The 72,089-nt window shown below is 30.4% G+C and overlaps 1 protein-coding gene across 1 annotated transcript; it reads left to right on the top strand.

Moving 5' to 3' along the window:
• The first annotated feature begins 14,445 nt into the window (after positions 1–14,445).
• LOC111633266 (homeobox protein Hox-D11-like) lies at positions 14,446–40,290 on the top strand. Its single transcript, XM_023377804.1, has 3 exons — positions 14,446–15,666; positions 26,272–26,546; positions 38,756–40,290. The coding sequence occupies exons 1-3, from the start codon at positions 15,240–15,242 to the stop codon at positions 39,314–39,316; spliced, it is 1,263 nt and encodes a 420-aa protein (XP_023233572.1). The 5' UTR covers positions 14,446–15,239; the 3' UTR covers positions 39,317–40,290.
• Positions 40,291–72,089: the final 31,799 nt, after the last annotated feature.

Raw genomic sequence — 72,089 nt, 5'->3', positions numbered from 1 at the left:
AAGTGTCGCTACGTTACTATTTTTACTTCCCTGAAGGTATAGCGTGATAAGAGCTTATTAATTGGACAGAAGCATAGACTACAGATATTTTTTTATTTTTTTATTTTCTGGCACCCGTAAATCCCTCATGACACACCACCCTGCGGCACCTTGGACATACAAATCTTCACTTGACGCTTATAAAACTGCTCGTAATTCATTTTAATCGACTGATTTTAAAGATACGTAACAAGTCGACCAGAAACTTGCTACTTAACCAAGGTTGCTATTAGGGCCTACAACCTTACATGATGCTAAATAAACTGATCACGGATTCACTAGTAGCACTCTATGAGTAGTGGTAAACATACGGCGTTTAAAAACATTAATCAAGCTGATAATATGTCCTATCGATCTTTACGATCTACTAGTAGATAAATATTTGAATTAATACTTTCTGAATTTTAAAATGTGTGAAATTATTTTTATTTTATTTTTTTTTAAATTCTAATTTTTTGATATTCGTGTAAATGAACTTTACTTTATCAATACAGCTATTCAGTTAAAAAAACAAGTTTTATAAATGATTTCTGTATGATAAAACCATAAAATTACATATTAATACAAGAGACAAATCGATCCCTTACAGGTAGGATATTAAGGAAATATAAATATGAGTCAACTCGATCGATCTCGAAAAGGAAATACCTCATATAAGATCACTAAAGCCTCTCAAGCAATTACAGATAAGCACGACGGCTATTTATTGAATGTTGAATATTATTGTTTACTTAGGAAGATAGGAATAAAAAGAAGGGGGAAAAAATCTCTTAATTTGATCTTTAAATTTTTCTAATTTAAAATGACTAAAAATAAATCTTTTTTTGAACTTTTTTAATACAAAATAAGGCATTAAAATGTATATGTGTTTTTTGTTTTACCGGAAGGCATCTTACTTTGTGTTAGCCTACAGGCTGTAGAGTGATGTGGTTGTTACAAACACCATCTGGTGTTGCAGTCTTAACTTCTGAACGATCGATCTTTCAGTTGATGGCCAAATAACGCCTTCTCATTAACTCGAATTGCGGTAATGAAGTATGAGAAGCCACCAGGGTATAGGATCAAAGTAACTGAATAAAAAGCTGGTACTTCTGTTGAAGATTTCTCAACAAACCACTTGCTACTTCCATCAATTAATTGCATTGCTCCTTGGCAATAATCCTAAATATGAACGATGAGTTAAAAATAAAACCTCTGATTTGACCATTACTCGAAGAGTGTTTTTCTTTTTCTTCTTTTTTTTTGAAGATGAGTACGATGAAAATAGAATTAACCTTCTCTTATATTAAGACTTGCCTATCTTGTGGGATCATTTTTAAATTTTCATATCATCCAATGAAATAAGATAAAAAATGGAATGCATTATCTTTAAAAAATTATTGAATATTTTTTATAACTTGAACAAAAATTTTTTAAAAATTTAATTCTTGTTCTATTATGTTATGTTTAAGATTTTATATTTATAGAAGTATATTAAAATAATTAATATTTTAAAAACTATTTTAAATCGAAGTAAACTAATTTTTTTATATATTAATATTTATATTAACACTAAATAGTTATCTGATATATAGATTTTTTTCTTAGAATCATCTAATAGTCTATATCCATTCTAGTAGAAACATTTTTCTAGTATGGTAACGCCAAATGCTTTTATCCGAAGAATTCTTCCACCTTAATAATACTAAATACTTATAATATAAGCCTATAAAAATTAGCCTACTAACATATGCTAGTAGACTAATTTTTCTAGAATACTAAATATTTTTATTCTACAGCTAATTATCCTCCATTATTTTTCTGTTATAATGATGGCACTTATATTCTAATAGGCATTTTTCTAGTCCTATTACTCTTATTTTATCACAATTAAATTCTTAAATATAATAGTGCTAAGTTCAACAATATCAACACTTCCTAATACGAGAAATCCAAGTACTTTATCATATAGACATTTTTTAATATGTAACACTACGTACTTAATATCGTTAATTCTTTATTAAATTAGTCAAAAACAACAATTTACAAATAGCCAGCCGGAATATAATATGTAAAATTAAATTAGAAAAAATTGAATTTTTGATATNTCGCTATTTTCTTAAACATTATTAGCAATTAAAATTTAGATTTTCGTATCAAAATATGTAAAAACCATTAAAGAATATATATAAAAAAGTATGTATTAGAGTTCTCATGACTATCAACAATTTAGATGATTCTTCTGTTAATCACGTCTCTTTAAATTCGAAGCAAAATATCACACGTTAGCTATTCCAGAATGTCATTCCACTCCATTTAAATCCGGCCGTTTTCTCATAATCATAATCAACAACAAAACCAAAGAAAAATTTACATAATAATAATAATAGAAAAAAAGGAGCAGACAAAGAAAATCTGCAACAATACAGCAGTAAATCCTAAAAAGAAGAAGTGTAAAATTACTGAGTATTCCCAGTCAATTAACACGAATATCGTTTTTCTTCAGTTACGCAGGAATTGCCTGATAATCCAGGCGCACTTAATGCACACATCAACGACCGACTATACCATTAGTGACCTATGCAGCGGCTTCGAACCGGAGGATATTTAATCCGAGGCAACACATTCAATGGTTGCTATGATGCAGCAACGAGATCGGCCATTAGTGGGCAAAAGCTGAAATACACCATCTGGACCGCTGCAACGGTTAATAGGTCAGACGATGTGTTTTAATGGCAATCTCCTTTGTGGATCCCCCAAACTGGGGTGGGCGTAAGGTGTATCCCTCCCTCTCTAGTTCATATATCAGCTCTGTGCTTGACTGAGAAGGGTTAGTTTGTTTATATACCGGGGGGATGTAGAAGAAGTGGTTAGGCAGATGGTTGATTCTTCACCGACAGTAAACAAAGTTATTAGACTGTGCAGATAATTGGAATAGGGTATTTTACGTTCACAACTTTAAAAATCTATTTCTTTTTCTTTTTTTTCTTATTTTACTAATTATTTTTGCAAACAAACAACTTATTAATGTGTATTAATAAAGTGTGTTTCCTAATCTTTAACAGCTGTTGGCAGATAATTTTTAATGTAATTTCTATAATCTAAGATGACAGATGAGGTTTAAAGAAATGAAATTTTTAAAATGTAATATAAATATAACAATTTTTATTGTTTAAAATATCACGTTTCCTCTTTAAAAAGTTATTTTATTTTTTTTAATTAATTTTTAAGTACAAGTTATCGCTCTCTATTCATATGCGTTAACTTATTTAGGCTACTTAAAACTGGTTTTCTGATTTTAATTAAAATTTGAATTTATTAGCAATAATGGGGATACATTAAACAGATTATTAGAACTCGAAAGATGAGTTTAGTCCTAGAATCAATTAGTAAATTTTTTTTTGGTATAGCAACTTAACAGTTTTTTTAATAGATGATTGCGTTTTAAAATCATCAATTAACCTTAATTTCGATTATAAAAATTATTAAATAACCTACATAATATTTAAATTCAACAGAAACATCACTGTAGGTAGTAGTAAATTCTTTAAGTAACTTAATATCTAATTTAAAATCTGAAAAAGTAATGACTCATCAGAAAAAAAAATATAATTAAAAAATTATTAATTTATTTAAAATTTTAAAATTTACTCTATTTATTTTTTTTATAAAAAGAAGAAGAAGAAGAAGAAGAAGAAGAAGAAGAAGAAGAAGGAGACGATTTTCATAAATACTCAACTAAATATGGCTGACAAACGATGACGTAAACATCGTAGTTTAAAAAGACCGACGATTCCCAAGAACGAGTACAGGCTATTAGGTGGCCATTAAAATTCGTCTTCTCATCCGGTTGGAGCGAAATCGTTAGCAAAAAATAAAAAAATAAAAAAAAAGAGACAGGAGAGTAAAACTCGACAGCACAGTCTAGGGTCAGAGAAATAATCGCTAGCAATAAAGACGCGCCGTTAGCACGTTTTCCTTAATGCAATACGCTTCTTTCATGGTGATCAAAGCTATAATCCCGGGTGGGGAAATGAACGAGAAAGTATTTTTTTTTTTTCCTATTCTTTATATCCCTGGAACAGTTGCGGCTCTCCTATTTACATAGTCGTAAGCACTTGAAAACCACTTAGGTTAAACGGAACCTATTGGTGGACCGTCTTTACTTCTTTTCTCTTATATAAGATGGGGAGAGAGACTATGAATTAAGACTACAGCTGTTAAGGTGTGGGAATATGTAACGGAGTCGTAAACCTAGTAACCGATATTCTTCGACGTTTACAGTTCTGTGGATAAGATCTGTATCCATACTTGAGCACGCAATAGACCAAGATAAGTGTCGAGAGATCCATGAAATTTATAACACTTTTGAAATTATTTTTTACTTTTAGCGTATTTAAGCGAGTAAAGATTACAGCTTTAAAATATATTTTTTTTAAATGGTAATATTTAATTTTTCATATTTTAATTGGTTAAATAAAGTCAATGATATAAAAAAATTTTGTTATAATTCAGTTTCGTTTAATATAATTAAATTTTTAATAATTTATCATTTATTATTAGTTTTTTAAATAGAATTTTCTAATAAAAATGTAATTTAGAATAAATCTCGTTGATTTATTACTTTTTTCATATCTTACAATGAGAATTTCAACAAAATCTTAATGTATTCGAGTTCAATTTTAACCATTCTGATAACATTCTTCGGGAAGAAGTTAGACATTCAATATTATGCCTATAGGCCAATGCCTACCATAAATTTTGAGTGGATAAAATACATGAAGGAGAGCTACAGATATCGTGTTTCTTAGAAGCGTAGACCAGATTGTGAGTCAATGATTTTTTCTCTGTTTCTCCTCATATTTCAGTAGTTGCTTGTCATCCAAACAGGAATGACTGCTTATCATAGAAAGTAGGCCTTCAATGTTGATATTATGTAGGACCACTGCGTGTTTTATCACTTATAAAATCTCTGTAATGAAAATGTGTAGGCGCAAAATGATACACACTAGCTAATAATATTTATAGCTTGTTTAAATGATTTATTTACAAACTATTACTGGCTTCCATATCTTAAAATATTCGTGGCCTTTTTTTTTGTATAGTTTTCATTATGCAACGCTTTAAAATTCAATGATGTGTAAAACTAATAAAATTCTATGCCTACACATTCTCAAAAAGCATCTGATATAAAAAATTCTGTTATTCGTAAATTAGACTACTTAAATAATTAAATAAGGCGGAGAAATAGTAAGCCGTAAAGCAAAAATTTGAGATTTTAAAAAAATATTTTTTAAAATTACATTTATTAAACAGGTTATTTATTAATAAAGTAAATATTTTGTTTGTTCTAAATTAAATTGTTCAGTTAGAGTAACCATATTAACGAGGTAAAGTATTTTGTTCTATTTATTAGTAATGAAGCTGCTAATGATGAGAGTTAAAAGTTCGTATCTTACACAAAATTACGTTTTTAATGATTTAACCATAAATTTCTGTATTGTTTAGCCTAGATATAACGATAAACAGGTTAATATTTTTTAAAAAAGCCCATTGAATACCCAGGATTACAGTAGGCCTAATAGATTCATTACAACAGCCTATATCTCAACGTATATCTTTGTAGAAGTATTACAATTATAATTATAGGATATATGCGGTTATAATTATAGTCCTAAATTTTATTGAGATCAAAAGTCAAGGATATAAAAATATTAACAACTATGCTTACAAATTTTAACATCTCACTGTAAAGATAACTTCAAGCTAAAATATAGATTTTGCACACACATTGGACTTATTACTTTCTTGTAACCTGTTATATAACCTTTATTTATTTATCTAAAGGCATTCATTATAGCGACTAGAACATGTAAGGTGCATTTTAAAGCAACAATATTTTTGTCAAGTAGATAGGACAGCGGCCTCTGTGTACATATATATATATATAGACATGACGACAGCTGGAGAAGTGTGACATTTCAAAGGACACAGCTACATTGACAGTATAGCTAAAGAACGTGGTCGGTAACTACTTTACCACATTCTGGATTCCTTCACGCATTAAAGCAGTTAAGTGTCACGTCTCTTCCGCACACTTTTCAATTAAGGCATTTAGAATTTCCAACCCATTTATACGAAAACAAAATAGATGATATTAAAAAAAATGCCTATGGGCTATTTAGTTCGACATAGTTCAACCACGTGAGACGTATGTAAAGTGATTTAGCACGCTACAAAGAACAATTTAATGGGCCTATGCTAAAGGCTCGATGGAGTTAGTGGGCACGCAGAAAGTAGAATCTGTAGGAAACGTGTCTATTTTAATGGCAAAATCGTGTTCGCTACAACATTTTATTACCTTAAAACACAAACTTCTTTGTTTGAAATTTAGTATAATTAACACCTTGCTGACTAACATACACAATAAGTCTTTTATTGTTTAAATTTAAGTATAATTGATTCTATTGCTAAGAATATTCACATAAAAAATTACATAGTCCCTACTCGTTAAACTTTATTTTGGATGATAAGGATATATCTCTATTCTAGAATATTAGAGGTGTTTTTTTGATCATTGTCCCAATTGATATTATAACTACAGGAAAATTGAAAATTAAAAAACCCCTAGTAATTTTACATACTAAATATGATGTTACTAAAATAATAAATCATCTCATCGAACAGAATCTTTTTTTTTTAAATCTAGAAGAGAACGTAAAAGTGATTATATTGGCGAGATTAGTTTATTTTGAGATACTTAAGGTTTATGAGACTTAAAAGAGTTCTTATCCTTTAAAATGTAAGATTATTTAAACCCCTTTTTAGTGAAAATATCAGAAATATAGAAAGACATATTTGAAATTGAAAACGGAATTATTTTTTTATTTTAAGAAAAGGGTAAACCGCTCGTGGCTTTCTTATCCTATTCGAGATGGTTCGCTTAATTCTTGTAGGGACGGTCTTTTTTATGAGGTTGCCATTAAATGACAAATCCTGCTGCGTGAGCTATAAACATTTGGCTGCTGCGTTAATAAAGAACCTATGCAGCTATCTCTTTGGTAGTAGACATCAAAAGCAGTTAAAAGTGTAAGCTGAAGATACGAAAACGTATCCTACCCGCCGTGATATGTAACTGCTGAAAAGCTAAGAGAAAAACGATCTTTAGACCATCCACACAGGTAGAAAATTAAAGCGTTAATTTAATCACCGTTTCTTGACACTTCCAACAGCAATTTCCATAACAGCTCAGCACTAATTAATGAAAGATGAAAAATATTTCGCTCTCGTTTTATGATCTCCCGTAGAAGATCTTAACGCTTTTCGATGCGGTTTCTCATAAATCCGACACTAAGTGAAGCGTAGGTTAAGAAGTTAAGATAAAAAATTGTCGGACTGAATTTCTCGTTAGCTACTTCGCAACTATTTATTGGCTTGTTGTGAATCTCAAACTGAATCTACTGACAGATATACGATTACCATTTTCTTTTCTTTTTCTCTCTATCTTAACGTTATAGAAAAATTTATTTTACAACATTTGGACAATACTAAAGTTATTAATCTAATAATATAAAAAAATTCTATAAATATCTTTTTAAAATTACAACTTTCGATTATTATTATAAGCTTTATTTATTTAAGTTTGTGCCACATTCCGCACCCACGTTTCAGATTAGATAGTAATAAAAGGCACAGCTCCAGGGTACTACTGGTGACAACCCTCTTCCGAAACTCGGATGGAACACTCTACCACACTCTTTCCTGCTACTTTTAACAATAGAGACTTCAAAGTCTTCATTCCTTTCTTAATCTGAACTGCACACATCTTCAACGCTGAAGATAGCGTGGTATTGAAATGGCTTTTTACCTCTTTGCATACAATCGTCCTTTGCAAAAGCAAGAGGGAAAAGAGTTATATATTTTCAACTTTAATATAAAAGATGAAGCTCAATAATGATGCGTGTTATTCATTGATGATAGATAATACTTACCAAATCACTTTTATGATCAAGATTATCGTAGTTAGAATAATAATTTGCCACCTTTCATTGTCTACTCCTCAGATTACAGAACCGCTTTACTTCTTCAAAATGCATAAATTTGATTGATTCCTTTAAGCATTGCAATGTATCAAAAATCCATTCTTTCTTAAATCTAACATATATTTTGCACCTAATCATTTCTTTAAGTAAACAATGTTAAAATATAAAATTTATGCATCGAACAATCGTTCAAGTATTGATAGAATACAAGAACGTGATTTACAAATAGAAAATTATTACTTTAAAATTTAATTTATCATAATAAGAGAATATAATGAAAATTATGTTAAATTTGTAATTTTAAAATTACTTTACGTTTAATAAATTTAATTTTTAAATTATGATCTTAATTAAAAATCTTGTATGTAAACTTTGATAGAAATATTTTAAGCAGTTAAATCTACTTACAAGAATATTCAAGTTATTTTAATTATTTTCAAATCTATTATTATTCATAATAATAGTCTATTTAAATTACTTCATTAATTTATTTTTAAAAGATCTTCTTTATATACTTAACTTTGGATTAAAAGTTTACTTTTTATCGTATTATTGAGATAAAGCAGGTATAATTTCAAGTCTTTGAAGTCAATAAAAATAAGTTTCGATCTTAAAATAAAACAAATTTCACGTTTATATTATAATTATTATCATATTTTAAATCGAATTCTTCTAAAAATATAAATAAGTAGGCAGTGCTTGAAGTATAATAAGATGAAAAAGAAAACTAAAAATCTCATCGAATCAATGAAAAATAAGTGATTGACGCCAATTAATTTAAGCATTTCTTTCTCATAAATTGTAATTTCACACCGAAACTACAGCTACAACATAGTTAACTAGATACGTGCAGAAAAATTAACAGCCTGTTTAATACTATCATCACGACTATCAAACTATGCGTATGTGTGAAGTACAGGAAAAAAGAAAAAAATGGCTAGAGACAGAGACAAAAAAAAGAAGGAAAAAAAAACCTATCTGCACTCCTAAGTAGCATCAATCATCGACATTGGTAAGGATATGACGGGTAACTTCGGAGTAATGAATTTTTATTTTGGCACCAGACTATCAGTTTATGGGTAGATCGACAGATTTTTAACTCATATCAATCTTGGCGAAATTGAAAATCTCAAATCGGTTGGAGATATAAAAGAATTGTTTAAGAAAACAAACGAGTTTGTTCTTTTTTTTTCTTCCCTCTTTCACCATCCCCATTTATCGTCTCTTAATAGTTTAAAGAGATACAAGTGCTAAATGAGGGGAAGAATGCAAATTTATATACATATATATCTTTTTATCAACTATAAACTGGATCGGACATTAATTTTACTCCATTCCTCTTTACGAAGAAAAAATAAAATTGCCGACAAACTGGTTGAAATTTATTGATAAATACTTACAAAAATTCACGAGTTTAAAAATTGTTATTTAATATATGTCAGATAATTGTAGTTTAATATTTTTTTTCTTTTCAAAAAAGTTTATAATTGTCGCTGACTGAAGCATTATCAATGATAATTAATAGAATAATTAACATTAAAATCGAGATCTAGGCACTGTTAAAAATATAATTTAACTGTATAAAATTTTCAAAAAGTATATAATATACATTAGAATTATTGAAAAATGAAAACATTCATCTAAAAAATCATACAAGAAAATATAAAATCTAGACGAGAGAAAAAATTTTTTATTTATAAAAATATAATTTCAACACATAAGTTTATTCCTTGAGGGTGATTTGTTCTTCCTTTTGATCATCAAGCTGTAGATTGATACCATTTGAGTTTAATATCTCTAATGATATATTTCGTCTTCGTTATCTAGAATCCAACATCCCTTTAGGATGCTCTCTATTCATTATAAACCTATCTCGTGCCAAATAGCATATCAATAGCCTTGATGTGGGTCAAGAATTAGCACATACTCACTTATCTGATGGGTTCTGTTACATGTAAAATAAAGTTAGATGAGATTTCTTATAAAACTATATAATTTTTTCTCTTTCTTACAATTAATTAAGTAGATTTCGAGAAAAATCAAAACGAAAATAAGCACGTAAACCAATTGCTCTATTTTTTTTAACTTTTGAGACGATCTAAAAAAATGATTTTTTAAAAAAGTTTTTTATATAAAAACTTTAAAAGATTCGTGATATTTTTAAATAAAAATTCCTTATGAAATTTCTTTCTTTTATTATTATAATCAATTGAGAATCATTTTTTATATCTGCTTTCAATATCTTTAGGTTATATTCAACTTAAATCACTTTATTTTTAATTCAAATCGTTTAATAATATATATAAAATAATTTTTATTTGGTAGTAAACAATGTTATCATTATAATATGTATTTATCAATCTAATAAACATTGATGAAAAGCTTCATAATTAGAATTTCTTGCTTACTTTTTGCATAATTTATTTTTTCTTATTAAACGAGTTTAATAAAAAAATTTTAATATTTGAATAATTANCATAAATAAATTAGATAAATATGATTTTATAAAATTTAAAACATTTTATAATTTATAAATTATAGGGTTTATTAAGATAAACTCTGAATTGAGCTATCAGTTACCCAACAGATTTTTGTTCCCAGGATCAAATAACATAGCCTGAAAATTTTCCTCATTACATCTAACAGATGAGCGACCGGAAATATTTCCAAAAATAAAAAAATAAAATAAAAAAATACTCGTTACTGCAATAATACTCATTACTTTCGCTTTTGGCTTTGTTAAATTTCTCACAAGAAGACCTACAGCTAAGCTAACGCATTGGTAATCATCGTTTGTTAGGAGCACATTCCTTGACGTAGTTACGTCAATCTTCCTGCAAGACTTTCCATCAAAAATTATATACGCTACTGACAATTTTGGCAAGGTAAATGCTGACAATTGTCAATTAAAGAAAGTGATTGAATACATGCCACAAAGAACTATCTTTGGGTTAAATTAGTTTTGGTGGAAAAAAATAAATAAAAAAAAAGAAGAAGAACATTGAAGAGATGCAGACGACCTGACTTGAAAATATAGTTGTAAACAGCCATTGGTAGATCTTATCAATGATTTATTTATCATGGCAAACTCTAAGGAGAAAAATTAAATAAATTTTTGTACTTTTTGATTTTTAATTTAAGGACCTGACTTGAAAATATAGTTGTAAACAGCCATTGGTAGATCTTATCAATGATTTATTTATCATGGCAAACTCTAAGGAAAAAAATTAAATAAATTTTTGTACAGTATATAGTATATTTTCATAAAGCAATATTCAACTTGTGTGGGTCCACCTTGCCGCATTTCCGATGAATTTGCGCATGTTGGATAACCAGTGGCGGACTGGACAGGGTGTCAGCTTGCCCGATGGCAAGTGTTCCCCCTTAAACAATATACAAGATGTTAAAAATGTTAATGACTTTTTATTATCTTAAAAATATAATAACAAAAAAACAAGGCATTAAAGCATATAATAATAATAATAATAATAATAATAATAATAAAACGACAAATTGTTTTAATTTAAATTCATTTATTAAAAGAAAAACAAATGAACAATCGGATTTAGAGACAATGGACCAAAAATTCATCTTGGTATAATGGAAAACTCCAAGTAGCCTACATATTTTATGTTTGCTAAGATTACAATACTCAGATACTATAGAAAAGCACAATTTCATTGATCAGGTAGACAAGAATTGATGTTTTCCAATAGAAAATAGTCGTTGGCTTTCGCCTGCACGAGAAGATAATTCAAGATATTCAAAGATAATTGTAATATAAAGGCAAAGATGACTAATGTTTAAAGAATAATTTTTAAAANAAAAAAAAAAATGTTCTGAAAACAGATTTTATTGATAAAAAGTAAATTGTATTATTTTAATTTTTTTTCTTATTAAAATATTATTTTAATCGTTTATAAATAAATAAAAAAATCCTAAAATTAAATAAACTTTCGTATAATCTATTTATTAAAAATTCAAAAACAATATTGACAAATTAAAAGAGGAAGAGCTTTTGTTCACTTTCACATTTTATCATTATAATTAATATTAAGCAGATAATCAGCTTTTGTTCCTTTATTTTCTAATAAACAACAGCTTAAACAATCGCCACTAAACGAAAAAAATAAATAAATAAATTTATTAAGAATTTAAAACTTGAAAAATATTTTAGATTTGATAAATTTCTTTACTTTAAATTAATAATAATAATAAAAAAAATCACAATACTGAAAACATAAGTTTGAAGAATGTTTGGAATATTAAAGAATTAATTTTTCCTTTCAAGTTAAATGACTTTTAAATATAAATTTAAATAGAAAATGCCTAAAATTGGCAATACCCAATGAAAGATTACAACTTAAAATAACCAATTCTGGTTAAAAATGTAGGCCTTAGACAGACCTAGACAAAATATAGTGCAAGAGATCTGGCTTTGCTCCAAACAGATAAGGACAAGTAAAGTTTGTAAAGATTTTAAAATTCTTAAAATAAAGGTTTAATAGAAATAAAATAGCCTGAAAATTGCCTATTTTGAATGTCTAAACTGAGGGAGTTTTTTTTGTTATTGTATTTTTCCGAAAACGGAATAGAATGACTCTTTATTATGAAAAGTCTCGATGGATTATTGTGCATTTTTTAGATACACATCTTCATTAAGCTTAATTGATGCATAAGTTATATTCATTGTAAGCTTTAATGAAATGCGTGCAAAAAGTTGATTAGCGTTAATGAAGTTTCTGTGACACGTCAATGAGCCTTCTTTTTTTTAATGGGGTACACACGGTCGTGTTCCCCTCTCGAATATCAGAACATTGATGGATCAGAACAAATTAAAAAAGAATACAGTCTATTATAAAGAAGACAAATAAAAATTGTTAATATTATAAAAACAACCCTTTACAGGTAAAAAAAAATAAATAAATAAAAATGTAGTAAGTCCGTAAATCGAACAAAACTACTTCTTCTTTTTGTTTTTTAAGTTAATCGTTATTAAAAATTAATTTAAAAATTAAACGAGAGCTTTAAAATTTTCTCAATATTAGCTTTGATGTAGCAGCTGCATGCAACAATACTCCACTTCCTGTAGCTCTGTGGGGGCGTCGAAGAGACCTGGAAACCCTGGCACTGGGGACCACAGCCAATTAGTGTCTGCATCTAGTGAAGCAAGAGCAATAGTGTCGCACCACTTGTGACAATGTGACGTAGAAACGTATGGTCATTACTAGATCTGTTCTATAGTCGTCGACCTACACTTTCCTGTCACGTGACTGGTTGTCCAGACTTTCGCTAATTATTATGTTCTCGGACCACACTCGGATACTACGTTCTCAGAGAGAAGTTAATGGTCATTTTAGTTAACAGATTTCTGATTTTCGTAATTATCAAAACAGTTTCGAATTAATTCGATAAATAATTAATGAAAAATTAATATTAAAAATTAAATTAAATTTTAAAAAAATCATTAAAATCATTTAAATAACAGATATGGAAAATATTTGATAATTTAAATTTTATAGAGATATTTAAAATTTTAAAATTTTATAGAGCTTAATTAAAATATTTTAAATATTCCATAATTGCAATTAAAATATTCAAGATTTATATATTAATAGAAAAAATTATAAAAAATAATTTAATACAGATTTACGAAACGATAAATTAAAAACATTTTCTTTACGCTTCTGATTCATACGAGGATAGAAAATTTTCTCATACACCCTTTAAAATGATGGAAATTTATATCCCAACAATTTTCCAACTTAATCAAAACGATATGCCATATTAGAACAATTATGCAAATCATAGCTTAGATAATTATTAAAATATTTTAACTTTGATAAATATTAAGTAGATAAGACGAAAGTAAAATTTATTAAGCGAATGGAAGTTAAATGGAAAGCGAGTGAAATTCAGACAAACAACTGCACTCTGCCATCTGTCCAGTGCAACATCACTTCTCAACCAACACGGCAGCCAGTATTGACACCGAGAATTTCGCAGAAAGAGACACAAGCGGTCGATCAAGTCCAGTCCGATGGCTAATGTCCACTCCAGACGGGGCTTTACTTTTTCCTTGAATCGTCGCGATCGGTAAGAGAAGCGAGAGATTCAGGTTGTCACGCCGTTTCATCGATCGTAGAGAAGAGGACCGAAATCTTTTAAGTGCGCCTGTTTATGGCTAGAAAATTGACTTAGAAGCCGTTGGACAGCTGGTCGAATTGCAACTAAATGGACGACTGAAGCAGCAGGATATTTCGAGTCGACTTAATATAGCAGGTGTCGACCAGACTGCAGGGTCAGTTATTTTCTATTGTCGAAAAAGATATCGTTTCGTGTGCCGGACGAAGAAAGGAAAATTTATACCGTATGCCAGTAAAAACGGGTCGAAAGAACAAGCTATTTATTTTCAACTTTACAGCTTTGGCTAGTATCGGTATCGCATCAGCGGTTGAAGTTTTTCGTGTTAGAGGAATGTTTCCAATTTGAGAATTGAAGTGGCGTGTTTAGTGGTATACGTTTCTAAATTAATCTAGTTCGCGTCAAAGTTTTTTTTTTAAAAAAGTTGTTATGGGGAGTGTGTATGTGTGTATGTGTGTTTGTATCGATCCTGGCAATTACCGTGAACGATCCGTAGAGTGATATAGTAGTTAATTCGAGCGCAAATATCGAAAACGTTTCGACTTCCTCGTCTATATTCCCGGTAAGCGATCTCGGCTCCGGACTGTACAATTAACCGGTCACGATTCACCTATGTGACGACTTAATTGCCAACCGCACCGACCCTTCTGCAACGAGCATGCGCCGTAGACGACAGTCGGCAAAGCGCTGCGACCTCCGTCCAGATCGACAGTAGAAGGTTTGGCTATCGCCACAAGCACGGGTGTACTGTCGACTACGAGAGGATTTCTTGTGGGCCACGCTTAAACGTCACTCGGTCACGTATGTAATCGACTGACGCGTACAAGTCCTCCGATGTAATATTTATATAGCAGGAGATTCGTGCGATCGAAACTCCTGTGCCATCAAGTGATTCGGAATTAATTGTAGTGCATTTAAATTAAGACATTACGTGCAAGCAACGCTCAGTCCTTCTATCGATCGCCGTGAGAGAACGACGACGGTTCGCTCAGCCGCCGACCAACTCAGTAGAGGATCGGACAGAGCGCCGTTGAGATGTCTGTTCGACCGGGCGAAAAGCCACTGACTACAGTCAGAACGTGGCACCCGCACGTGTACGGCAAGCCACCTCGACAACCAACTCCTCATTTTATCGTCGATATACTGGGTATGAGAGAAAAAGCACGATCTACCGTGGTACTCAATGGTGCCCGAACGTGTTATCAGCCCGAAGAGATGGAACACAGACTGCTGGACCAACCTCTTAACTTATCCTGTGGCGAAAGGACTGTTTCGCCATCCAGGACTACAGACTTTAAGGGAAACAAAACGCCCGATACTGTACCTCCGATATCACCGGTCGCATCTCCTGCCCTGTTGTGCCAGAGATCTTTCTATCCGACGGAAAATGCGGGAGGTGGTGGAAAAGATGCGAAATTCACTCAAGTCAATGCGAAAGATAACGATCCACAAGCCAAGAAAAGTAAGTAGGTTACTATTAAATTTTTTTTTTATTTACAAAAATGCAAAACGTCAAATGTCATCATGTGTGGTATATTAGACCGGTTACGAGGCTAAGTGGGGGTGTCCGTGGAGCGGATGACGTCAGGCATGTTATCAAACAAAGGGACAGTCGAAGCGGAAGCAATCGGTGACATTTCCTGGCTGTTCTTCCAATACTTACCATTGATCATGCCACCGATCTGTACATCTAGAAACTGGAATATTAACCGAAGCATGCAACAACAATTTATTGCCGCTTACGGGAGAAAGAAAGAGAAAGAGCTAGAACCATTCTCAAAATCGCATACAATAATTCAGCCTAACTTTCTCTCCTATCTATTATTATGCCAGCACAAAAAGACCTATTACTAGTGTAGTTTTAAACGGGAGAAGGAGCACTTAAAATAGTTTGATTAATTGGGCGAAAGTCTTTCTTGGGTTCCGAAATCATAATATGGAGCAGAACTGATTGCTTGGCATGAAAAGACCAACCGAGTGGTTGCTGAGAGAAATATTGATTGAATAGTAGGGACGGTTCCCCCGCCCTGGTATACCCTCATCTGTCTAGCTCTAAATAGACAGTTCTCTCTCTATGGCAAAGCTATTAATAGTCGGTTATGTTACCGAGAAGTTTCGTAACGCGTCTAGACCGAAGGATCTTAACAAGTGTTATTTTTTTAAATTGCTAATTCCTGCAATTGTTAAGTGCTTGGTATATTTTCGTTCGAGCGTGATTATGAACGTAATTTGTGAAAGAGGAGAGTCACTAACACGCACGTAAGCGAACGGTAAACATTCATACTTCGATCCAATCAACTTAAAACCAAATTCGATAACGGAAAAGTAGAACAAGATGAATAAAATGATTTTACCTAGTCAACAATTAACAGATTATTTCAATTTATAGTCGCGTGCTGTGGAGATATGAAAAGTAATTGCTAAAAGTTTCATGACACGATTTTAATAGGGAAGTATGCAAAATAATCTTTTGTTTATCGTTATTATTCAAGGCCTTTGAGATCTTATCAGTTGTATGAATCGTAGGCTAGAAATATATATATAACTAGTTGTATATAACCCTAACTTTGTCTATTAAGCAGAAGAGATGAACTTTATATTCTTAACGACAAACGTTTTAAACTCCAGTCGACTTGAATTGGTCATTGTTTCTAAATGACGTACAGTCACGCAGATTAAATTCTGTCAAATGACAATTTAATGTGTCTTAAATAGACTGCCAGACAAATTTAGACTTTATCTCTTCTCGATATACAAATATTAAAAAAAATTTTAAATGAAAAAGCTATCTTCTTCGATATTGGAATGTAGCTTTTAAGAAATAGAAGGAGAGAGAGAGAGAGCAATCGTTTACCATTTTAACAAGAAAATTATTCTGATATTTAAGCATAGTCTATAGCTAAAGAAGGTTGTAGAAAAATATATTGTTTCGCTCACGAAACTTATTCCGCCGTTCTGAGAAGTAATAACAGTGCATCGGATGAACTAAGTTTGTTACAAAGTGTTTTATCTCCGCCTACAGAATCATTTTCCACAATCGTTTGCTGTCTAACGATATTTGAAGTGATGGTACTACAGCATTGAAAAACGAAAAGAATGTTTCTCTTTTGATCAAAATGGCCTCATTCGTCAAAGCAGTCAGAAAAAGTCTTGTCTTCATCTCTACTGTTTTTCCATTTTGGTTTTCCATCGGTCACGATACATCGCGATATTTATTTCTTCCTTTTAAAGAAATTAGAAGTCTACATCTATATAAACAATATTTTAAAAACGAGAAAAAAAAGTATAAAGAAATAGGAAAAAAAAAGAGAAGCAAAAGCTAGAATATATACTGTATATATATATATAAAAAAGCAGCACTTAGAAGTCTTCCACTTATTTTCCAGATTAGATAAGTGGCAATGGAAGAAGTCTCCAGGCTACAATCTATTTTATAGGCTTGGACCGGACGAATTTGGGGTGACGAAGTTAATGCAAGCATTAGTTTGACGCAAGATGTGCGAAGGATCGTCACTATCCTGACATATAGGCCTATTTCCAGTCGTTTACATTCGAACAACGTCACTCGGAGATTGACGATCTAACTAGAAGTAGATAGGACTAGTTGGGCACAAGACTAGCTAATGCCTGTCTCTAAATGTGCAATTCTGTACGTTTCAGAATGGAAAATTTTCTCGACGTTCTTAAAAAATACTCAATTATGATTTCCTGGAGCAAAAAGTTTCAAAAAANTTCATTAATTTAAAAATTGTTTTTAATCAGAAAACAATGTTTAGAAAGATTCATCACTCGTTGATTGATAAAAATTTTTAATTATCTTCTACAATTTGACACATTTTAAATTTATTAAGCATAACAAATTACTAAAAGAAATTCAGTAATCACGAAGTAGGCTATCTGACACCTTGTCGGCAATCTTTGCATATTTATACCCTTCGACACTTCAACTTTTCTTTCATAAGAATATTCATGTGATTTCTAGTCCATCTGGCCGTACTTGGGGGTGGTTGTAGAGTACGTGACTCGAACGAGTTTACAAAGGTATTAGGGACATTGCAAATACCGGACATTAAATCTTCCCGTGATTTACAAACAGTCTTTTGTTTGGCCACCCGTCAAAATATTTGTACAGCAAACATTATGGTACAAATGAAACTATTGAGTGTAAAAAAGACTCTTAAAAATATTTGTAACCATATGCTTATTTGTAATACAAATAAATTCTCTCACTAACTTAATCATTTAGACGTTCTCATTTTACATACTTAGACTCGGTTCCTTTGTAAATGCAACTCAGCTATTAATGGAGCTTCAGTAAACACTTTCTCCCTTCTTACAAGTTTTATTCACTAATTTTATAATAGAGATCTTCACCGCTCGTCTGAAGAGCCTTTTTTTTCCTTGTTTTTTTAATCAAAGCTCATCAAAATTCTAATTCTATTCATAATAAAGTGGGCCTAAATACAGATTTTTAACTTATATCATATGTTATCTTTCGAAATTGGTTAAGAGATTATAATATTATTTATATAGGCCAATAAAATTTAATTCAGAATTAAACTCCTTCACTTATACATATATATATTCTATCTAGTTATGATATGGCGTAAATTTCTTTTAGTGAATTCAGAGTCCCTTAGGCCTCTTTGTGGTATACTTTCACAAGCGCACTGTCAAGAGGTAATGATATTAATATCAATAGGCACTTTTGACACAATAAATAGACCTATCCCACATCAGATTACTGTAGGAAATAGGAGAAAAAGACTTTTATTACAGGACCCATGCGGCTTCTGTTTAGTACCGCTTGGCTACGCATGCTCGAGACTGCAAAAACCTTTCTCGGCACCCTTCCTGAGGGTGCATATTGATGGGAATATAGCCTATTGGCGATACACCAGGCCTTCATTTTCCCCTGTCCACTTAGGAGGTGTAACAGTGTATTTCACAGATGTGACGATGCATACTGTTCCATCCTTCATCGAGCTTTGTTAGCAATTCTTATAGAATATGTGCCATGTTAACAGGTGGCGTGACTTCGCACTAAATGCAGGAAATGCCGAACTTTCGATATTTTTTTTTAATACTTCGTATTGTAGTTATTGGCTATAATGTGTTTAGAGAATAATTTAACCGAAGCAGACAGACTATTAATAATAATTGTGTGAAGAAATATTTGAATATATAGGCCTATATACATATATATTCTTGTCCGGTAGTTTAATAATTTAGTTTTTCTGAATTTTTTGTTGAAAAAATTTATATAAAAGATATTAGTATAATATAGTTTAATATTTTAATAATTCGAATTCAAATCGAAACGATTAAACAGCATTGAAAACTTTGTAAACCGTCAATTATTGCTCGTCTGCCGTATGTAATATATCAGCCCGATTAGCTTAACAGCTTGATTTTTCTAACATGCTTTTTTTTATTTTAATTGAAAATTTTAGTAGAAAATACACCAGATTAATCTATTTTTACAATTTTAATAATTGTGCAATTAATGTGCTTAATAGGAAGCTTCATAAATCATCAATTGATGATCAATTCGTATATAAAATAGTAGTCTGATTAGCTTAACAATTTAATGTTTTCTAACTTTTTATTTTGGTTGAAAAATTAGTATCAAAGATATTAGATTACTTTATTTCATAATTTTAATAATTCTAGCGTAATTGATGCGTTTAAAGAATACAGAGAGCTTCACAAACCGTCAATAAATGAAAGTCTTACGCATGTAAAATACTCTTATTACACAACTAGTTTAAAAAAGGCAACTAATTTAAGAGAAAAAAAGAAAAACAACCCTTTCAAATAAAACTGATTTAACTTGAGTAGACCTATTACGGTCCATTGCCAAATCATAGTTAAACGTAGAACAACATCGACTAGAGACGAAAGAGAGAGAGAGAGAGAGAGAGAGAAAGAGAAAGAGAGAGGAACTAAGATTACTGCAGAGCAAGTCAATTTAGAAACATTGCTTTACTTCTCTCTCTTTGTTACCAGATCCTATTTGCAAGAGTCGGTCAAATATATTGTAATCGCTTTATATTCTCTTCAGAGTAATTACTCTATGTGTCGGCTAGTTAAAAGTAAAAGGAAAAAATCCATTTAGATAAAGGTTGTGTTTTGATGACACAACAGGTGGATGGATAATTTATATATTAAAATTACATCTATTGTAGAAAGTGAAAGCAGAAAAAAGTTTGATTGAAAATTCTCTTTCGGTTATATAATGCCATCATTTTATATATAATATTTTAAAATTGCTTTAGATTAAACAATTAAATCAAAGAGAGGAAAATAATTTGATTTATTTGAAGAAAACTCTTTAATAAAGCCGGACTCTTTATATTAAACTTTTTTTTTCTTTTACCTTCTTCTTCTTCTTCTTCTTCTTTCCTCGAGTTAAAATAAAATTTGAAAGAGTCGACATTAATAGAAAATTCGTTATAACATTAAACTAAACTCTCCTTCATTCTACTAGCCATCCGCTTACAAATCTCTTTACCGAAAACGATGCAGAATGGGACAAGCGATGCGCGAGTTCTAATTTAAAAAGGCTCACGAGTTCTCAAGGGTGTTAAAGGTGTGAGCAACTTCACAAATGTAGTTATATAAAAGATAAACCGGAGAATATCAATTCAAGCTGTCACTAGTTGCATAAAGTATAGCAGTTTTTTTATTCTTAAAGTAGTAGTAAAATAGCCAAGAATCTATTAGAATACACGCTTGAAACGAGATTGATAAAATGATGCGACGACAAAGACGATTTTTGGAAGCATATCTTCTTCCAAATAATAAAAAGAAAAAAAAAGGAAACAATCCTACATCCAGATTACAGTTTGAAGCTTTAAAAAATACAGAATAATAAATTCACTGACAGAGGGAAACTTTGTTCGTCCTTCTAATCCCTACATGTCCGGTGACTCATGCACTACCCCACGGCCACAAATAAATGAAGTGACGGAATACTGATTCCCTGTATCTGACTAGATCGATTCGACACCTGAAATACTTTAGTGCAACTATAGCAGTCGGACCGCTTCAAATCCAATTTTGCTACTGTCTTCTATAGAGTTACAGCCGGTAATACTTACCCGTCTCCCTTGCGAGGTTTGGATAACGATTGGTGGCCATTTTCTTTCAAAAATGTAACCATCAGCTTATACAGTAAAGAATATTTTGCCACGTTTTATTTTTAATATTTTCGACCTTTTTATATATAAAATTAACTAAAATTTAATCATCTTTTACATGCAAAAACCATATCTTTAACAAGTGGAATCTGTACTGACGTTTTCGTGAAGTTTTTTTTTTAAAAGAAATTCATTAGGCCGTAAGTTTTAATATAGAATTTTTAAATTTTTGATTAAGGCCTAGTTTTTTCCCAGGCCTTAAATTTAAAAAAATGGTTTTTTTCGCACTTTCTAGCAAATTTATTCAGAAATTACACTCGCATTCGGCAGATTGTATCATCTTTTCATTAATATTTTAATATTTTAGATGATAAATATAAGTTTAATCTAATATTTTCAAACGAATTTATAAGATTAGAGAGACTGAAAAAGTGAAAATTTTAAAAATATTTGCATTCTTTTAATTTTTTTAAAAATTTTATTTTAGTAATTATAAAATTTTAGTAATTATAAATTACTAAAATTTTATTTTAGAAATTTAAAATAAATTTTTTTGATTTTTTTTTTCATTGTTTCAAAAAACAATAATTTATAATTGCCGATAGTTGATTTAAGGTTAAATAAACTTTATATAAAACTTTATACAGTTTCAGTAAAGAGTATCAAATAATAGAAACAAGATATAGATAACTAAAATTGTCAAAAAGTTCTGATAGGAAAGAAAAAAAAAGAAAGAAAAAATACAAGCAGATCTCAACAGCCTGAAGCGAAAATGCTATGAGGACGTTTTTCCTTCGCAGTCCACTCATAACTGCCCACCTAACCCGGAAATAACATATTGCCAGTCGTCCAATAGATGTTTCCTGCAGCGCTCGATGTTGCTGCACTCTCTTCCAAAGTTATTGCTGTTATAACTGCGCAATCTCTATACAACTGCACATATGATTTTCCAAAAGTGGCAAATGCAAATTTTCGTTTTTTTTTTTTTAAGACGAAAATCAAATGATTAATTTTCGTAAAAATCTAACTATTGCATTTTCATTAATATGAATAATCTTCGGCACTTGATCCTTTCGTATTTGAATTTTTGTTTTTGTCTGAATATATTTAAATCGAGATTTTTTAGTAATTTTTTTTTCTTTTGTAATGTTTAAGCTGTGCTTAAAAATTAAAAAAAAATGATATTTATGTAAGAATTTTTAAGTCTTTTTATCATTTTTATTTGTTAATGATAAGAAGGTTTATACGTAATTGGAGTCTTTCTTAATNTGTAATGTTTAAGCTGTGCTTAAAAATTAAAAAAAAAATGATATTTATGTAAGAATTTTTAAGTCTATCATTTTTATTTGTTAATGATAAGAAGGTTTATACGTAATTGGAGTCTTTCTTAATTTATTGCCTCTTATATAATTAAAAATATAAGTTTTATAGGGGAATAACTGTGATAAAGATTTTAAGTATAGGCCTACAGTAATCGTAAAAAATTGGTTAAATTTAGAGGAACGTAAGGAATGCCTTTAAAAATGTTATAAAAACAAGCTTGTCAACAACGGTTTAGATGTCTTTGAGTGACAGGTAATCTGACAGAAGTGGAATGGGTGGAAAACTAAGAACGACCATTTCGACGAATCTAGATTACAACCTTAGACTTAGATAAAACTCAACTGCGGTATTTACTTGAATCGAATGTAGCAAACTTGTTGCTATATTTCGATCAGTATCGACAGTGTAATAGGGAATGTGATCGAACGTCAGAGTTTCTAGAATTAACCCAGTGAAGGAGGGATTTTTCAACCCCCTCGACGTCTGGATTGAGTAGTAAACAAGTTTGGAAAGCATGAACCGGTTGAGTAAAGCAATTTAAGTTTATGTGGGTATCAATAAAGATTGATCTGCTTGCTATTGTTTCCTTATGTAAATCTCAGTCTCTGTTGTCTCATTATTGATTTTACCAATCGAACACAACTGTGTAGTATCTCTGAAGGAAACTGCTAGCGATATCGATATCCTAGAGGAATTATGTTTAGCCAATTTGTTTTACATAGTTTTCTTTCTTTAATGCTTTTCTTGAAAAGTATGAAAATCATTAAACTCAGGTTTATAGAACCTATTTATTCATTCTTGTTTCGAGAAATCTCTTGTTTGTATTTGGTAAACTTTACCTAAAAATTTTGTTTTGCCAATCAGAAAATTATAGAGAATATTTTAATATTAAAATTTTACACGTTTATTTTTATAAGACGTTGTTAATATTTTAAAAATTTTATAACAGAAACAATCGTTTATTTGTTTATTTTTCCCCATTAATCAGGTTCAAATATCTTAAAGTACTTAAAAATTACTTATTTTAAATCATTTCGATATATATATTAGTCTATACAACAGGATTAAAAATATTTAATCAGAAAATAAACAAGGTTTTAAATAAGAATATTAATAACTTGTTTCGTTTCAACTCCATATAATTCATTTCTCGCTGTGAGCAATGAAGGAATGAATTGAATGGTTAAAGTCTATTTAAGGCAACCATAACCCAATTTTTAGAATTAAATACTCATAAATCGTTCAACTTACGTCAAAAAATTATAAAGCTTAAATATCTTGGAGGAAAAGCCAATTAGTACACAGAACATACTAAATCATTTATTAAATAGGATAGAAAACTTGAAGGAAGCAGACAGGACATTCATTTCTTTCTGAATTTATTGTATAAATCTTATCTGCCAGGTGTTTTGTAGGGAAATATCCCTCGGGCTGTGCAGGTCCCATCAGGGCAATAGACTGTGTTCCTACCATTACAAATTCTTACAGTTCTTTGCAAACTTGGATATCTCGATACCAAATTCTTTAAAAAAAATTCGAGATATTTTACTTCATCAAATATTTCTTTACGATTAAAATATTTTCCTACAAAAATTGAAAGAGTATTATTGATATTTTAGAAAATGCCATGTTTTATTGCCTTCTAAGATTACATACAAACAGACAGCCAAGTAGCGATTGATATCATCGTAATAAGCCATCTTTTTTTTAATTTAGTAGTCGTATTCCGTTGAAATTTCTTCCTATTTTTGAAGATTAGAATGCAAAATAACCGCATACGTTTGAAAATGTAGTCGTCTCTTGAATTAGATCATCTATTCTCCACGATCTTAAACCAGCAACAAGAAGGGAAGCTACTTAGTAAACATGAAGTGAATTCTTTTAATTTTAAAAGCACCAGTTCTTTAAAGGAAACACTAAAGTGTTGAAAACAAAATCTTACAAGTAACTGTTTTTAACAGAGAGTAATCGTTGTTAAAAGACAACGTAGAATAAATCGGATAAGAAAAACTTATGTAGTTTAGCGATTCATCCTTGAAGAGATTAATAACTTCTCTTAAAAATAAACTGTTTATCCTAATTTTCATTTTGAGAAATCCAAATCTGTCTGACAACTTATCTCTGCAGTTATCGGCTGTCTCCATTATATCCATCGTAAATTGCTTCGCTCTTAAAATGCATCGTCAGCTGACAGCTCTATTAAACTAGTCGTGACGTCATCTAGTTGGGCGGATCAGTTGGCTGAGCTGCCTCCCTCCCTCACTACCCGCTAATTGTTATGCCAGTCCTCTTCTACTGAACACACACCTGCCATTTCCTCACTGTCGCACCCTGGAACCATTCCAACACTCTTCAATACACGACTCTTAATAGCTTCTGCATGAACTAAATATAACATTTGTCTGACTCGCCATTGCGCTTGTTTCGCCAACTTTTATTTTCTCGCTTCGTGTGTACAACATTCCACTGTCGCTTTAAACTTTCAATTATCTTCTGAAGAATTATACTGAAAATTACTGCTAAAAATAATTAGATTGGATTTTAGTAATTGGCATGATTCGAGTGGCATAGATTCCGTTTATTTTTATAGTTATACAATTCACTTTTTTTGAAGAATTTCATTTAAACTATATTCTACCAATTTCGCATTACTTTTCAAAGTTATTACATGAGTATATTCAAATATAAAACGTCTAGTAAATGACATATACGATAAAGTTTCAAACTGATGCAGATTTTCTCATTCAAAACGTTCCGTTCCTTATGCTAGATATATTTTTATTTTTTCCAAATTCCAAATTTTTAATTTATAACTTTATTCCATCTTAAAATACTCCATCTGACCACCAAATTTTACTTTAGAAATGCTCCAGGTTAGATTTACTTTTTATATATATATATATTTTTTACTTCTAGTCTTAAAATTGCTCCAGATTATAAAATTTTCGGGTGAAAACTTATGGAAATATTCTAGAACCAAATCGTCTATTTCGATAAGAATCTAAAAATTTTTGCAAATAAGAATATTGAAAATTTTTCAAAATCCTGAAAACAGCAATATTTGAAGGATCTTCAGAAATCGGCTTTTTTCAAGTTAATGTTAAAATTTCTTCAAAAATTGAAAACCGATAGATTAAACTTTTCAAATGATCTCATATTATTATTTTTTAAATTCTTTTTAACTCTTATATATCCTCTATGGTAAATCTATTGAGTTGAATTTAGAATTCTTTCAGGTGAATTAGGCATTGTTCTTAAATTCCTTTTAGTTCTTTGTTTAAAGTTATTCTTAGCATTTAATGACTTAGAATTTATATCAAACGTAAAAATAGCTCATCGATACGAAATCTATTATGCTTGATTTTATAGAGAAGACCCTTCAAAGAAAAAAATTTAATATTTATTCTGTGAAAGTCATCATAGCTTTAATTGTACTCCAACATAAATACAACTTATCAATGCTAAACTATTGAGTTTAAAGTTTTTTTTAAATAAGTTATTATTTTATTAAAATCGTTAATTGATAGAAATGAGTCATTTTTCAATATTAAATTGTATTACATTATTCTATTAAAATAAATACATTTTAATATTATTGACAGGTGTAAAAATTGCAAGTGGTAAAGGTAATAAAAGAAAAAAAGACAAAACTGCCGATGCATCAGATGATAGTCCTACTCCTACAGCACCAGATACGGCGTCAACACCATCAACTACTGAAGAGCAAACCTCTGATAAAGGAAAGAAGAAAAAGGCAAGAACAACGTTTACGGGAAGACAAATCTTTGAACTAGAAAAGAGGTTTGAAGTAAAGAAGTACCTGTCGTCTAGTGAAAGGGCCGAAATGGCCAAATTATTGAACGTCACGGAAACACAGGTAAAAATCCGGTAATTTGTATTTTCAAATCAGATATTGGCTTGGTTATCAGTATTGCTTTGTGCTATCTTTGAAGTAGCGTAGTAAGAGTTAACAACTGCAATAAAAGTTAAAAGTGCTATTACTAAAGCTAAACTTAAATTTTGGTAACAAATTCTCTATAGCTACACGTTACATTTATATTATTAAATTAAGAAAAAAAAAAGAAATTAATTTTTGCATAACTTATCAAATTAAGAATTTTAATAGAAAAAGTATATAAATTGTTTTTTATATATATATTCATAAATGTTATCTTGTTTTGTAAGAGGAATAGAATCCTTTACAGAGATTTAGTTTTTTGAGTTTAGAAAGCAACAAGAAGGGATAACAATTGAGAGAAATGTAACCTGATGGATGAAAAGGCCTTCCGAGTGATTTATTTATTTTAGGTTTCGGAATTTAGATAGAAAAGTCTGAAGTAAATTGAAAGGATCTATTATTCAATCCCAGAAAAATTCCTAATAAAAAAAGAGGAAAAAAAAAATCACAATTTTTATCTTTTTATCGATATTTTACTTTAAAAACTAAATCCAAAAATTATAGGACTTAACGCAATACAACGAGAATAGATGGGCCTAGATGAATTAATTCACCCGAAAAAGATACGTCAGTCAATGGGAAATAAAAGAGTAAGATTTTCCAAATTGGTCATCAGATTTCTATAAATTGAAAGGGTGCATTTGCCAGGTTTTCCCTTTAATAAATCAATATGAAATGCTGACAAGTTGAAGAGAAATCAAGTGCTGTGAGACTTGGAAGTTGTCAAGTACAAAAACCAATAGAGCGTGTCTGTAATCACACCAACTGGGTGAACGTAAGACTATTTGTCGACTGTCCACTGTCATTACTCCAACTATACGACATTTGGGGGAAGGGGGTCCTCTTGCTGTCAGCTTTATCTATTGAATTATACCTAGCTCTGCACTTTTAGCATCCCAAAGATTTTATACCTTAGGTAAAGTTGATTAAACTAGCAAACTGTTTTAAAAGAGAAACTAAACTGTGACATCATTGTCTTCACAGTTTAGTTTCTTCTATATAATAATTCGGACAGACAACTTCTTGTATCTTTATCATATAAAGCTTTCCCTGTCATTCTAGATAAAATTTAACGCAAATCCTTTTTAATTATTACCATAATGTTAAGCAAATTAATATTAAATTAATATAAAAATGTTTAATTAAAGTAAGTTTTTATCTGGAAGTTTTTAAAATGTTTTTTTGGAAATTTCATATAAAAGACAGAAATAATTTTAAAAATATCTTAATGGATAACCTGGGAGTTTCGTGTATACAGAATTCTTTTGGCTTTTTTATATTATTTTAATTAATTTACGAATTCTTGAGAATAGAAAGCATTTCTTCAAACATAAAAGTAGCCAAATGAATTATAATTGGTAGACAGAAAGAAGTTTTCTTATTTCTAAGCTACTTTTACGATTAAATATGGCATTTAGCATTCAACAGACGATATCACGTATTTTCTCGCTAGATAATTAAATAAAATATACTTATCACGTCGAAATATAGTAAAAGAGTTAATAAAGAGTATTCGAAAACAAGTCACACAAAAACAGATTGTCTTTTTCGAGTGTTAAATCCTTGCGAAAAAATGTAGCTTTGCATCAACACAATAGTGAAAATCCTACATCAGAAAGATGTTTATGCAGAGAAAAGGGGAAGTAATCTTATATTGAGATTTGTGTAAAATGTCACCGGTTTTGTGCAGGGTGTAGATCCCATGACAGAAGATGGCATCGGGCGAATTCGCCCCCTTCGACAACATAATAAATGTTGGATGGAACCCAGAGCTGACTGTGACATTACTCTCTTCTGCAGGGAATTCTGTCGAGCGAGAGGAAAGTCAGAATGATAGCAAAGAACCTAGTTCATACCAAAACTCTCTCCTCTTCCTGCTTGATCTGTTTTTTTATTCTCCCATTTAGATAGCAATTCAATTTTGACAAATGTTTGGAGACAGAACCGTCCAACAACTTTCGCTTCAGCCTCTGTAGATGGAGAAGATCAGAGACTGCAAATCGTTATTTGGGGATATTATCTATCCAGGTGTCTGGAACCTTACATATGTAACGCTGGATGGATTCTTCCCGGCTCTAGATAGAGAAGTAAAAAAATCATTTTTTAGCCAACCTCAGCTGTATATGGCTCAAATGCGAAAAATGCCCAAAGACAGCCATGTGTGGTTCAGTTAAGGCCTCCTATCTTACCAAATGTACCGAGGATTTGTCTGTGTAAAAGAATTGAATGAGGGATTTGGAATGGTTCAAAAATATTTTATTTTCAGTTCAAAATTCAGCAAAAGTACGACTCTTACGATTTTTATATGAAAAATTTTATATTCTATTAGTAAAGGAACTGCTTTGACTGTATGTCATCCTCCCTGTTGTGCTAGAGTTAGACCAAAAAATACTGCAACCAGATCAAATTAAAATATGTGACACTCAGCAAAAATTGAAATTTTGAGCTAAAATTCTATCAATAAAAAGAAAAATCGGATCTACTTATCCTGTTTGTTTGTGGTAGTCATTCCATTAAGGTTAATACGATATCCTAATCGAATCTAGACACACAAACAGTTCAGTTAATTGTAAATAAGCGTAATTTGCAGATAACCATGAAGCATTATCAAGCAGAGGTGACTCAAATAGTACAATCATTATCAAAAGAATTTTCATATTTCGCGTATTAATTACATATAACATTATACCCTTAGGCATATACTTGAATTTAATTTAAAACTTTAAATTCCAATTAGTTTCTCTAATAAGATGATAAAGAGAAGGGACCAATTTAAAGCTTGAAAACATTAAAATTTTAAGAGTGTTTTACCCTTAAATGTACGATGATATAATATTTAATACTTTTTCCAATGTTTAATTAATTTTATAAAAATGTTATTCATTGTAACATATGCTGATTGAATTAGTTAACGAACATTTTAAAAATTCATATTTTGTAACGTACTGTACATTTTCAAATTTACGTTAAAATGTGGCACACATTTTGAAAAAACAAAATCTACATTTTCTGCAAATTTACATAACGAACAAATTCAGAAAACATCAAAATCTTTAACTAAATTCAAGTCATAAAATAGTTGCATTCATTATTAAAACTAAATTGGCTTAAATTATTATATTCATAGAATGAAAACTTAATCAAATAAATCTTAAAATTTTATTACTTTTATAAATATTATAAAAATTTTGAGTTGATATACTCATTTAGAGATTTATTATATCTCCTTAAGTAAATCTGCCTTTTCTTTGATACTTTTTATACGATAAATAAGCATAACATTACTTTCTAACCGGAACAGATGATGTAATCATCTACACATCATTACTTTCTAGATTTATGGCATTACAAAATGAGTATTTTTAAAGAAAATTCGACCAAGTTCCTATTAGTCAAACTATGTCTTGCTGGGTCCAACAATGACTCTTTAATGTATCTACCGAGATAATTTCCTGCCAGTGAATAAGAGAACGCAATTTGATGGAATTATTCCCTTGAATTTATTTTTATATGGATCAAATTGTTTAAAATTTGTTTACTTTTCGTTTTTATATTAAATGTAGTTTAAATCTATTTATTTATTTTTTTTAACGGATTTACAAATTATTTTGTAGTCGGTATTATAAACGCTATGGAGTAGTTTAAATCGTTTTAAAAGGGAAAAAAATTAATCTATTAGTTTTCTGTTAGAAAAACGTAATAAATATGTATTAAAGAATATACTTTATATAGAAAATTCTTTAATATTTTAATAGAATCTATCAGGATCTACTAAAACCACACATTTTGAGCCTCTCGCTCTTCTGTACTGATGCAAAATCATTCTTAGGAAAAGATACGAAGGTTCTAGTTTAAAACCGAGATTAACACGTGTGATATCACGTTGTTCCCGTGCATAAATCCGCCACTGAACAATAACCAAAACTTGAGGCCCCGAGCTTAAAAAAAGGATCAAATGGCCTTCCTAACCCTCCTCTTGTAGAGCCTGAGAATCATACGCTTCTCAATTATGCGATCCGAATGTCAAGAAAGCTTGGCAGAGTTTTAAATAATACAGACTTATTTTCTGGTTTAAATCTTTTTAAAATAGTTTCGACGAATATTATTAATTTTTTATAACAAAGTTATTATTGATTAGATAAAAATATAATCTCTGAATTTATCAAAAATGATTTTTAAAAGGACAAGCAACATCTTAGATAGTGGTAGTCATAAACTGCACCTGTAAATGGCTTTAATGGTGAAAATAAAATTTTTATTTTACTTTTAAAATACCACAAAATTCCTCAATTGTTTTTAATATGCAAATAGAAGAGAATATAAAGTCGATAGCTTCATATAATAAATTAATATATTTTTAAACACTTCTTTTTATTTCTTAAAATCAGGTTTTCTTTTAGGCCTTAGGAAAGAAATCGAATTATTATTATATTTATTATAGCAGAATTATATGTGGTAAAGTATGTTTTTTCTGTCGGAATAAATGTTTTAATTCCGTCCTTCATTAATAGAAAACCTCTCCCCAAAGATTGCAAGCAATAGTGGTCGAAAAGACATTAGGACAAACTGACCCCGTGTTCTGGAGGGACAGCAATGGTCGATGAAGTAGAAAGTATTGATTGGGTAGCATATAGAAAGAGGGACCTGACAGCTGAAGTTGTTCAGACAGATTAGCAGCAGGAAGCTGAAAGTTTCGAGACAGGAAAACAACGTTAACCAACTTAAGAGGGTTACTTTACTTTCTCAATCAAGAATTACTTTTTATATAAATGCTATTATTCATTTAAAGTAGGCAATTAGAACATAAATATAGTAAAAAACTTTAAAAGAATATTATAAATCTTTTGTTTAATAATTGATATGCGAGTTTTTCTTAAAATGTTAAAAGTTAAATAGATTCTTATTCGAATATATTTCCCCGGAGAAATAGCAAAGAAAAGAGGCAATTCGATAAACATATTCAACACACGCTTGCAAAATGTGAATAACGACTTTGATATCGTTCTTTCAATGTCTTCGCAACGACTCCGAATGTAAACTAGGGACTACAGGAAACAAGTCACGAGTGCAGCACCAAGACGAGAAACAACTGTTGCAAAGTCTGTGTTAAAAGACGACTAAACAGCGACTATAAAGCTTGTTTTATGCACGGCCTGGTATCGTTTAAAGGGTCATTGTGCCGATAGGACGTTGCTGTTTTCAGCTTAAGATTTTACACACTATAAAATCTGTTTAAGTTGCTGCAGTAATCGGCGATAAAAAAATACAAGATTTGATGTCTTATTTTTTTGCATCTTTCTTCATTTAATTCTAATTGGATGTTAAAATGACAAGTCTATCTTGTTAAAGGCTTGATTGATCTTTAAAATGCCACCCATTTAATGTTTAACGTTTATTCGTGCCTTTAACCAATAACGCTTATAAACATTAATTGCCCAATTTTGCTTAAATTTTAGGAGTGGTAATTTTGGTTAGGTTTTTTTTATTATATTAACGTTGGATCTTCTTTATTATCAAACTATTTATAGGCCAGTTACTGGTATTATGCCCAAGAGCCAATTTAAACTCTAGAGACTGATGCACTTTAGTCTAGTAGTCTTGACTAATTCATAAAACGTTATCGGGATTCGTAAGTCAAAAATAACTTTACAAAGACAAACACGATTTGTTTTAGTTGAAAACAAACAGAATCCTCTAATTACAGAGTCGGAACTAGAAGAAACAAGCTAATCTCACAAGTCAGAATTAGTAAAGTAGGCAGTGTCATTTATCGCAGTTCTTTGGCATCATCCATCGCTCGTGAGACAAAACAAAGTTGACTGCAGTGATCTATTAAGTCTTCCTTCAAGTAGTTACAACACAGGCGACAATCTCTATATTAAGCAGTCTAATGCACAGTCCACAACTAAAACACTTCCAACACCGCACCCCCAGGAGGAGGTTTAATTCCTCCGTCCAACCGATTCACTCTACCATTAGCAAGCACACCAAATTAAACCATTAATCTGGTGCAAGACTCTGGGTCTGGCGCCGCGCCTCAAAGACTTTAATAATCCAGCCGACAACGAGTCTGTCACAGCTCCCACTCATTCGCTCCGTCTCTCTCTTTCCTCGGACAGAAACACGTACGATCGATAACGGGGATGTTCGCTTGTAATTAGAGCAGTACCCGAGCCTTCTTATCGTCTCTCGTCCAGCCGTAACTGGAGTCGTGCCGCGTAGCAGCATCAACCAACCCCCCGTCACCGTCATCTGCCAAATGTGAGTCTTTCTGTATGTGTGACTGTCGAGAAGACAAAAAAATGGTAGGGTTAAGTGAATTTCGACCGATAGTGGTCTGAGTAAATTGGCAGGAACTGTACAAATTGCCCGCGGATGCTACCGATAGCTCTGTCTCCTTCCCTTCTTCTTCTCCACTTACAGTGAAACCATTAAAGTGATGAACTAGTGAATCGATAGGGCTATATACAGAGTGTCTCTCGCTGGTCTTGTCAACAACTTCACTCGCTCGTTCGCCATCGGATTGAGAAAAGTTATGGTCTTTAATCGAAACGTCCATGAAAAACAAACAGAAACTTTTCGTTGCCTTCCGGTGTTTTTGGCTTGTAATTGGTAAACAAATTGAGGGAAAAAGTATTTCTCTTTAAATCACTTAACAGTGTTTTATTAAAGTAGGCTACACCTTTGTAAACAATTCAAACTTTAACACACAAAAGCATCATCAGTCGAGTTTTTAGATAAACGAGATTGTTTAAATATTAATCTGTACAAACAAAACAGACGGTTGAATGAAGTATTTATTTATATCCGAGAATTGCATTTAAATGTGAACAAAACCGAATCTTAAAAGTTTGCCAAGAATCTTAAAACTTTCATACGCTAATTTGATCCTAGCGTATTATTAGATGGAAATGTTCCAGCATAGTAACCTACTACTATAGAAATGGAAAAAAATGAACCTTAAAAACTTAAATCTAAGTATTCATTAAATACGTAATAAGTAGAAAGTTGTTACAAAGAATTATTATTATTTTAAACAAATCTGAGTATTAATAATGAGGGTAAGGTAAAGTGTAGTATGCACCACACGTGTCTGCCGGTCTCACGTGGTGCTGGCAAATCGCCAATTTTCTCTTTTCTGTTTGGACTATGGCACCCGGGACTGTTTTACAGACAAAGAGCCGATCGTCTCTCTCGCCTCCGACTTGGGAGATAAATTTTACTCAGAGGGCGAAGCGTCAGATTGGAAAATTATCTCATCGGCCGCAATAGATTGTTGGAAAATGAGCGAGACTTTGGCTGGATATAAATCTTTCTCTTGAGAGGGTGAATATATCCTCGCAAAACTTTTTCTTTTCATTCGTTCCATACCAGACAGAAATGTCTTTCTTTCTCCTAGGAATAAAGTGAATATGGTTTATAGCATCGTTTTATTTCCATTTATTTAATGGCAATTACGGCGAAAGGTTGATGAGCAAACGTCGCATCTTCGACTAATTTTTCAGAAAACATTTTATTTCAGGAAAAATATTTCTGTGATGTTCCAATAATATGAGAGAAACGAGAAGCGTTTTTAACGATTTCGCCCTTATTTTTTTCTTTCTACATTTATTCGTTTAGTCTCTTGAAAGAAGCTACATAGAATTATTGATAGATTTTTGTAATTGTTAATGATAAAAAATAAGATACACTTAAAACTAAAATCTGTGAAAGTTATTTTATAGCAATTTATAATATGCGCTCTTACTTTTACATTATAAAATAAAATGGATTTTTGTTTAAGATGTTTATGGCAAATTAGAGAAGGATTTTATTCAGTAGAATAGAAAAATTGAATGCTTAAAAGAAATTCTTAAAGACCTATAGGCTGAAACCATTCAAGCGTCATTTTCTTTGAAAATCTGAACATCAAATAATTACATTCCGAACAAGAATCGCCCGAAAGAGCTGGTTCATAAGTCAGCATAAGCAAGAAAAATAAAACGGAGAAAAGCTAAGAGCGATGAAGAGAGCGTTGGGGGAAAGATAATGCGAACGTCTTCAAATAACGGCTTCATTAACCACCTGCATTGGTGGTGTCCACTTCGCACTGCAGGTAATACATACCTCCTGACAACGCGGACCGTTGTCATAGCAACTGCGGGGTGGAAGTGAAGTAGTAGAAAGATGGCTCACCTTGGTAACCAGTGGGAGGATCTGCTGCCGTCAATCACGCCACTTCTACTCTCCGCCTAACTTCTCTCTGAGTCACAGATAGGCATTTGTACATTAGGTTAGCTTGCGAAACGTGACGTTAGCTATGATACGAAGCACGCAATCAGACGCATCTGCCAAACTTGATGTCTGGATAACGGATCTCTTTGCAAGAAAGACGGCGCGATACATCGATGCTAATTAGACAAGCAAACGAATTAAAATTCCCTTTTGAAACGAAAAAATTTTCATTGGAGAGATGAGGAAAAAACACGTATTCTTTTGTAAATAGAGAAAGGGGAAAGTAGCAGATCATCGCCTGTTTTTAATTTAGAAAAAGGAGAGAAATGATTAAAAAAAAAAACGAAATTAGGTTTAAATAAATTGAAAAGGAAAGAATAAACCTGGTTGTGCGCTATTATACAGAGAATCATCCCGCGGAAGCATTACAAGGAAAGCATTCAAAAGAAAACGATGCTATAAAGTAGAACGAGGGACTAACACAGAACAATAGACGGTAGCAGCGGCGATATTACAGCAGTCCCCACTTCAACTCTCTTTTCTCTAAGCGATGTTTCGGAGCAACTCTCGGAGACCCGCCGGTATCTATTACTACTACTACTAGTCGCAGAGAGAGAGCTATCAGTAGAGAGACGGGATCCTTAAATCGTTTAGCCGAGCGAAGCCGGCAAAGAAGAAGACGGAGGAGGTTACTTAAAGCTTGTACGAACCATGGAGGGGACGAAATCGAGAGAGAGAGAGAGAGAGTTGCCCGGAAAACATCAGATCAAATCGAGCGAGCGGTGATGTTGGCCAAAGTGGTATCGATTGAATGAGGCTTTCAGCGTGCGACCTCCGGGTTTTGATGTTAGCGAATCGTGCTCGAGTATCTAGAGACGGCAATTCTACTAGTTTTCTTGTTTTCGTCAGTCCGGGTTAAACGCTGAATAAGCAGCTACATCGTATGACGGAAAGAATAGGTTGAGGATAAGAGAAAGAAAAAAACTTTCCAGACATTTCTGTCACAACCGCCTTATCTAGTAGAAAAGGAGAAAGGTCGGTTTTTACCCACCCTGCATCATCCTTATCTATCTTCAAATCTCCCACTTCCTATCAGCCAGCTTGAATGAATAGTCTTTTAAACAAGTCGTTTTAGGGTGGAGTTCTCTTTGTTCGCCACCGACCGTTGTTTCTCACTACGCCTCTACCGATTGAGGTTTCCGTTTCGATTTAAACGACTTGTTACCGTGGGCGATGAATTATCTACGCCCTTTACTTGATAAATAAACATTTTTGCATTTATGTTGCGACAAAAGACAAGATGACGCATCTCCATCCTTCTCCAATACAAGAAAACCGAGGCACAAACTAGTCAATGATTAGCTCTTTCTGCTTTCACAACATGTAAGGTTACTCGGATTTAAACTAATTCTATATCATCCTAACAATCAAAATTATCTTCTACTTTAAATTAATGAATTCAGAATCATACTGTTTTATCTTTCATCATAAAACTAAATATCTGCAGACGTATCTAAACATAATCCTCGTTAAAAATAATCTGGTGGAAAAGCTTAAGTACATGTGTTATCTAGTTTAGAACTAAATTAGTTGTGATTAGACGTTTCTAAAATGGAAATTAGGCATGCTTTGTGTTCAAAAATATATCAAAGAGAAATTCAAAATGTACTGTACAATACATATTAACTTAGCCTTAAATTATATTCGAAAAACATGAAATTATATTTCAAGATATAACGATGTTAGAATCGTGCATCTTCCTGAACATTTTCCGGATCTTTGTATCTTCCGAATCTCAAAAATCTTTTATGAATTTTGAGAATCTTATATTGTACTCTAAATCTTATATTTCTCTTCGAATCATGAGTATTTTACATTATCTACCAACAACAATATAGGCCGATATCTCCATTGAGAGTTAATGCAATGTGTAATATAGCGTAAATAAAAGAAGGAATAAACAAAGGTAAATCGCTTTAGAAACCATTTTCTACCCTATAAATTTAAATATTTGAAATTTCTATTTACCCAAATCTATATTGAAAACATATAAAATATTTTCATATTTTTGAAAGTATTTATTCAATATTTTACATTATTGTTTCCTTTTTTTTAAATAGTTCATTTTAAATAAATTCATCTTTCAAAGCAAAAACTGTAAAACTTTTCGACAAATTTGAATCGAATGATTTCTAACTTTAACAACATTTTATTATCCAAGAAATTCAGAAAGAGAGCGGGGAAGAGTAGATTTTGCTGCCAGTTGAAGTGAAACATTACACTTGGTCTTCATGTAGAGATTCGTATCGTTTGAATCAAGGAGAGTGTTCTTACAAAATCAATGACTGAACAATTTCCGACCAATTTCCCAGTTTTAAGAAAATAGGTTTATGTTTTTCAAATATGTTACCGGGGAGACAATGTCTTAGGTTTTAGCTTCCATTTTCTAATATATTGACATCTATAAAATGTAAATCCATTAGTCCCGTTCAAAGAAAGGAATCGCTTATAATTTGTGAAATAACATTTAAAAAATTAATACTAAACTATAAATTTTGACTTATATATATTTATTCTTTCTATATAATCGCATAAAAAATATATTATCCTAGTTTTTAATTAATTGATAACATTTCACATCACCCATATGTTAGCTATACAATAGATTAATGGACTTTCTAAACACATATTGATTTACTATAAACTTATAAATAGATATAAATCTGTATAATATAAAAATATAACTTATTATTTTTGAAATTAAATAGAAAAAAAAAGATTTGTTTATGATGAATCTTTTCTTAAAAAAGAAAGAGGATAATATACAAAATAAATCCTATTAACTGCTTACAAATTAAAGATGATTAATGAATTTCTTGATATGATGATACTTCCAGATAAAAACGCTTTTAATGCCACGAAGTTTTTTTTTCTAATCTCTGCCGATGAAACGATTAAAATCTTAAGAGCTAGATAATAAACTAAGCTATAAGTTTATAGAGTTATGTAACATATATTTTTTATGGTTAGGAATATAAAGTCAAAGAAAACGATTATCTGTATATTATCGTTTTGTTTGACTTTCAATATTTACTTTTAAGATTTTTGGATTTCAACTAACTTATATTTAGAAATTTGACTGTAAACAATAAAAATGATCATTTTACACGGATTTAAAACGTGTTATGAAACTAGTTTGGTTTTATAATTAAAGTTTTTAAATATTATTTTAAAATTAGTTTTATTTCGGGTATCTTTAACTTGAAATCGTAATTTTAAATAGAACTAGATGATGAAATTAAAAAAAAATAATTAAATGTGTCAGAGTACAAATAAAAAGATGCGATATTAAAATTATTTAAAACCAATTTTGTAAGGTTCAAGTGATTTTTAAATCACTCCAGGTGCAGGGTTGGGATTTTGAATAACCTCGTATACTAAATGCACTTTGTATATCATCCACAAAAAAAGTTTCTTTCCTTTTCCCCTCTGTATAATTCAAACAGCAATCTCTTGTATCTCCTTTCAAAATCTCTTAAGAGGTTCATACAAATCATGGTAGTATATTCCGTTTTTCAACGTTTCACTTGGAGCGAAATTGTGAAATCCAAAAACACTTTCAACTACAAAATAACATTCGGTATTTGTATACAGATAGATATCTCGCATGTACAAAGCTGTGAGGTAAATAAAACTTGAAAGCTCTATTCCACTTTGATGCCTCAAGTAGGATGAACACCAAGTTCTCTACGGGGAAAGAAAGCTTTTTTTTGTGTTTTATTTTAGACTTTGAACCCAAACTGTAAAAGTGAATACCGAACAGATTATTCGGTATAGACAAGCCGATTTTTATAAGATGTATTCATAGATTACAAGCAACATTTCTATTTTTTCTTCCTCCTTTTCTTATACAGGTAAAAATCTGGTTCCAAAATCGGAGGACAAAATGGAAGAAACAAGATGGAATCTCCAATGCCGAAGCAGCCGAATTAAAACCTGCGAGTGAAAAATCTAGTGGAAAAAACAAGAATAATAAATCTAACAAAGATAAAACCAATAACAGTAATACAAACAACAGCATCAACAATAACAACAGAATACCGAGTGGTAAAGTAATCACAGGCGAACAGCAGGATGTAATTGTATCAGCAGATCCCCAACCCGAATCATGTTTCCAGACAACGGAAAATGGACTATGTTTATCAGATAGCAGAGTTAAAAGTAACGACGCATACTGGTCTGCATCCGTATCACCAACAACTCCGTCTTCGGGGGTTCAAGATAGTTCTGTGGGTGAAACATCTTCCAATGAAGCGGAAAGGTACGTCTTGTCACAAACTGCGCTATTCGGTGATTCTCAAGAAGCGAGAAACGAAAATTCCGAGAAAGACTGGTCATCTCCAGCGACGACACCACCCCAAGATGGTCCTTCTACAACGGACTCACAGCCAAACGATCAAGCAAAAGAGGGATGACCTGAAACAGCATCCCCAAGAACCTTGTGTGCCTGAAACCGAGAAAATGTTAAAAAATCAGTTAGCATTTCACAAACAGAATGCAAAGGTCGTACGAAGGGATCATGTTCAGTCGATAAAATCCACACCTTCAAAAATATAACAAATAAAAATAAAACAACAATATTAACTCTTAAAATCCTTCTAAACTATTAGAAGACCCCCAAACGTAGAATAAGATATTTTAATTAGAAATTTTAATAAATTTCTATAATATTAGAACTTTTGCATAAAACAAAATTTAAATTTTGGAAAAATGTACTTACATTTTTTATTAGATCTTTCGGTCGTTTAAAAAAGTACAGTTTAGGCCAAAATAAGTACAAATTAACCTTTTGCTAGAATGTGAAACTCTAACGTCTACCGTAAAGAAAAGTGTCAATCTAAGTTGATGATGTCACGAACAGATCATCAACACAAATCTCGTTATAACGATCTCTTATATAGGCTATCCGAATAGTCATTTACTTCTCCCTCCAATCACTTCGCTGTGTCATTGCATATACCCTCTACCCCTGTAATGAAACGGGGAACGAGCACATTGTCTAAATTTTTCAAACTGAAAATCTTGTCCATTATAGAAAGAAATTCCATTTGTTATTTATTATTATGATAGTAGTTTTTATTTTATTTTACATCAATTCTGGTCAAATTATCGGAGAGTGAACGAACTTGATCCCAGTTGTGCCATCCATCGGCCAGTGTGTTCCAGCACCTTAGAATGCGACCAGCCTACATAGGCTCACTAGTGCCAAGTCCTCTTTAGAGATAGGTCTGTGTCTGTGTATATGTTGGTGTAGTTCGTCCATAATTTTCAAAGGGAGATAGGTTTTGGTTCTGTAGTAACCAACTACAGATGTCAAATAAAAAAGTATAAATATATATATATACATATATATATATCTATATATATATAATATTAACTTAAAATGTTGTCTGTGGATTCTTTCATCCGTTTCATTCACATTAAACAACTTTTATCGTGGCTTAAATATTTTACAAGATAAATGTTAACGTTTAAAGTAGCAGAAATCGCGATTTAACATTTGTTAATTCATAATCCTGTCAAATATTTCGTTTTATTCTTATCAGCGGTCTTAATATTATGACTACTCGATTTCTGTTTGTCGGTATTTTAAGAGGTTAAACAACATTTAAAACTAAAATATGAAGCTTGAATCTATAAACAATAATTAAGAATTTCACTTTAAAAGGAACTATGAATTATTTCCACCATAAAATAATGAAGTTAACTTGAGTTTGATCATTCGCATAATAGAGAAGCATCTGCTAATTTTTGTATCTCATAAAATAAGCTCAAAAGTAAACAATGAAGTAATCAATACTATTAAGTTCTTGGTAAATAAATAAATTTTATGCTGAAGAGAACTCAACTCGATTTAGTAAATGAAACTTCATAAAATAAACTCCAACTTTTATTATTTTAATTTATTCTTAAAAAAAAATAAGAAAAAAATACGTATAAATTTTTAAAACGTTATTTTAATTTATATACATTTTTATAAAGAATTTTCGAAGGTTGGTGATATTTTTAAATAGATGAAAATTGTAATTAGAGCACGATTAAAGTGAAAGTATTTTAGAAAATGCGAAGTTGTGCTCGTGTGAGAAGTGATGTGGCAGAGGTTCAGTAATGCAGAGTCAGTTATTGGTTTCAGGGCGAGACAATAAGTCTGAATCACTCTGCTATTGACAGGGACGGCTATTTGGAGACGGTCTTTCCCTCCCGTCTATGGCCAATCCATTGGTGGAACGCCCTTTCCTTGTAACAGGCAAAAACCCGCTCGGAACTAATGGATTCTCCTCTCGGTACTGCACGCCCACCGATTTTATATTCCCACCGTGTAATTCCCAGCATTCCTTGTCACTTCCGGGGAACGTTTATAATAAAGTTTAGTGTTTTAAATGGATAACAATAGCTCTGATGTCGAATGCCTAAATATTGACGCTCTCTTCCTATCACTCATCTGGAGCGTGACTTTTCTCTTTACTGAAAGAAGATGGAACGATCTAGATGTGTATCCGGAAAACAATGACAATTCCAATGACTCTTTGATATTATCTTAAGGCATTTTTCGGCTGATGTTGCTTTATCCTTCATCCGTTCCGGAAGTTAACTTTTGTATGCTTTAACACGAACGTTTTGATATTTTAGGAAGTGTCAAAATTAGTTAACAGCAAGTTACAACACCCGTTTTAACTCGTTTATTCATAAATAAAATTGAAAAATTTACAAATTTTAAAGTATTTATAACAAAAACAAAGTTTTACGATTATATTTTCATTAAAAACAAATGCAAAAATTACCGATAAACAAACTAAAAATTCAAGTAATTGTAGTCTAGCTTCTACAGTCGGCAACAATTTTCGCATAAATTTAATTTATTTACCTGATAATTGTTTATATTTAATTAATTTTATTAATTTTTGTATTAATTTAAAATATTCTTTAATCAATTAAATCTATAATTTAAAAATGAGATAAATAATTTAAACTAAACTGAGCCGAACAAGTCATTTTAGAATGTCATAAAAGTATTAAAACAAAGAGCGAAACATCAAATTACATATTAACTACTTAATAAATCTTAAATTTTATATTTAATAATTTATAATGAAGTTACTACTAATTAAATTGAACAAAAATACATTTTATTTATCACAGAATTATTCAATAATGTGTTTAAGAATCAATAAATAACTGAAATAACAAGCGGATAAAATCAAATTCGAAAAATACAATAAAATAGATGTTGTAAAAATTGTTACCAACTAACTTTAGATATAAAATACTTTTAAAGCCATAAATTCTTATTGATCATATTGATCTTAAGAACTCATAATATTTCTATACCGTAAAGCATACTTAAGATTAGTTTATCCTTTCCTAATCCTAGAATTCTGAACCTAGTCTTTATCGAAATACAGCTCTAATCTATATCTAAATACAAAAAATAAACAATGGAATTTATATTAAAGAAAAGTGATATATTTTTCTCTATAATTTCTAAAATATAATATAAAAATTTGCTTAAATATGCACTATATAAACAACAATCTACCTTAGTCTACATATATATTTATGTCAATTATTTCTTAAATATTTTTAATCAAAGCAATTTTTTTAAAAAAAATTAAGAAATGATGGATAAAGCCAATATGCTTTAGTTGACATTGCAATAATGATTTGGGCAAGCGGTGTTATATAAATTGAATTACTTCATCTAAAGTGTGGCACCCTTACTCCCCCATGCATGTCACTAGCCAATTACAGTCAACTAGATGGAAATATTCTATCCGAATTCATTAACTTTTACAAGAAGGTTGACTATCAATGAATCAAAAAATCTCCTTTAAACAATAACTTAGTCAAAACCATTAAAAGGTGACCAAATTCTTCAAAAAAATCAACTTGTTTGTAGACTTAATTCGCCGCTTTATTCAACCTGTCACTTAGATCAAGTAAGTCGATTTTTTTTTCTATTTAATTTTAAAGTTTATAAAAATATTATTTTTATATCGATTTATAAACTTTAACTGATTTTTATTATGATCATTTTCTATTAGAGAATGGATGTTAACCTTGAGTAAAAGCCAGTTTTATCGAGATTTTAGGAGGAAAAATATAATGTAAAGAAAAAAGAAAAAGTCTGGACTGAATTCGTAAGTATCATAATTTAATTTTTTTCAAATAATTTATTTTTATAAATACATTTTTCTCTATTTGAATATGAAAATAAAAATTCGCGAACGTTTAATAATTTCATATTTATTTATTTTTTCCCATAATTTTAAAGTAAGTTTTACTAAATTAGATTTATTGCTTAAAATCTTGTTTCATCTAAAAGAAAGGACTAATTGTAGCAAGATGTAACTATATAGACATTTTTTATTACTGTAAAGTGCTTTACATATCATTTATTAAAGAGAAAATCTCCACTTTAGTATATTTCGAGCGCAAATAATCACAACAAACACACAACTAACGCTTTATTTCGATTAAAAATGCCCCTGTAAACGTACTCTCCCGCAATATTCACTTGTTAACAGTGCAGCTGTCATTCAAGGATATTAATTTAGATTTTAATACTTTCTTGGCAATTTTTTATGTCATATCTAAACAAATTGTTTAAATTGTATTTTAATTCAGTCCATTTTTAATTCTATAGTATGTATGCGTACATTTTTTAGATTATAAAGAGAAGAGAAGAGGGGGGGAAATAAAAAAAAATAAAAAATAAAAAGGTTTGCCAAAACCAGAGAAAATTTTATAATAATTTCACGAGAAGCTACCACCTGGTGTATACATTAATCAAAGAGTAAAATAACATTACAATTCGTTGACTTTATACTTTCAAACCATTAATGGCAAGCATGGTTGGGAAAGTGTTCATCTTTCAATTCAATTTTCTTGCAAGCATCAAACGTTAAGCGAAAAGCTTTCTGTTAAATCTACTTAGGGATTTCCTGCATTTGTTTGTTATAACATTTCCTTCATGTAAAGTATTGATATTAAGAATATTTTACTGAACAGATTTTTCCATCCCCTTTAATAAATTATTTTACTTTTATTTTGAACCGCCTGACATCTGTTACATTCGCATCCAAGCAATTTTAATATTTATTAATTTGTATCGAAATAACTTACCTGTTGATGTAAATTTTTAACATTTTAATCATTTATTTCAATCGTTTTTATTATTATTAATGTTTATATCAGTGAAAAACTGTTAACGAATTAATTTTTGACGCTTTGTGGGAAGATTTTGCGACTTTTTTTTTTCCAATGTTAATTCTCAATGTTATATAATTTTAAGGAGAAATAGGAATCTATATAAATATAAGATATCACTTAACTATTTTTGATTTTTAATTTTATTTACGCTAAATTTTGTTTTATTTTTTAATAAAGAAGGCTTGAAAAAGTGCGAATGTTATAAGATAAATTCTGTTTCTTAATATAGAGTAACAATTAGGTTATATTTAGGCCTATACTCTTCATAAAATATAATTTTAATATAAGATTTTAATGAAAAAACTTCGAAAATAATTCATTTGTCTATCTATTATTTCAGTTATCTTTATAAAACTTATCCTAAACCTTTTCTTGATTATTAAAAATTATTAATTTAAAAATTACTGCTTAAACTTCTTCTTATCATTATAAAAAGACTAAATCTAATATTATTTAATTATTCTTTATAAATTTAAATATTATTTGAAGAATGGCAGTAGAAAGAAAGAGAGTGGAAATAAAATTATTAGAAAAGAGAAAGTGTCCAGTTGTGTTCTATTGGGGTTGACGGATTCGAAGCCCACTAAGTGATGGCTTGTATCGATTCTCTGTCCAGAACATCCCCTGTTTTCATCACCCCTATGGAGGCAGACCCTGCCACTTTTCCACTTCCCGTCTGGCACAACTACATCCGGCAAAGTTTGCTATGAGGTGTTGCTAGAACTTTGCTGACGCGAGTCACTTCTTTTGTTACATATAGTATTTCGATTCTCTTCTTTATATCCTCCATTTTTCTTATAGAAAAGTTTAGTTAAATGCACGCTTGTAAAATAAAAATAATCATTACATAATTTTCAGTGTTTTATTAACTTTTTATAACCGTATATAGTTTGATTTTACAACAATTTTTAAGCGTTTTATTTTATGTGAAATAGTGTGTTAACGACTTTGGCTCGGTTGTCTTTAGTCGCTCAAGAACTAAACAACTGTTGTCTGTCATTCAGCTAACGACAACTTAGGCAGAAGCTGGAGAATGTAGACAATGTCGGCGACTATTGCAGGATCTCTTTTCCTGGCAAGTATTCGTTAAAGATGCCGTACAAAACTCCTGACAGCTTAGTTAGGCTTCTTCTAGAAAAAGGAAGACTGATGTGTATCTAGAACTAGTTCGTTATTTCTTTTTTCTATTTTACTTTCCGGCTCCATATATCAAGTCCACAAATACCAAAAGTTTCATTTTCGCCGATTAATTTCTTTTATGTATGATGTTAACATTTTTAAACTAGACAAAAAGCGAGTTAATTCTTTTCTTGTCTATCACCGTCTTACTTGATGACCTAAATATCTCAATTTTCTTCTTTTTTATTACGCTAAACAACATATATTCTCTTTGGAAAATTTCCCAAAATATTGCTAAATTTTATTTTATTTGAATTTTTTCTCTTATCTGAGTACATTTCAAGTACTAGACTATTAATCAGAAGCATTTAAATCAGATTATAGATAAAATAGCAAAGCTTTACCTAATCTCAAAGGTGACTTTAGAGGATATGAATTTTTTATTAAAGGCAAACTTCTATTCGATAATTCTTTATTTATAACTCTTTTATAATTTTAAATATTTATAGCTCTTTTCTCTATGATATTATCAAATTATATTAGACGATCGATAAAATATGTTTCCTTTATCCATTCTAAAACTCATAAATCTAAAAAAGCTTGTCACTAATAGTTCATTGAAAAAAGTTTCATGCTGTATCATGCGACTTCGACTGTAAAAATTCTTATTAATAAATAAAATTTTTGAATATTTTGGAGTAATATTTTATAAAAATTACCTTATAATTTTTAAAATTTAGCTCACGAAGCTTAAGGAAACTTTATCATATAGCTTCTGTATTAAGAACATCGTATCGCTATATTAGGCCTATTGTAAAGGCCTGTATTAAAAGACCTACATATTTCTTATAGTGATTTATATACATAATAAAGGTAAAGCTATAAAATTATCATTAATATCATTCGAGTCGTTTAAGAATTGCTTTGGTATTTTCCTAACTCTAGTCTTTTTAGTCTAGTCTAGTCTGTATAGACAAAGTTTAAGCAAGACTTGAATCGGTAAATTCTCTTCCAATATCTTAGTAGGGGGTCTTAGGAAATCGTCCTTCCAATCTAAGAACCTATGACGTCATAAAGGCTCCTGAAAATAGAGAAAAGACGGACAAGCAAAGCGGGAGAATAAAGAACGGACCATTAACCGTGTTTACAGCGAACCAGTGAAATTACCTACTGGAATAGGAGACTATGATGGATATCTAGTAAATGTGGTAGAATCTTTTCGTTATACAGGACATAAACAGTCGAATTTTGTACATTCATCTTTCCCCGAAACGGAGGGAAACCTCCAAATTAAGTGAAGAGAAAGAGAGGAACAGGATCGAATTTGTTTATAGTACACATCAAAATTGAGGGCATTTTCCAGAAATTTTATAACATTTTTAAAAATATTAATAAGAATAAAAGAAAATATTGTAAAAAGTTACAAAATTCCTGCTATCTTTAGCTGAATAGACATAATTTGAATGCTCTTTACTAAGTTGCATCATAGAAACTACTGATAAAAGCCTTACATGTGTACTATTTATGGATTTAATTGCAGTTTTTGAATTTTTAAAACGGTTTGCGATGAAATAAATCGTTATCATAGCAAACTTTAAAATTATTGGATTAAGATTTCTGAATTTATTACCGTTTAATTACATGCGAATGTAGGATATTTATACAGAAGTTGTGGGATAAATAAATGACCAAGTTGCGTCAATATTCAGGCCACCGGTGGCCCTGAATATATAGAGGATTTTACGTGTTGTAATATTTATAATATTTATGTAAAACCGAGGAAGAATTTTCTTTTTAGAAGTTGCATTTTACAGCGTGGAGATAACTGGATTAAGCAGTCGAGGCACAAAGATTGATGAGCATCCTGACAAATATTTATTGCGAACCATCTCCCTTCGATGTAAGGGTGTTAGATGGCAAAGGATGAATGGGCTCTAATTCACTCGTCGATGGCACTGGCGGTCACTGTTGGTCGAGTAGCTTAATCTCTGTTTCTGATCAGTGAGCTCGTCCAGGAAGAATGTTAAACAGAAATGGAGATTCTCCACATTTCAATATGACAAGTTTGAGCGGAGTAATCTCCGAAGATTATTTAAAAGTTCTTAATTTAAAGCTATTTATAATGTCTTATCGATATTAAGATTTGAAAGAGATATACACCAATTCTATACTTTATATAATCGAATAACCAAACAGGCATCTTTTGTTTAATTTTTTTAACGAGAATAAAATAAGTATTTTGATATAAATTTATTAAATTACTATTATAAAATCCTTAAAATTTCCAGATATTAACATATGGATAAGCTTATAAAAGTATATTTAGATTAATGACATTAAATCTAAGAAGATTTTTTTTCCTTTAATTTATGAAAGACACAGGAAAGTTATGAAATATTAAATAAGTTAAAAAAATAACATAAAATATATTGAGTTTATATTTACAAACATTAAGTATATTAACATGAAATATCATTTTTTAAACAATAAAAAAATGCAAGAAAAATTATTCTTGTTCCTTCAAATTAACCTTTTAATCTGCATCTGTTTTGCAAAACGGAGTTAAGTACACATTAAACGGCATCTCTCTAAACGATTTCTCTCAATTAGCATGTCACATGACTAAACCGATATATCCTCGTCTTCCCCATAAAAATTGCTCTTTGAATAGCTTTATTTTTTTTTATTTTCCTCCCTCCGACATTCTTTACTTGTTGAATGTTTGTCTAATGCGATTACGTTTCGCGTTTTTTTTACCCCTCCTTTCCTCTTTCTCACATCATTTTCCATTTAATATTTTGTAGAAATTTTTTTTATTCATCGGAAAATATCTCTCGTATCAACGAGCAATTCAGTTGTTAATAAAGAGAATGGAGACTTGTGCAAATATTCAAGTTATGAGATGAGCATAGACAAGTGCTATTTTGAAATCTTTAATCTGTACAGAGAGACAACTCAAGATACACTCGACAATTTCCTAAGAGGTTTTGTCATCTTGTTCTCATTAACAATTTTAAATTGAGAAGAAGAAGAATATATACGTGACTGTATAATGAATAAGAACTGTAACTACTGATGTATATAAGGAGAAGATACGTGAGTTAACATTACAGTCCAATTTGTCTATATAAATGCTACTTCAAACTACAAATTTCTGTACAATAAATTTGACATGATCAATATTATGAGTCTCGGATTGGATGTATTAAGGTTCTTTATTACTAAAGTTAAATACATTTTCTAATATCAGATCATTGAATTCTTGAATTTTTTGGAATAATTTTTAAGTTTTTTGTCTTTATATTCTCCTTTAGCGTTTCGAAATTATCACTTCTTCGAATGGAATGGCATTAAGGTTGTAAATAGAATTATAAAATAATTTTTTCAAATAATAATATTTTTATACATTTCTTGATATTATAGGTTTGAAAATGGATAACTTAGTAAGTGATTATAATGAAGTAAATTATAATTTAATTGAAATAAAATTATTTAGTGAAGAATTTATGAAAAACTTGTTTACTTTCTCAGACTAATAGGATTTTATTATAACAATACTGTTCTTTTTTCTGTAAATTATTTATTATTATTTTTATTTAAAAACTCTAGAAATATTTCTGAAATTAAAATAAATTCATAGGTCTGTAGCATTAAAAGTTGATTTTTAATTCATCAAGGAATTATAAGACTAAATAACATAAAAAATTCTTTATTTTTAAATAAAAATGATAAAGAAATATATATTTTTAAATAAATTCGTCTTCTATTCGGTATTAATTTTTTGAACAGATTTTCATTACAAAATGCTGTAAAAACTATAATATTAACGTTAATCTTTACTTTTTAACCAGCAAGGCATTTGTCTAGTGAGTTAGAAAAATAATTGTGAATTTCATAACCAAAAAATCCTTTAGTTTCGCTTAAAAACTTAATGTATTTGGTAATAAATAAAAAGATAAAGCGAATAACCTGTTGTTTAGAAGAATTTTAAATTTATACTAGCAAATCTCCAAGTCGGTGCTTAAATGCCACCTTGCACTCGTCAAGTGCGTTATTGTTCAGCAATAAAATTTAATAGACATAACTCCATATTATTGAACAATACTGATGGAATTTCATGTTGTAAAACAGAAAGTTTAACTCTCTTTTAATCTTGTATATTTGCGATCATAAATTTTCAATGGCTTCTGTTTTTCGCGGCTTAGAAGTTCTTTAAGTTAGCACCTGTCGACGAATACCTTCTTGGCAGTTAATTAACAACATGGAGAAGAGTACTTTACGACCTCTTCGTAGCTCAATACAGTCTTATTAAAATATGTATTTTTCTGCCTCATCTCTTCGTTAGCTCTTATTAAAATTTCAAGATAACTAAACCCGGGATAGATAGCCGATTCGAACTTAGTATTTAGAAGGTTGGCTAATTAACTAACTAAAGCATCTCGAGTCGTAAAATATATATTGGATCATAAAAATATCTTATATTTATTGGACAATTAAATATTTGATTATTACCTTAAGAGAGTGACAAATCACTGGACTACTAATTCCAAATTAGAGGGATTATTAAGTACAAAAATGTTAAATATTATTGAGGCTGTAAAATAGATCGCTTTCAGTAATTAGAGATACTTTGGTATTATAATGTTGATTAGTGTCTTACCTCTACACTTATATTATAAAACGTTCGAGTAATAAATAATTTAAAATATTTTCTTAGAAAGTTTGCAATAAAACATTAGAAACGTATCTTTACTACAATAATGAGCTTTGCAAGATTCGGAACGAGCCTTTTCTAAACTAATAAGCTTATAGTTTAAACTATTGGAGCTCGAAATCGGACTTAGAGAAACTAAGTTTAATAATCCTCACTTTAATAAGCTTAAGGCCTAGAAAGATTTCTGATAATCTATATTCGCGATAAGGCGTTTACTCTGTTTAAATGGCAACGAAATGATGTCGAACCACTCTAATTTATAGCAATTAATAATCAAGATTTAATAAAGAAATTAAATAGTTAATTATTTATAAAAGAAAGTGTGAAAAGTTAGACAATATACCAATTAAACGAGGCCTTTAATCATGCTGTCACCTTTAGCTCTTTGCTCGTCAGAAGAGGGTGCATTACATATCCTCTAGCAATACGATATAAGTGAAACGATAAAAGCGGCAACGGTTTATGCCCTTTTAGCGATTGCCATAAAGTCAGAGCTTTACCCTCATTGTGTTTACACTAGCGACTAGGAACTTCCTTTACTTCTTTTTTTTTATTTCATCTTTTATTGTGGGATATTTCTACTCCAGAGATGGCTACATGCAACAATTACTTTGAGTGCTGATTCTTCTGGAAATGTTTCCAATCTCAGTTTTTAACTCGAATAATCAAAGCATTTTCAAATAAGTTATTAACAGGTCATACGAAGAACGTTAAGCAATTAAACACCCAGATCTTTATATATCATCTTAAACTTGTTTGAAGCAGACTAGGCTTTAATATGTAAGAAATTAAGGACGATCGTCAGTTTTTCCTTTTTTTTTCGCTTTTAATGTAGATCGAAAACCGCTGAGACGGCAATAAAGATGGCAAGTGGCCAACATAAATTTCAGAAAGAGCAAGTGGCCTTGGTTCATATGGTTTTACGTAATAATCGTTTAATATATGCTGCACAGTACAATCTACAAACGGTATGCATTTCAATTAAATATAAAACTTGGAAGTTGCTTGTAGCGAAGAGCCGTTTGGCCATTAGTCTGTTTGGTTCAATGATTACGTGTAAAAGATTCTGTCTCTAAACGCTACTTATCGATGGCGGACAAATAAAACTGCCATTAGGGTGGTTATTTAAAGAGCCTTCAAGTCAGCTATTCACTCGAGACTGCCGCTGCTCCGTTGCTAATTGTGCACATATGATGATACTACCTTTATTTTCGCTTTTAAAAAAAAAGCAATTCTTTATTGTAAATCTTCATTATTTTCCCCTAAAATTTATCTCTTTTTAAACTTTTACACAAAAATTTTTATTTAATATAGACGTCACTAAATTATATTATGTTAAATTTGGTCTTGCTAAAAAGTCTCCAACATGCTTTAAGTGCATTATCATATGCGTTCATTTACACGTTCGTTTGACATATATAATAAAGGAGTAACAGGTAAATTTTGACACGATAAAGTACTTTGCATCGGCGGCATAAAGTTATTTAAATTATTTTTATGAGAGTTTTCTTTCGTTTAGTTTTGTGTTCTTTAAAACAAATTAACACGCAAAAATTTTTTATCTTTAAATTTTTGTTTATGTTATTTATTATTTGTAAAGTGTGCGTTAACAATCTTTAAAATGAAATCTCTGATATATTATCCCCATTATGGACTATTCGTATTTTCTGTAGAGTAGATGTCACGAACGTGAAGAATCGTGTTTCGGCACGCAATTGGGGGAAAGTAAAAAAAACCAATTTGGTCAAGTCACCCGTTACGATTGTTTTTCCTTGTAATGAGATTGCAATTCGTTTCAAAATAATTTATCCTCTGTGTTATTGTAAAATAATCATAATTACTTCATTAGATAGAAGCAAACAGAATTCATTTTTTAAAATTTTTTTTAAGTGAGAAATTTCGAACAACTTAACATTACTCTTAACGCAGATTTGCTATAAACAAATTTTTTCCATTAAATTCAAAGCTAACAATGAAGAGAATAATATAAATCTATCCCTCAATAAGCTCTCGAGGAGTTAAGATATAATTAAATTTCTCCTTATCTCAAGTTCATAAAGATGAATTTTTTAAAGCTCGAGCTTTAGTTATTAACTGTCTATATTTGAAGAGTCGAATGTCTAGCAAATTATTTTCATTCCTGGAAAAGAATATACCTAGTAGAAAGAGGAGGAAAAGGCATCATTATTAATCCTGCCAGAGAATACATCCTCCGTTTCTGTGACAATGAACCACGGCTGTCTAGATCGATGTCAACCTCTGCACATTCTTAGCCATTGTCAGCAGATTTACGAGGGCATAGTCGGAATGTTTGGCCCTCCAATCACCACAATCCATTCTCGTCCATCGTCAATAAACCGCTTCTACTGTGCCAATCACGTGATTTTTTTTGTCTCCAACAACTTTTGAAAGTATTCTGTTGTTTGCGTCTCTATAGGCCAACTTATGAATCTTATAAATAATTCTGTAATTCGATCACAATTGAGTAAATCCAATGATCGGAATTAAGTAGATCTACCATGAAAGAATTTCATATCATAAGTTTAACTTCATTGTTTGATTTTAACGTTTACAAAGAGAATTTTATAATGAATTTTATCTTTATTAAGATTTCTTAATAATTTATTTATTTTTATTTCTTTAAATATGAAGAAAAATTGAATTTCTAAACATCAACCCTGTTGTATTAGGTAGTATATATTCTGTATATATATAGCCTACATACATTGAAACATCGTTTAGAATTCTCAAATATAGTTATCTAAACTTTACTATCATCTGCATTCTAATAACGAATTCCATTTGCAGTAAGTTTAATCCTATAGGCCACCGATACTTTAGCCTAATTGTCATTCAGTAGACAGTTTGACGCGTGACCCGGATGTCACCAAATACGACGTCTAAGTAATGTTTAAATCGCTATTCTCAGCCGTTTTATAAGATAACAGACTTTGACAAAATTATAAATCATTAATTTTTCAATATTTTATAATTGACATTAAAATATAAGATAATGTCATCAAGATTTCGTTTTGTTTCTTTCATTTCTCGATATTTATGTTCTTTATGAGGCGCTATAATTTCGATGTTTTGAATAAATAACTTGTTAAAACTTTGTACAGAAACTAAAATTTTATGATTCTCCTTTGACTTTATTCTAGAAAACTTTCGGCTAATTTGGAAAATGTCTGATAGGAATTAAAATGTATCTAGAGATGTTCTTAGGACATTATACTCTTGGGACGAACTCTCAGATTTGAAAATTAGCAATTAGATCGCTTCAAAATGGCTTATACGGTAACTTAGTTTCTTTAAAAAATTTATTAATTATCAACAGAAAAATAATTGTTCGAATTTTATAACTTTACACATTGCAGCTTCTTTTGTATTTCTTCAGTTTACACGTTTTTAATATTGTTTTTTTTTATATACACAAATCTTGTTAAGTTGTTAATTTATGTTTTATGGAATAAATTAAATAGCGATAACAAATCGAGATTTCTCATTTCTCTTTAATATACAATCTGAATTTTGTCATCATTCATAAAGTAATAACATCACCTTTTAATTAAGCTCAGACATGGAATGGAAACACAAAAGCCGCCTGCAAGATACACATAGAGTCTGTCAACTAAGGCACAGAAGGGGACTTTCGACGACCTCCATTAGACAGATGGTAGCGGTTAACAGAAGACTATTCCCTGAGCAGTGTAAGCATCGGTCGATGGTATCGCCCAGTAATCTCTTAAGCCCACTAAGCAGGCTCTAGTTGTGCTGAGCCATACGACAAAAGTGGACTGGCAAACGAAACTCAATGTTGAGCCATTAACCAAGTCACGTGATGATTCTACTCTAGATGGTGAGAGGATGTGGCAAAGTGTGTGTGTGGAGAGAATAGGAATTTTTATTCTTCCCTATTTTGGAAATTGTCTTCTTGGAAAGCTTAATGCCTTCTGGATGCAATTAAACTAAAATTGTTCGCTTCGAAATTTTTCTACATTTTTTGTTAAGTCTTTTCTAGTAAAGCAACTCTTTTAATTTCCTACATTTTCATTCACTAAAGATAATAAAACTTCTTCGTAACTCCACTTAAAACACCAATAAAATATCTACATATCTTTGTTTCTCATAAAAATAATAAACTAGCTCAACACCCTTCTCATAAAGCCGACTAACCATATCGTATCTTCATTATTTCTACAGATAGAATGCATATAAACGTAAAAATATAAACGAATTACTGTTTCCGAATCATTCTTTATCACATTATTATGCCCGCCAAGTCCTATGTAATTTTATATTTTGAGAAATCATCGCACTCAGATTGAAAGTCTTCAACATTTCAAGCTATCAAAATTTCTCATCTTTAACAGTCGCTATCACGTATCTACAGTAAATTATTTTCCAAAAATCAATTATAGTTAATAACTTTTAAAAAATATTTTCCTTTTAATTCATTCTTGGTATCTGCGATCGCCAATAGCATCTTTTGACCTTTTCGTCTTACTTGTCAGACGTTTAATCAAGAATTGTTGATAAACTTGACTTGTTCTGTATCTCAAAAGTGTCATTCCTCTTCTAATTATCCTTACAATTACAGAAAGATAGGAGTTCAACCAATATAAACAGAGCGAGGGAGAAACATGGCATAGATATTCTGTTTCTTAGAACTGTTTACATTATAAAAATCGCAAATTTCGGTTGTGACTCAATAGGCATTCAATCAATCAATTTAAACTTGTAGAATAAACTTTCGTTTAATTAACAGATTAAAAATTATATTATTGAAACGAACATTATTCTACACTTTAAAATAACGGATTCAATTTCTATTGGTGAATTTGAAATTTGAAATAACGGATTCTATTTAATTTCTTCTGATCAATTTGAATTTATTCTATAATTTAAAATTACGAATTCTATAACTGTCTTTAAATGACTTTTATTAATTTTTTTCCTCTTAAAAAATAAATCATTTGAAATTATTTTTGAAATTATTTGAAAATTTAATATAAAATAAAATTAAAAAAAAATATATTATGTTGATAATTACCATACTTGAGGTTGGTTAGATAACCTATAAAAGAAGCGGAACTACGCTATAAAAGTGAAGCTTATAGCAGAATTAAAGTCTAAAACTATAAAAGGATAATAGCATTTCTTAACAACGTAATGATCTTTAGAATAGGGTAATTTATTCCTAAAAGTCCTTCTAAATAATTTTTAGGATATGTCACTAGAGAAACATTAAATTAGAAATTAAATACCCCAATTGATTATTAATTTATTGATATTCTTTCAATAAATGAATAGTAAATTATATATTTTTTGCTTTTTGGTATTAACAAATTAATATTTGGCACATTATGGAAAATGGATATTTTCTTTTTATTGAATAAAATTATGCTTATGCTTATTCTTAAGGAGTTAACAGCTTAGAAAATGCTGAAAGAATCTTCAAAATCATATTAAGAAAACTGCAAGAGACACTTTTTTGGTCCACGATGGGATTTCACGCTGAGAATGACCCAATAAAGAAATACGAGAGGGACGAATCGATATTTCTTTCCCTTCTAAACGATTTCATTTTTACTCCACCCAAAAATATTACTCGAAATTCACCAATTTGTAATCTATCCAATTGAGAATATCTTAAGCAAAAAATGTACAGAGAATCTTTCCAATTCTTACACATTTTATATACAGAAAATTGGAGGAGAATAAATTGTATCGATAGATTTAGCCATGCGTTATGTGTATATATATATATATGGAGGTAGGTTTCGAGTTGCCATTAAATATTCCAAAAAAGTTTGAAGATATCAAATCAGAAACGCCATCTAGCGACGACTACTTTTACCAGGATGAAGAGATCATAGCTTTAAAGCGGAAACAAGCCAACGACAGTCACTCAGCAGGGAACACCGTTGCTTCCAGGTGAGAAAATTCGATTGAATAGCAGCAGCAAGTCTTTTTCCTTTACTTCTATCCTAGGTTCCCGCGAGAATCTCTTACCAACTACTCCATACTTTACAAGGCAGATTCGACCAATGCTCTCTCTTTTTCCAGCACGAGTATCTTTTTTCCTCTACAGAAGGCAACGTATTTACATTCGTCGAGTCGCTAGAATCTCTCCCTATCGGTTTAGCATTTTCCGTCTTGTATAACGGTAAGTGTTTCCGGCAGGAAGCTGTCGATATTCCCGCTATTTCAGTCGACACACATGGCTGGATGGTATCGATCCTTTACTTCTACCACCAGAAGTGTCCTGTGACAGCAGTTGATTTGTCCGTGGGGTTGAATGGGGGTTGGAAATCCTATCGTTTCGCCCTACAGCGCGTAGTGTAGTGTAACGTGGAAATTGCTTTTTCAACATCAACGAAAATCTCCCGGGGAAGGTAGAGACGAGGTATTTGGATGTTCCGCCTTGCTAGCCTCACAGATTCGGAGGCACCGACTTAACTATGGGAGGTACGCTATCATAAATCAGTAATAGATTCTCTTCCCAATAGATGTCGGATCTCTCTCTTGCACACACTCGTCACAGATCGATTAAATTGTCGACCGCAATGCGAAAGTCGTCATGTTAACAATTTGTTAAGTCTGGATGTTAAGGTGGAGTCTACCATCCAGTTAAAAATATTTTTGTCTTTCTTTCTTTCCTTTACACGCTCTAGTCCAGCCAATTTTTAAACATATTAACTTTTTACATTAAAATCGGAAAATAAATTTCTCAAAATCGAATAGTTTAACGTAAAAATAATTGTTTTGTAAACATGTCTTTTAACTTGTAACTGAAACTAACAATTATTTTAAATAAAGTATTTACAAAATAGCTTACAAGTAACCATTGCGAACATTAAACTAGTGATTTTTCGCATGGTTAAATAGAGCTAATTATAAGAGAAACATAAAATTTCTTTATTTTATTTATTTTTTTTTTATTACTTTTACAGATAATAAACGAAGAAAATTATACAAATTATAATTTAATTCGACTTCCCATACTAATTTATAAGAATTAATGAGATTAGTTAGTTTACTCGGGATTTTTCCTATCAGAAAAGATTACTTCAATTTTCTAATAATTAACTAGAAATTAGATCTATATAAATATGTTTATTGTTTGTAAAACTTTTAACAATAATTTTATTTAAATTTGCAGTCTAATTTTGTTATTAGTTAGTTGATAAGAAATTGGAAGTGAAGATTATTCTTTAATTTAATAAATGGTAACAATAAGGAAAAGGTTCGTGTTAAAAGTTTATTTTATTAATTTTAACTTTATTTTGTCTTTTGTTTATAGATAAGACGAAATTGAATATCTTAAACAAGCCTACTAAATTACTATGACATTAGATAAATTATAGCCTACAAAGAGGAGATAGGCCTATAGGGCCTATCATTTATATATAATAATTGATATTTTAGCGCAGATATATCTAATTTATAAGTTTATAAATTAAAAATTTGAATAATTTTGAGTGTCTTAAAGGTCACAAACAGAAAAATTTCAAAGTGATTAACTTTTTAAATCATTCTCTACACTATTTTAACAATTTATTTATTATTAACCACTTCAAATATATAATAAAATAGATTTAGATGAAAGAAAAAATAATAATTCCAATCAACAAATTTTCCAATGCAGAAATGAATGCGAAGAGCTTTTTACAATACAATAAATCTTAGGCACGCTTTTTTATTTACTAGTAGAAAAAAAATTCAGTATTCAGATTAAAAAACGGAAAAAAAGAATTAAAAAAGAAGAAGAACGGTGCATCTCCTTAAATGTTTTCTCGCCCATTTCCATAACGAGAGAGAAATTTCTGCGACGCTTTGTAGAGAAAACGTCAAAGGATTTACAACATGCTTTAGACATAGATGCTATGTAATTGCCATAGAGATTACAGCAAGACTTGCTTCGCTCCGTTTATCCTCGATAGCAGCCACAGAGTGCCATTGTATCTGCATTCAGCAGCATTCGATCGATTCTCCTATTTAACAGCTTTGTTCTGAGGACATGAGACACAATCAGCTTACCGCACGGCCGCCGGGAGTGACGGAGTATTTGCTCGGGATTACTCTGCCTTGTTTAGTAACACATCTTATTGTGCTTCCTGAAAAATTTTACATTCTCTTCATTATAATAAGCCTACCCAGGTTAGATTCTAACAATTGTCAAATGTCTTAGTTTTCAAGCATGTAGCAGACACTATTCATTCTGACTAAGTGCAGTCGAGTAAGTAGTTCTGCTATCTCTTAGAGCAAATTATCCAAGAAAAAAGATGCAATATATATTATTCATTGAAAATTTTAACCAAAAATTCTAAATTTTGATTTTTTTTCCTTTGATAAAAAGATTTATAGCTTTACATCTTTTATCATTTTTCATTTAAGTGTTGTGACTTTAACATTTTTAAAAACTTTTTCTTACTTCGTATGGAATAAAAGGTATAAGATCTAACAATAAATATAGACTATTATAAAATATTTTTAAAAAACTTTTACAGGCTTCTATTTAACAATATAGGCCTAAATAATAACTAACTAAATACTTTTTAAACTTTACTCGAATCGATAATGTTTTTCCGATATTTTCCTCAATCTTCTGTAAATAATTTAATTGATTCAATTGAATATCCAGCAAGACAAGTCTGAATGTCTATTCTAGTTAAGTCATTGACACTTTTTTCCCCTCCTCCTCCTCCTCCTCCTCCTCCTCCTCTCTCTCAATCTATCTCTAATCTCTTACATTAAAATTATAAATAATACCAATTAAACTTAACAACTTTAAATAATAATTTATTAGACATTTAAATAATTATTCAACTTTTTTTTGAATCTAAAAGAAACGTTAAAATGTTCATTATTCATTTAATTTTTATAAATAAATTTAAGTAAAGGATGTTATATTTTAAATAAAACGATTGAAACTTTAATTTAATAAAGGTTTTATTATTTAAAAAAAAGTCATATTTAGAAGAATCGAAGTTATCCAAATCACTCAAGTTACTTTTGTTTCCGGATATTAGCAGAAATGTCTTTATTGCAGATGTATTGATCTATTCTTATTCCACTTCTGTAATTGCTTGGTAATGCTCGAATATGGATGGAACCTTTTGGCAAACTGTGATGACAGCTGACACTAAACCTTGTATTACGATTCACTGATTCTCCGTTTAACTAGAATTGTTGTCACGAATTGCAAACAAACATCTTTCGTTACAATTTTTACATCATTTTTATCATTTTAAAACGCTTATTTAAATCTTCCCCTTTTCTTAATACTCTTCTTTATGTAATATTTGCTTTAAAAATGCAAATAAAATCCAAGATAATGCTGTTTAATTTCAAAATAAACTCGATTTAAATTCCATTTTTTTTCTTTCTTTCTTTCTTTCTTTCTTTATTGTCAACAGATAAAAGAAATATAATGTTGGAAAAAGATATAAAAATAAATTTGGATTTTATCATTTGGATGGACTAAAAGTAGATCAAATGTTACCTAGAGTTAAAGGTTGTACAATTGTTCAGACTTAGCCTGAGGAAATGTCTGTTCGCTATATTTTGTCAAAAAGAGTGTCTAAAAAGCAAGTTTCCAATTGATCTAGCGCTTGAAGGGAATAACCTGTCTTTGACCCGATGTCATGCGAGAGATAAACGATGGTTAAATTCAACTTTTAATGTCAGAATAGCCCAGAGCATATATTCTTTTCTTTATCTTAGTTGAATACGATGATTTGAGTTTGTTCATTCTTTAAAGGTTATATATATATATATATATGTATTGTTTTCTTCGTGCCTAAATATAGTTCCTTACGACAAAATATCCAGCTTCTGCTCGATTTCTTTAAATACATATAAAAAAAAATTAAAGATATTAAATTTGACTGAACTTTATTTAAAATTTAAAAAAAGGTAAACTTTCTAGATTTTTATTTTATTTAATCAAAAACTGTATATACAAATAGGAGTTTGCAGTTTTAGTACCGTTTATTTTATTGCGATATTGAACAATTACGTCATTTTTGCGTCAATTTTTTATTTTTTACGAAGAAAAAATGTGAAAATGACCTCAAATTGATGTAAAATTATACGCCGTGGGAAGAGAAAAGACTATTAAAAAGGTGTGAAAGAAGCTCAAAATCTTATCTGAAGAAGATCGTTTGAAAATAAATATTATACTTAGTTCTATAATAGGCATATCAACGAGTAAGTTTATAATAAGCTTAGACTCCATTATTACTCTGGCATCAATTTATTAAGGAATTAAAGAGCCATATTTGCCAGCTTAATAATTGTTATCGATCACCATCGTAAATTTAGGCCTCTGTTAAAAAGCAACCCTATTACACAGATCAATCAATCATTTTAGTTCTCGTCAACTTATTGATTAAAAAAACAAGAAAAAAAGAAGTCGATGATCCAAATATACGATTGAAAAGAGTTCAATCAACCCTATTTCTGTGGGGAAATCCCCCTTTTTGGACTACTTTAATTACATTGTACTAGCCAGGGAATTCCCACTTTAACGAACCTTATCTATTAATTGGTTGAAACTGGAGTCATTCATCCGTCTGCTTAATTATGGCGTGTAATAATATACTCAAAATGGTTTATGATTTATTAATAAAATTTTAACTTATTAATGTCGCGTAAAATCGGTCATTTTCTTAATAAACATTCGATACAAAACAGAATAATTATTTGATGAAGCGTAACAAGAAATCACGGCATTAACGATGCAGTGGCTATTCTCTAGAGTTTGGCATATTAATTTCCACGAGTAAAGGCATATTTATCAACATCATTAGCAATATTATTACATATCTAGTAACCAATAGGCAATAGCTTGCGCTTGCGTCACCATCAGCAGCAAGATAGATAGTCCCTCAGGATAAGATAGGAACGTTTGGCAGAAATGAATCCTACAGGAATAGCGGACAGCTTGGCCTCGGGCACATTGCTATCTGGTGTAGATAATTAGCGGGTGTCAAGAAAACGTTTAGTGGATCCAGGTAAGCGAGACAGGTGATTGAAAAGGGGGAACGTAGTTTTATCGGGTGGAGTGGATCACTTTAACACCAGCTGTGCCAATGAATCTCTTGATTGCTTGTTGATAACGTATAGAAAACATCATCTGTTAGATGGTTACATGAATATTTATCTATATCATTAATATCCTCGTATCTTCTGTGATTGGTTTCGTTTCCAATCATGTGGGTAAGGTAGATGACCCGATAACGCGTTGTAAACTTGAAAGCTGTCCGAAACTGATTGCAGGCTCTTTCAAAATTACTTTTTTTTGTTAAATTAATAGTGCTAATGTTCTCGGAATGTAACCGCATATGAATATTTTCTTAATTAATTTGATATTATCTAGCAAAATTCTGTAGAAAGCTAGGTGCCAAAAGTTCTGATTTCTTGGTTAACATGTTCACTTAAGTTACTGCTGATCTTTTGTGCCTTTTAAAGCTATTTGAGTAGTTCTTAATGAGTTCTTGATCGCTCTGAGGGTTGAATGATTAATTTTGGTTTGTTCGTATGATTGTGGAATTCTTTGACGGCTAAAATAGTCTTTGATAACTCTAATTTCATCCGGCTCCTTTGAAGTTTTTTTTTTTTTTAAACTTTCAAAGTCATTTCGAATTTCTAAAACTATTTTTAAACTTCCAACATTAATTAAGTTACCATTGATGAAAAGTTTAGTTCTAGACCTAGATAAATTTCAAGACTTTTAGGCATTCTCGACAGTTTAAAAGCTGTTTTAAAACATTTAATTAACTGAAAATTAAGAAATTTTTGAAATTTTTAAAACATTTTAGTAGAATAATCCCCTAAATAGACAACTGTTTAATTCGTTCGTGCTTCAAAGGTAAGTATTTAAGTTACTCTTGATGACAACTTGTTCATGCTCTCTTGACTTTTGGTATTTATAGCCCATGAATGACTTCACGATCATTCTTAGCTTCTTTGATGAACTTTTAACCTGTTCATTTGTCCCAGATGACCTCTTAACCTATTCAATTTGCCCTATCGTCGACTTCTTAACCCGTTCGGGAACTCATTTTTTCTTCTTTTTTATATGGATATAATTAAACAAACCGAGTCAATTCACAAAAATAGCAAAAGCGCAGCAGAAGCAACTATTCGTGAACAAAATGAGATAGATAGATTTATAAAAAAAATGAATATTTTGCTAATTAGCGTCCAATGTTTCATTATCACTTAAAAAGGAACGATGCGATCGCCGTTGGAAATTACCATCGTCTTAATAAGCCTAACAAATCGACAAGTGAAAAGAAACAATCAACTTGCCGACTAATTGGCTGGCAGTACAGATAGAAAACTGGACGAGTTACTTCCATAGCAAAAAAATCTAGTTAATTATCCAACTACGTATATTTATTTATAAGTGGCCGTCGTTTGCAGGCGGCCTGTTCTGTCTCCATTCTTTTTTTTCCTACTTCCACATCCCCCCTTCTATCTTTTCCCTCCGTTCATTCCTTCATACGCCCCCTCTAGCCTCATTAGCTGCACCAAATTACTCTGGTCTGCTTGGCGTCGACAAAAATAACTGTCTGTTAATTGCTTTATGAAGCCGAGACACTTCAATTAAGTTAGGTACAGTTATAAAGTTGGTTTGGTCTTCCCCTTGTCTCTTTTGACGATTGAGATTCATACAATTTGACGGTCGTATAATTGCCGCTTATTCACCAATCTGCTCTACCTCCTTTCTGGTGTCATAGTCCCTTCATCCGTCTTCTTCTTGTCTTATCCACTCTGCAAGAATGAGGATCGTCTTCACAACACTTACCGTCCTTGACATAAGGAAAGAATTATGAGGAAAGACTATATGTGGATACAATAAGAAACATCAATAACATCACTTGATCCTGATTACTGTCAATGCGGAATGATAAATGTTAATGCTCGATCGTTTCCTTTACTAAATCTCCAATAAGCCTTTAATTGTTACAATTTTTAACAACTTTATTCGATCCTATCAGTTAATAAGTGCAAATTTTTAAATTTATATCTCGAAAAAAAGGCATTCTGGAATATTACTTAACTGTTACATATAGGCTACTTATAAATTCTTTAAAGTATTCATTTTAATGTTGAAAGTGGTTTTTCTAAGCTTAAATTATTTATATTTATAAAACCTGTAAGCTGATTTTTGATTATTTTTTCTACAAGTCATGAAAAATATCTATATTTATCGAGTCGAATAGATAGTTTTTATATTACGTTTTGCTTTTTAGATATTAAAAGTCATTATTTTATCTAAATTTACTATTTTTAATTCTACGAAAATCCTAGAGAAATTGGCCTAAAAAGATTAAATAACATGTAAGATAACTCTTGTTCATCTTGACCTATAGCGTTGTGAGAACTTCACATCTGCTATTGTTTCCAAAGAATGCTACCTATTTACTGATCTCTACTAATGCTAAAGAGAAGTTAACAGTGCCAAAATATAAAATAACTTATCTTGTTGAGTATAAAACACATTTAAATCCTTCAAAATGTCTTCCTTTATGACGTTAATATGAAAATTTTGAATTTCTTCCAAAATGCTGATAAAAATATCTAACATAATTAAACTTTTACGTAAGATAATTATTATTTACCATATCTGTGAAAAGAGAAGACATATAATATTTTTATTATTCGAATTGTAGCTTGTATTTAAGTGCATTTTGTTAATGGCAACGAAAGTCATAGGTCAACGAACAGCAGCAATTCATAATGATAATGTTGACTTCATAAACCCATTGAAAGGAGCATTAAGCTTTAGAAATTAAATGCCTGTTGTTATAAAACTTAAAACAGCTCTGTCAAGAACTCAACTAGATTAATTAAATGAGTTTTAGAAACAATTCTAATACCCTAAGATACAGTTTATTGATGACCTAAGGGATATTATGTTAACGCCCAGGTATAGCCTGACCAAGTATAATCAATCACAACTTATATATATATGATTGTAAAAGAAGTAAAGTATCGGCACTATTCCATCCTTGACAAGTTAATAGGTCCGTAGGCAACACGTTTAGTAGCCTTCTAAGAAATGTTCCTAGCATCTAAAAGCAATTTTAATCTAGAAAATCATCTCTTATGAATTCAAACAATTAAAAATCCTTTAGTTTTATGCTCATAGATCTCTTTATACATCTAGCGCATTTGTGTAGTTTCAACAGTTTGGCTCATTTAATTATTGTTATCTAGCGCTATCATCTTACTAATAAGCTGGACTTATTTACAAAGAAGATAAAAGCCTTTAGGCTTTCAAAAAAAGCTCTTTAGAAGCTTAGATTTATATACATTTGTACAAAAGAAGAATGAAAGATGAGGTCTATAGACTTAAGAACTAATGATTTTTTGTACGTAGATTAATTGTCTATTATTCTTCGATAGTTTCCCTGTTTTTTTTAATTTTTTTAATTAGCACGCACCTGGAAATTTGTAATTTAATAACACTAAATATATACAAAAAATTATTACAAAATAAAAAAAAATTAATCAAGTTTTTAAAAAATATTTTAAAAACTTCGACCGTAATTTGTATAAATTTAAATTATACAAAACAATTACGCGATTGGTCAAAAAAGTTTTTAAAAATTTGAACTGACAAATAAACTACATGACAATTGAAAGTATCGCCATCTATTGCTGATTTTCGTAAATTATTTTGTAAAATATTATTTACAGAATATTCAATATTGTAATTTAACTAATATCGAAAAGCCTACGCTTAAAAGTCTAGAATTACATATAGAATATAAGCGATATTTTTGAATGATATTTTGAAGGTCTGGTAATCTCGAAGTGCAACGTTAATTATAAAGGTGTGTTTGACACAGGTAGGTGGTGGAGTCGATAACTGTAATGGTTGGTTTGCGTGTTTGAATGACTGGTATATATTACCGTAGGTTCTCGTATAAAGGTGTTACATATGTTCCCGATACACGTTAACAGTTCCACGGTTTTAACTTGACTCATAACTATTTCATATGCGATAGGAATCTGAAGAAAGAAATGGTTTTAGAAGACAATCACGTGATTGCTCCTTTCAAACACGTTAAAGGCATAAATTAATGGCTTTAACGACTTAAAATTCTTTAAATTTATTTACTAAACAGCTTATTCTAAAAATCAGTTTTTAATTATGTTTTAAGTATTAGAACGTATTTATTATCTTCCAAATATGTTTTTAACGAACAAAATGAGATAGATAGATTTATAAAAAAAATGAATATTTTGCTAATTAGCGTCCAATGTTTCATTATCACTTAAAAAGGAACGATGCGATCGCCGTTGGAAATTACCATCGTCTTAATAAGCCTAACAAATCGACAAGTGAAAAGAAACAATCAACTTGCCGACTAATTGGCTGGCAGTACAGATAGAAAACTGGACGAGTTACTTCCATAGCAAAAAAATCTAGTTAATTATCCAACTACGTATATTTATTTATAAGTGGCCGTCGTTTGCAGGCGGCCTGTTCTGTCTCCATTCTTTTTTTTCCTACTTCCACATCCCCCCCTCTATCTTTTCCCTCCGTTCATTCCTTCACACGCCCCCTCTAGCCTCATTAGCTGCACCAAATTACTCTGGTCTGCTTGGCGTCGACAAAAATAACTGTCTGTTAATTGCTTTATGAAGCCGAGACACTTCAATTAAGTTAGGTACAGTTATAAAGTTGGTTTGGTCTTCCCCTTGTCTCTTTTGACGATTGAGATTCATACAATTTGACGGTCGTATAATTGCCGCTTATTCACCAATCTGCTCTACCTCCTTTCTGGTGTCATAGTCCCTTCATCCGTCTTCTTCTTGTCTTATCCACTCTGCAAGAATGAGGATCGTCTTCACAACACTTACCGTCCTTGACATAAGGAAAGAATTATGAGGAAAGACTATATGTGGATACAATAAGAAACATCAATAACATCACTTGATCCTGATTACTGCCAATGCGGAATGATAAATGTTAATGCTCGATCGTTTCCTTTACTAAATCTCCAATAAGCCTTTAATTGTTACAATTTTTAACAACTTTATTCGATCCTATCAGTTAATAAGTGCAAATTTTTAAATTTATATCTCGAAAAAAAGGCATTCTGGAATATTACTTAACTGTTACATATAGGCTACTTATAAATTCTTTAAAGTATTCATTTTAATGTTGAAAGTGGTTTTTCTAAGCTTAAATTATTTATATTTATAAAACCTGTAAGCTGATTTTTGATTATTTTTTCTACAAGTCATGAAAAATATCTATATTTATCGAGTCGAATAGATAGTTTTTATATTACGTTTTGCTTTTTAGATATTAAAAGTCATTATTTTATCTAAATTTACTATTTTTAATTCTACGAAAATCCTAGAGAAATTGGCCTAAAAAGATTAAATAACATGTAAGATAACTCTTGTTCATCTTGACCTATAGCGTTGTGAGAACTTCACATCTGCTATTGTTTCCAAAGAATGCTACCTATTTACTGATCTCTACTAATGCTAAAGAGAAGTTAACAGTGCCAAAATATAAAATAACTTATCTTGTTGAGTATAAAACACATTTAAATCCTTCAAAATGTCTTCCTTTATGACGTTAATATGAAAATTTTGAATTTCTTCCAAAATGCTGATAAAAATATCTAACATAATTAAACTTTTACGTAAGATAATTATTATTTACCATATCTGTGAAAAGAGAAGACATATAATATTTTTATTATTCGAATTGTAGCTTGTATTTAAGTGCATTTTGTTAATGGCAACGAAAGTCATAGGTCAACGAACAGCAGCAATTCATAATGATAATGTTGACTTCATAAACCCATTGAAAGGAGCATTAAGCTTTAGAAATTAAATGCCTGTTGTTATAAAACTTAAAACAGCTCTGTCAAGAACTCAACTAGATTAATTAAATGAGTTTTAGAAACAATTCTAATACCCTAAGATACAGTTTATTGATGACCTAAGGGATATTATGTTAACGCCCAGGTATAGCCTGACCAAGTATAATCAATCACAACTTATATATATATGATTGTAAAAGAAGTAAAGTATCGGCACTATTCCATCCTTGACAAGTTAATAGGTCCGTAGGCAACACGTTTAGTAGCCTTCTAAGAAATGTTCCTAGCATCTAAAAGCAATTTTAATCTAGAAAATCATCTCTTATGAATTCAAACAATTAAAAATCCTTTAGTTTTATGCTCATAGATCTCTTTATACATCTAGCGCATTTGTGTAGTTTCAACAGTTTGGCTCATTTAATTATTGTTATCTAGCGCTATCATCTTACTAATAAGCTGGACTTATTTACAAAGAAGATAAAAGCCTTTAGGCTTTCAAAAAAAGCTCTTTAGAAGCTTAGATTTATATACATTTGTACAAAAGAAGAATGAAAGATGAGGTCTATAGACTTAAGAACTAATGATTTTTTGTACGTAGATTAATTGTCTATTATTCTTCGATAGTTTCCCTGTTTTTTTTAATTTTTTTAATTAGCACGCACCTGGAAATTTGTAATTTAATAACACTAAATATATACAAAAAATTATTACAAAATAAAAAAAAATTAATCAAGTTTTTAAAAAATATTTTAAAAACTTCGACCGTAATTTGTATAAATTTAAATTATACAAAACAATTACGCGATTGGTCAAAAAAGTTTTTAAAAATTTGAACTGACAAATAAACTACATGACAATTGAAAGTATCGCCATCTATTGCTGATTTTCGTAAATTATTTTGTAAAATATTATTTACAGAATATTCAATATTGTAATTTAACTAATATCGAAAAGCCTACGCTTAAAAGTCTAGAATTACATATAGAATATAAGCGATATTTTTGAATGATATTTTGAAGGTCTGGTAATCTCGAAGTGCAACGTTAATTATAAAGGTGTGTTTGACACAGGTAGGTGGTGGAGTCGATAACTGTAATGGTTGGTTTGCGTGTTTGAATGACTGGTATATATTACCGTAGGTTCTCGTATAAAGGTGTTACATATGTTCCCGATACACGTTAACAGTTCCACGGTTTTAACTTGACTCATAACTATTTCATATGCGATAGGAATCTGAAGAAAGAAATGGTTTTAGAAGACAATCACGTGATTGCTCCTTTCAAACACGTTAAAGGCATAAATTAATGGCTTTAACGACTTAAAATTCTTTAAATTTATTTACTAAACAGCTTATTCTAAAAATCAGTTTTTAATTATGTTTTAAGTATTAGAACGTATTTATTATCTTCCAAATATGTTTTTAACATAATTAAAATCCTATATTTAAAAATAAATTTTTTAAATTATATTTTGTTATTTATACATTAAACAATTTTAAAGTGATATAATTAAATAAAATTATTATTTGTGAAAATGTAAGCAATTTTTTTCTTATAAATATTTAGAAAAAAGTTAAATAATATTAAAATTAAATAAGAATTTAAACGTGTTTACTAAATATTATATACATACAAATAAATGAAAGTGTTAAATATAAATATTGTACAGGATATTAAGTTAAACTATAATTAATATAAATAATAACGTAAAAGTTTAATCATCGATGTTAAACAGAGAAAGAAAGAAATGAAGATGATGAAACAGAATGATGAAACTGCAAAGTATCGTACCTAAAGGGAAAAGAGAGTGATTAATGAATAGTCAAAAAAGATACAAACAAATGGACAAAAGTACTAAATGGCAAAAAGACACTGAGTAAGGAAGGTAAAGAGAGAGAGCAGCAGAGAGAAGCAAACTCAGACAGTTTTGCGATTTTTGCGTGGTCTGCAGATAGCCTCAGTTCTTTTCTTTGTCATAATAGCCTATTAAACGAGGCCCCAAAGTAATTTGTACAGCGGGGTTGAGTTAGTAATCGATACAAGCCGGCGGCTTGTTCTGCATTGCCCATTACAATCACATGTATATGGTTGTGTTTTAGTGGCTAGCTAAACTCAATAATGATATATAGTGGTTCTCCGTCGTTCGTTTCTACTTACTCTAAAGAGAAAAACAGATGTTTACAACGATCACTTCAAAAGAAGAAGAAGAAGAAAAAAAAATAATAATAAAAAAAAATCCGAGGAAGGGGGGTGAGTAGTACTCTCGCCTCGAATCAGTCAAGCGATAAAACATTGCTGCTGTGGTAGTGTTTAGCCAGTGGCAATGTTATGAGTGTGGCGATGGCTGAATCGAAATTGTATCGTTAAAATAGTCAGCGATAAAAATGTAGCAAGAGTTGAATTGCGGTTGTATTGACAATGATCGTAAAGGAGAAAGTCAAATCGTTTCTTTCAAAAATAAACGACATCGCAGTTTGCAAACCCCCTCTCAAAAAATATCCTTATTCGTTATTTGCAAACGTTACCAATGTTGTTTAATTTATTGGAATGTAGGCTATTTATTGTTATCATTTTTAATATTTTTCAATTGTTTGGAAGAGTTTTTTTCTTTAATAATATTTATTATTTTATTTTCGTGCATTTCTTTACGACTTTTGCGCTCCATTTATAGGGATTTATAGAACGATCAACTACTGTTTTGATGGATTTATAATGAGAAAAAATGATAATTTCTTAAATTTAATTTAAATTTTTATTTGAATTAATCGTGTAAATCAATAAAAATAATTCGAATGATATATTATAACGTTTACACAATCAAAATTATCAAAAATTATCATACAATTAATAGTTTAAAATCATTCCAAATTTGTGTAAAGATAATTATAAAAATGTAGGAAAAATAACTAGTAAAAATCACAATAATTCGAAAAATGACAATTAAAAAAACGGTAACAAATTACAAAAGGAGTAACTGTTGAAATGATTCCTGCAGTCCATGATTTATTCAAACATTATACCTAATTACTCCGCTTGCCTATGATAATGTCTGTGACGTAAGGACGGCAGTGCATTAACACTTGTTAATTAGGTAACCACCCACACGCCGGCGGCAAGTTCATTTGGCAACACGGGAGGGTGGCCACGCAATTCTGGGGTGGCAGCACGACAGGGATAGTTCATTGTGTAGACGAGGTGAAAGCACAGCTTAGAGGGGGGACTTTTGTCAATATGATTGTTTATAAACATTTTAACCACTAAATTGCTCACGATATCAAACGGCTCTTCTATCTTCGACACACGAAAACATCCCAAAAGCTTTGATAATTATACTTAAATGTGACATACTTTTTCATCGAGAGTCTTTTTAGAATAAAAGAAGAAAAAAAAACTATAATGACATAATTAAAAAGCTATTTTTAATAATCGACGAGAGGAGAGAGAGGGAGGGGAGGAGAATTTTAAAATTCTCTTCACAAACCAGTTACGAGTGTTATGGGGATTTTAATTTAGTATGAAAATATAAAAAAAAAGACACTCTCTAGAGAGGTAAAAAAAAAAGAGCAGAAAAATAAGCAATTATCAAGGCGCAAAATTGTCTTGAAATTCTCTTCAAAGGCACGGCCCGTTAAAAACGGATTTGTCTAGTTAAAGGAAACCGTTTAAGCCGAACTCTTAAAGTGGCACGCGTGCTTTTTTTTCAACCTCCTCCGCCACCTCCACCACCTCCTCCTCCTCCTCCTCTTCTTTCTTTAGCAGTTCCTCTTTTTCTCCTACTTTCATAAATAAAGGGAATTAGTCGGAGCATCTGCTAGAAAAACACCGGGAGAAAAAGAAACCATAAAAAAAATGCCTTTAGGAAGACGAATTTTACTTAATAGCTTTGAGATGAGTCATTTGTGGCATAGGTTACAGCACTGTGCATCGTTGGAGAAGGGAGAAGCGAAGTAATCGATATTAACAGAGAGCAGAGACAACGAGAATGATAAGAAGCCATTAATGGCGGGTAGCTATTCATTATCTTTCAATAGCTAGGATGGATTTTTTTTATTTTATTTTATTTTAGTTTTTTTTTTTGTTCGTTCGTTTCTACCCCCTCACCGAAATGACGTCATTGCTAGAAGGAAGATAGTTATCTTATTTGATGAGTTTACACTCGTCTATCGGATATAAAACGATAAAAATGTAATATAATTGCACCGATTCGGTTATAATCTGTCAACAGTTCATGGATAAACTTTATTATTTTTTTTAAATAATTGTTTATTTTGATAAATTGTTGCTTTTAAAACTTTATTCTTTTAATTAATTATTATTGTTAAGTAACTTGTTGTTAATTTATTGATTTTTTTTTCGCTGCATCCTGAGCTTAAATCCTTGTTTTAAATTGATTTAATATAAGAATAATTAAGAATAAAATGAATAAAATAAATTTATTATAGAAAAAAAGTAATGAAAAAAATAAACCAATTCAGTTCAAATTATTTGAAAAATTTATTTTAAAAAAGTTAAAGTGGAAATAAGAAAATCGTTCTAATTTCTTTAATATATTATTTTTTCCCGTTTTCCTATGTCTTTAGTTATATTGTAAAATGTTTTTTAATTTTAATTCAATTTATGCTTATTCAAAATTTTTATTTTATAACTTTAATTATAGAGTAAATTTATGTCATAAAATTAGAAATAATCCCTTCACTCGAAGTTTGTTTACTTGTATTTTTGAAAACAAAATAATAGAATTCTATAAACAAAATGGAGGCCTGTACCGTCCATGCTTGTATTTATGCCTATTTTTGCTTTAAAAAAACACACTCCTCCGACTTATATATCCGCAAATTTATGCTTTAAAAATGCCTTAAACTTAGGCGCATAAGTTTAAATCTATGAACATAAAGATAAATTTACAGGCATTAGATAATAAGTAAGCATCTTCTCTTCTTTAATATGACGAATAAAATTAAATCAATTTATTTAGCAAAGATTAAGAATATAAATGATTACTTTTAAGAAAAAAGTTTAAAATTTAGTAAGAAATAAGCATTAAAAAGCAATAAAAATTGTATCTAAAGAATATTTTAATTAACTTCAGCATAAAAGCGAAGTAAAGTATCAGCAATTTATGATAGATTTGCTTTATAAGTGTAGCCAATTAAGTCATCATCACAAATCGCCAGTATGATAAGTTAATTAAATAGTCCGATGAATCTCTTGGCTTCTATTAAATCTCATTATATATATTATATATATGTATTTTTTCTTCTTTTTCTTGAAGTGAAGC

The sequence above is a fragment of the Centruroides sculpturatus genome, unplaced genomic scaffold (assembly GCF_000671375.1).
Source record: "Centruroides sculpturatus isolate CEXI.00-Female unplaced genomic scaffold, Cexi_2.0 scaffold681, whole genome shotgun sequence".
NCBI lineage: Eukaryota > Metazoa > Arthropoda > Arachnida > Scorpiones > Buthidae > Centruroides > Centruroides sculpturatus.
The sequence above is the reverse complement of the archived record's forward strand: the minus strand, read 5'-3'. Positions and strand labels throughout refer to the sequence as shown.

What these genes read in the sequence shown, in the direction of transcription:
- LOC111633266 (XM_023377804.1), top strand. Translation starts at nt 15,240, where the DNA reads ATGTCTGTTCGACCGGGCGAAAAGCCACTGACTACAGTCAGAACGTGG. An exon ending in CGATCCACAAGCCAAGAAAA is followed by an intron (nt 15,667 to 26,271) that starts GTAAGTAGGTTA and finishes TATTATTGACAG; the next exon opens with GTGTAAAAATTGCAAGTGGT. An exon ending in TGAACGTCACGGAAACACAG is followed by an intron (nt 26,547 to 38,755) that starts GTAAAAATCCGG and finishes TTTCTTATACAG; the next exon opens with GTAAAAATCTGGTTCCAAAA.